We start from the raw sequence: 72,089 nt of genomic DNA, 5'->3' as shown, positions 1-72,089 counted from the left end.
AGGCTGAGGCAGGAGAATCACTTGAACCCGGGAGGTGGAGGTTGCAGTGAGCCAAGATCGCATCACTGCACTCCAGCTTAGGTGACAGGAGCGAAACTCCGTCTCAAAAAAGAACGAATTGGTTCAAAATATCAAGAGTCCCAAGCCTGAGAAACCTACTTTACCTCCTTTGTGCCAATCCATCATGCAGGTGTGACCTGGGAAATCTCTGCCTAGGTGCACGTGAAAGCGGAACACAATGCCAGCCAGTCAGCCAGTTCAAACAATAATGAGGATGATTCCACGATCCTAATACATCATAATATCACTAATAACAGCTAACATGTATTGAGTCCTGTTTACTTCCTGCCAGGCACTACTGATGCATTCCAGAGGTATTCATTCTTTTAATCCACCCCATGACTCTAGTAGGCAGGGGTGACTTTTACCTGCAATACCCCGTGTAAATAGCCATGCCGGCCACTGACTGGACAGCGTCAGCCAAGCTGTTTGTTTTCCCAGTTTGAGTGGGTACCTCAGTCAGACCCACCCAGAGGACTGTTGAAGTCACTGACCTTCCTCACCTCCGCCATTGTCCCAGCAACTGGAGAACAGAAGGCCAGCCCGGCGCTCCCAGCCCACTGTTCCACATCTTGAGATCAACCTCAATGATGTTGTCTCATCACCTCCAAAAACACATTGTTGTTTTCTGCAGGAAAAAACAACAACAACAAAAAAGCACCATCCGTAGATGAGTCAACACAGCACAAAGTCAAGTGGAAAGGGGTAGGGAGAGAAGCCAGGAACTTGAAATTTCTATTAAAATACATCGTTAAAGCCTCCAAAATCTGTTTTTGCCTCAGTTATTCAAGCAGATGCAGATTGTTTTTAAGTTACGCAGATAACTGGGGCAGGGTAGCCGTAGCCTGTTTTCGTAGGACCTTAGTAGAGAAACTTAGTCAGATAGACTAATTAGTCCTCAGCCCCTGCTTCAGGGGCTTTGGTTTCCTTCGAGGAACACCACAGACCTCCCGTTCACCTTTCGTCTCAATCAATCCGCTTGTATTTACTAAGGGCCCCAGGAGTGGGGCACGAGAGGTGTAGATCATTCAATTTGTCGCAGCACATATTTTCAATATTATGATAAGAAGACAAGGGACCCTGCATTTTGTCAACTTTCGAGTCCAAGATCGATCCGCAAATAGATGGGCCTCCCCGTATTCTGAATTACAGTGTGTGTTTGGGCGGTTTATTGACAGTTGATAACTACTGACCACTAGTCCTGATAGAGTTACAAAGGTCAGGTCAAGGGAGGTCAGAGCCACAAAGGATGCCTCCTCCTCTTGCAGCTCGCCCCCCTCCCAGAAGGGACACGCAAGTCAATAACTAAGCCACCTGTAGGGTCTGAAGGCTTTTCCACTCTTCCTCCCTCTGGCTGTGCCACGACATAACCCCAGTGCAGCCTCGTCCTCTCTGGCTTTTACTCTGGCCATTGCCCTGGGAGTCACACAGGCGGCCAGGAAGCCACGGCTCACCCAGTAGGCACCGTGCAGCCGCAGAGTGGGCTCAGCTCTGTCTCGTGCTGCAGGCTCACTCCCCAGGCCCTTCCAGAAGCATCATTGCCAGCACAGGCTGGGCGTCTGCCTCGTAACCTCAGAGAGTTAAGGACACACAGAGGCAAAGGAAGTGGCAGGCTTTATGGCTCCCCTAGGAGCGTGGTCCCCCTGTGTGTATGCAAACCGCTCTTGGCAAGCAAAAGTTTAATTAAAAGCCTCTCAGAATGCCTCTCCAGCTGGGGTGGGTCTCGGTTGCCAGGAGGGGCCTTATCAAGTGGATTTGAAAACTTATAAACGATAGTCCTTGTTCCCAGGAAATGTCATCTGGTCTGCCTCATTGGGCGCCTTGCTGAGGAGGGGGTGCTGTGCGTGTTTTTGATGCGGTATCTATTGTCTACCTGCAAGATGCAAATGATATTCAAATTTGGTTCCAGTGTACAGGCTGCGTGCATATACCCCACAGCAGCCCTCAAGCAAGTGACTAATGGGAACATGTGTTCTTTCTATTTTTATAAGTCTGGGAGAACAAGGGGGTGGAGGGCTGAGCTTGTGGGGTTTCAAGTCTCTCTTTGCGGGGGACATGCTGCTGTCTGGAGTGATAGTAATACTCAGTGGCAGTTCCATGGCAGCTTTCCCTGACCTGCCTAGATGCTCTGCTCCACGGAGGACCTTGAGCTGAATAAATGGTCCTGCCTGTCCCTTCTATCCACCCAGCCAGGAGAGAAACCCATGGACACAGCAGGGCTCTTAGGACAGTGGCCAGGCCCCAGCCTCTCCCTGCTGTGGCTTGGCTGGGTGTTAGTCTCAGCAGGACCTCACTGGGAGCTAGTAGAGTGATTATCTCAATATGATCTAGTTGGTACTGCAATGATCTGTGTTTTTAATTAGATGATTCTTAACTGTCTCTGTCAGGTCAGCTGTGGGGAGCTTGAACGTGACTTCAATAAAACCCATCTATCCAGAGCCTTGTGTAGCCTCTTGCAGCCCAAGGTAGAAAAAAAAGAAAAACACACACACACACACACACACACCGAACGATTCTAAGATGCTCTTAGGATCACAGACGGTTTCTGCTGCTCGGTCCCTGATGCTGACATTGCTGTGGGTGCAGCAGTGGGTTTTTCTGTATCTTAATGGCTTCTACTTTTACCTTGATCCAGTGAACAGGAATTACATGGCAAAGAGGCATGAGGTGACAACAGCTCTTGCATATGGGAAACATTCTCTTCATATGTGAATAACAGAATGCATGAATCTTGAAGTGCTGGGATTTGGAGGGATCAGAACAGATCAACTAGATCAGTGGATCACATAGGATTCCCAAGAGTCTTTTCAGAGGGGAAGGAAGTGTGTTGGGCTCTGGACTCTTCACCCCTTTGTCAAAGAGTCTCACTCCAATTGATCTGCTTTATATTGTTTGTTTCAATATCCAGTCTATCAAATGGAGTTATATGCTAACTCCAGCCACCTAATAGGGGCTGCCTAGATTGCTGTGTGGAAGACCCCAAGGCCAAGTCTTGGCTGTATGAGAGAGAGAGCACTGTAATCAGTAGGTACAGGATGGGAGAATAATGGCCTAGCAACCATGCATTTGCTGTCCCTAGTATCAAATTTCTTTTGAAGACAAGGCTCTGAGATTGTAAAAAGTTTGAAGACCACGAGACTCTATTTCTTGTGCTTAGACAGAAATCTTCGTCCATACCTAGGGGGAGATGCATTTTGATTTTAAAGGTGAATTTCACCTGTGCTCAGGGTAACCTCGGAACTCAACTAAGCAGTTCTGAAGAACCTCTTGGTATAAGAGAGCAACACGCTGCCTTCATAAACTCAAACCCGAATGTTCCCCTTGTCAAATGGAGGAGAATCTCAGGGATGACACTAGAGTCCCAAGGTCTAGTTGCTTCTCCAGACACAGAGACTCACCTCCAATGACACTATTGGGAGACCCCAGCTTGTCCCATGAAGGCCATCGCCTGCCTCCTTACACTTGGTTTGAGGATTCTTGGGGGCCAGGTACTTAATACATTTCCAGTATTGTAATCAAAGTACATCCCTTTGACCAAATTGCTGGGATTTTCTCTCCCAAGGAAATAAATCATGGAATTGTATATAAAAGATATTCATTACATCATTATTCTAAATAATAAAAACTGGGACTAACTGCATGTCTAACAATCAGTAATTAAATTTATAAATAATGGAACATTTATGGAATATATATGTACTTTTATAATCAGAAGACTTTTTTTTTTTTGAGACAGCGTCTCCCTCTGTCACCCAGGCTGGAATGCAGTGGTGCGATCTTGGCTCACTGCAATGTACACCTCCTGTGTTCAAGTGATTCTCCCGCCTCAGCCTACTGAGTAGCTGAGATCACAGGTGTGTGCCACCATAGCCTGGCTAATTTTTGTATTTTTAGTAGAGATGGGGTTTCACCATATTGGTCAGGCTGGTCTTGAACTCCCAACCTCAGGTGATCCGCTTGCCTCAGCCTCCCAAAGTGCTGGGATTACAGGCGTGAGCCACCGTGCCTGGCTGACATAAAAAAAAAAAAAAAAAATACAAAAAAACAGATTCCCATAAAAATTAGAGTGCTTTATTTTTAAGAGTATCCCTAGATACAGACTACCTCACCATCTATAAAGGAAAAGCAAGGTGAATTTTCTGTTAATGCCGTTTAGGGTTAATAGACAAATTGCATAATTCAGGCTAAAAAGAAATCCACTCTTTCTCTGTCATTAGATGTTTCTCCTTCTTTATCACAAAACTTGCTTCAAATTTCCATTTCTCTTTACTTCTATGGAGACAGTGAACATCCACACCTTAGATTCTAGAGCAGGCACAATTGTGACCCACTAGCTGACCCATTTTGTCCCCAGTAAGTCCCAACAATGTACTGGGCACTGGAAACACAAAGGTAATTAGTGCAACATCCCTTCTTTTGAGGGACTTTTTGGGCTAAGTGGGGCACAGAAATGGAAACAATTAAGAAATAGTGCCATGTGTCACCTCGTTCAATGCACTGGCCACTTACTTCATGCCAGACATTGTCCTAAGCGTGTATGTGTCATCTCCTCTGTTCATGACCTGCAGCAAAGGCACTGTTGCCCCATTTCAGTGATGGGGACATTAATGCCCCACAGGCTCAGCAGCACAACTGACAGACAGAAGAGCCAGGGCTCCAAACCAAAGCTTCTTGTCCTTACTCCTGTTATAACTCTTGAGCCAAAATGATGTTGGAATAGAAGAGGAAACCCTCTCTTCTGCCCGCGGAGCAGAAGCACCATGTGCAAAGGGATTTTCTTTTGATCTGTTTTGTTTCCTGCTGTATCCCCAGCACCTAGAACAGTGCCCAGAAACAATGTAAGGTGAGTGTGGTGTAGCTGAGGTAGCTTTGTCAGCTTTAGCGGAGGAAATAAAGGACACCCGTTTACATTTAAATTTTAGATAATGCATCATTTTTAGTCTAAGTATGTCTGATGCAATATTTAGGGCATACTTTAATTAAATGGATTCACTGTTAATTGAAATTCAAATGGCACTGGGCATTCTAGTGTACCTGGCAACCCCAAGCCAAGGCAGTGGATGGCAGGTTGTACTGAGTTGAGTGGAGAAGGGCCAGCAGGGTGACCCGTGCCTATAATCCCAGTACTTTGAGAGGCCAAAAAGGGAGGATCACTTGAGGCCAGGAGTTGGAGACCAGCCTGGGCAACATAGCAAGACCCTGTCTCTACAAAAAAAATTTGTTTTTTAATTAGCCAAGTGTGGTGGTGCATGTTGTATCCCAGCTACTTGGGAGGCTGAAGCAGGAGGATCGCTTGAGCCCAGCTGAAGTCAAGGCTGCAGTGAGCAGAGATTACACTACTGTGCTCCAGCCTGGGTGACAGAGCAAGGCCGTGTCTTGAACCAACGAGAAAGAGTGGAAGAGAAGGCTCTCATCAATTACACAAGTCAGGAAAGGCAGAGCCCCAAGCCAGCTGTGGGGGAGTGAGGATGGTTTTCCCAGGGAGCTCAGCTGTGAGCAGCCTGGTAGAGACAACCAGAGTAGAGAGCAGAGTTCCCACCGGGGGCCTAGGGGTCGACATGTTTTGTTCCATCTTCAAATTTTAATTAGTTCTCAACGTTTAAAATCTGGCAATTTTACATTTTTAAAAATTGGCTTAAAAAAATCTGAAGGTCTTGGCTGGGTGTGGTGGCTTATGCCTGTAATCCCAGCACTTTGGGAGGCCAGGACAGGTGAATCACTTGAGGCCAGGAGTTCGAGACCAGTCTGGCCAAAATGGTGAAACCCTGTCTTTACTAAAAATCCAAAAAGTAGCCGGGCATGGTGGTGGGCACCTGTAATCCCAGCTACTCAAGAGGATAAGTCAGGAGAATTGCCTGAACCCTGGAGGCACAGGTTGCAGTGAGTCGAGATTGCACCACTACACTCCAGCCTGGGCAACAAAGTGAGACTCCATCTCATTAAAAAAAAAAAAAATATATATATATATATATATATATCTGAAGGTCTTTATTTCCAAATGACATTTGATAGGAGGTGAATAGCAGCTGTCCCCTCAGGCATGGGGGGAGGCTGGACTCTATCGGCTTCACTCTCCTATAGCTTACTTTACCTACTTTGTTCTCTTGAACCGTAGAACTTCTGTGCTGCTATCCCCAGAGTAGGCTGATTGGGAGAGTTGCTAGACACGGCCTATAAAATTGACAAAAGATGAAAAAGAAAGGAAGGCCCTGCCCTGGGTGTAAAGAGCCTGTAAACCATGCGTAGGGTTTTCCTCTAGACATGGAGGGATCCACAGGGTGTTGTGTAAACCAGGCCAGTGGCATACCCTGATGTCCTTTAGAATATGACTCTGGTGGCCTCGTGAAGGAAGGATGGGAGCAGGCAGTGGCTGGAGTCTGTTGGAGGCCCCTGCAGTATTCACTGGATATTTAACATGGTGAGGCTGACGGGGAGAACACAATAGAGAAGACAGTTCTCATAATTACTGTCTTCAGATCCTTACAGAAGGGCCTCAGACCCTCTGCAATCCAGAGGATTGGATTCAACTCCTGAGCAGGTTGTAAATGTGTGAGTTTCAATGGAGAGCGTGGCAGGTTTAAGGGATAATGACATGTAGTGATCCATATTTATTCTATCTCTCTGTCTATTTATTTATGGTGGGGAGGGAGGAGGAAGGCAACAGATGGAGTTAGAAATGGACATGACCCTGCATTTGCTCTGCTAACTCCCCTTGGTTTAAGGAAACATGGCTATTCCTCGGCCCTGCATGCCTGGCTGACCCAGGCTGTCCTCGCTGGTGTCTGGTGGCTGGGGACAAATGCATTCGTAATGGAAGAGGTGAACTCACTGTCGGGGGTTCGAGGGAGCGCAGGGAGGTATTTTCTTCTGCGGTAATAAGATTGTCAGGGCCCCTTCCTGGCTCGTGCGTTGCAGGGACCGATGCAGGCTGCCAGAATGGGAAGCTCACTCTTCTTAATTAGTCCTAATGCAGTCGAGGCTGTTTTCTTAGCCTGACCAAAGGGAATAGTAATTAATATGGTGGGAGAGACAGACGGAGAGTTCAAGGCCGGCATGTGTGCCCCCGACCCTGGGGTCACTGGGGAAGGGGAATCTAGAAGACAATAGCCTGGCTCCTGTAGGCCTGGACAAAGGCTGGCTCTGGTTCTCAAACCTCAGCTCACTGTGGCCTTCCCATTAATGAGAAATTCTGTCCTTTCACTCCTGGCAAAGGGACCCAGCTTAATAGACCTACCAAATAATATGTGTGTGTCTACGTTTGTGCATGCATGTGTGTGTATTTTAAGGAGTAATTTGTCTCCCAGTTAAATTCACGAGGCCTGGGGCAGTACATGTTTCTTTTTTTTTTCTTTTTGAGACACAGTCTTGCTCTGTCACCCAAGCGGGAGTGTAGTGGCACAATCTTGGCTCACTGCAACCTCTGCCTCCTGGGTTCCAGCGATTCTCCTGCCTCAGCCTCCCGAGTAGTTGGCACTCCAGGCGTGCGCCACCACGCCCAGCTAATTTTTGTATTTTTTTTTTTTTTAGTAGAGACAGGGTTTCACCATATTGGCCAGGCTGGTCTTGAACTCCTGACCTCGTGATCTGCCCACCGTGGCCTCCCAAAGTGCTAGGATTACAGGCATGAGCCACTTTGCCTGGCCAAGTACCTATCTTAATGCTAGTCAGTGGCTACTGTTGCTGCTGGTAGGGCTGGATGTGTACCATCAACATGCAGGGCGCAGGACTCATTTCATCCTAGGTCTTGCACAGCATCCTGGAGCTAGGAGCTTGGAAATGAGCATGGCCTTTTGCAAGCTGGGAAGACGCTATCTGGGTGGGAGCAGGTAGCTGGTGCTCAGGTACCACTGCCATTAGCGAGCCGGGTGGTAGGCAGGCCGCCGATACACACACGGTGAGGACAAAAGCCAGAGGCAGTAACAGCTCCATCTCCCAGCAAATCCCCACAGAGAGAGGGAATGAGGGCCCCAGAATGATGGTGAATGGGATGCAAACAACTCTCACTCATTACGGATGACCTACCACTCAGGAATGACAGGTAGACACAGAGCCACAAATAAGTGACAATACATCGCATTTGCAGTGTCTTTTCCTTGTTTGGAGATGCTGATCTTTCCAGCAACAAAATTTAGTTCTTTTTCGGTTTTGCCCTCTACTTTCCTTTGGCTTGTTCTTCTTCTCCTCTTTTTTTGCTTTAATTAAATATTGCCGCCTAACTCTTTCAGGTCAGCAGCAATGTCACCAGCATCAGCCATGAATCATGGCTGAGCTGACATTTTAAAAATGGCATCGTCAGGGTAGCAAGTGCAGGCCAGACACCCAGGCACAATGACTGGACCCCGTAAATTACACTAAAAGTCTAATCAGAATAATCAACACATTGACATCTTTATGCATGTGGGCAGAACTCGGGAAAGGAAAAGGCGCTGACTTGGATTGCTCTGAGATTTTGCTTACAGCAGATTCTGGCACTTTCTGAGGATGCAAACAGAATCTTCAAGGTGTATCTTTTGAGTATGCAGTGACTGCTTTCCCCACATTTACATGTTGTGATTAAAAACAGATATAATGAGTATCTCTCAATAGCATGTTGGTTTATATGCAGCTCATGCAGCCATCATTTTTTTTTTCCTGCAAACCTCCCGCATACACAGATTTCTTCATCAGTGCACGTACGCATGAATGGCACTCTCTCACACACACACATGCACACACATACCCTATGATTATAATTTGAAGACATTCTTGGGTACTCTGGCTACAGAACTGCATTCAAACTGTGTCATTATTAGAATGGTTTTCATAATTCTGACCAGTTCTGTACTGATCCCCATTAATGTGATTTTCTGAGGCCAAACAGGATAGCCACCCTCCAGCCCAGGCCATTTATCACCTTTCTTGCTCCATTTTAGTTTTTGACCTTTACTTTTTTCTCTCTCAAACCTCCCCCTACCCCTGTCACCTCCTTTTTGTCTCTCTAGTTTGCAAACAAACAAACCAACCCTCCTAAAGCTTTGTCCTCCCTGACTCCAAGGGGGTGCTCTTGGCCATATATAATGCAGAAAGAGCACCTCCTAGTGATTAATTGGCCCCACCAGGTCACAGAGAGCCCATTTGTCACCAGTGAGCTCTGGCCATCACAACCAGGCTGTCCAGGGCTCATGGGCGGCCCAGTGCACACCAGCTGGGACTCACCAGTTAGTACCCACTGAGGTGTGGCCAGCCAGGACCCAAGGGTGAGTGCTGTGGGTTGGCTGGAAGGAAGAAGGGGGACACAAAAGGAAGAAAAAGTGAAAAAAAGAGGATCACAGTTGACAGATGAGAAGCAGAAGCATTTTTTTTAATGATAAGGAAGTAGGCTTTGTTTTTCTTTCACGGGTTTCTCATTTATTGAGCACTTACTGTGTTCCAAGAGTGAACAAGATATTGTCCCTTAATCTGGTAGCGGTTTGATAGATTTGACCCATCTGATTTTCGCAGTGATCTCAAGAGAAGGATATAGCTGATATCTGTATGCTAATTTTTCGGATGGATAAACAGTGCCAGGATCTCTGTGATTTGCCCACAGCCAGATGATTATACCTCCTCCCCTAGAGCTTCTTTTGTTCCATCACACACGAGAGGGGTCCATCAGCTTGACCCATCTGCCATACCCTTGAGTCCTCCTGCAATGCCCTGACTACAGAACAGCCATCAAACCCATTAACTCCTGGGTATAAACACCGAGACTCTGGTTTCACTTTTGGCTTTTTCTACATACCAGCCATAAGGCCTTGGACAAGTCACTTTAGCGCTTGGATCCTTAGTATTTTCATCTATAAAACAGGTTTCATGCCCTTAGAATTGTGACAATTATATGAGATTATAAAACTTGGGGTATTATGCTTGGCATAGATTAAGCAATTCATAAATTGCTAGGTGTGTAAGGTACCTATGTATGTATTTCTATAATCATTCTGTAAGGGTCAGGCTGTCTGGGCACCCGCAAGTTTCCCCAGCATCAGCACACATACCAAGGCACAAGACTGGGGAGAGAGAGAACCAAAGAGATAGATGTCTACAAAGTACTTCCCAGGAATATACTTCCCCAGCTTCTCCCTCTCCACCCTCCTGCTACAGTGGTTCCTACAGCCAAGCATTTGCTCAAGAAGTACTTGCTGATCATTCCACTGGAAAGCACTGTATTAGGTGCTATGCGCTGGTCAGGGCAGAGAGGGCAGGAGGCGGGAAAAGGGCAGTGACAGAAACACAGCAGAAGAGAGGGTGGGGATAGGTAAGACGCATTCCCGCTGGTGGTCTTTGGCCCAGTTATGAGACCCCTTCGTGGACATGTCCCGCTTTAGAAAGCTCCAGATAAGAAAGTCCAGCCCAGTGAATGATTTCAGGAAAGGGAGATTTCTGTAGAATAACAAACTCTTTTGCTTTAAACAAACACACAAACAAAAAAAGATGGTGAAAGATGGTGATTACTTTTAAGTCAGTAGTTCATACTAGTTCTTTTTTTTCTTTTCTCTTTTTTTTTTTTTTTGAGACAGGGTATCATTCTGTCTCCCAGACTCAAGTGCAGTGGCACAGTCATGGCTCACTGCAGCCTCAACCTCCTGGGCTCCAGTGCTTCTCCCATCTCAGCCTCCCAAGCAGCTGAGACTATAAGCATGCACCACCATGCCTCACCAATTTTTCATTTTTTGTAGAGACAGGGTCTTGCTACATTGCCCAGGCCAGTCTCGAACTCCTGGACTCAAGTGAACCTCCCACCTGGGCCTCCCAAAGTGCTGTGAACAAAACTATCAGTAGCCCAAATTGTTGAGCTGCTCTGCTTGTGAGTACATATGCAGGAGGTACAAGGATAGCCATGTTCAAGCTACCAGAAGCCCCGGGAAGAGCAAAAGCTAGAAATGGCCTCTGTGTATCAGACACTTTCTCCTTATGAGGCACTGAGTTGGGCACCTCGCATGACAGATTTCACTTAAGTTACACAGTGATGCCACGGAGTAAGTGTCATTACCTCTGTTTTACAAATGGGACAACTGAGTCAGGAAGCATGACTGGTGAGTGACTACTACTAGTAAGTGGTCTGAAGCATTTCTATTGGTCAGTATGCTTTTGGGGTTAAAGTAGTAAAAATCTGTTTCAAAGTGGCTTAAATAATATGAAACAGTTTTATCTCACCAAACAACAAATGTAGTGGTAGGGTGGGCTCTCAGATGGGTGGATTCAGTGGCTCATTGGTGTCATCAAGAAATTTTTCCGTTTCTTCTGGATAATTCTCTCCTTGATGCGTTAGCTGGCCCTTCCTTCAGGTCCCCTTTGAATGGTAATATTGGCACAGAAATGAACATCTCATAGAGACCCAATATTGTCCAGAGATACAAAGGAAGCATCAATGTCTAGCTCTCTCTCACTTTTTTTTTTTTTTGAGATGGAGTCTCCCTCTGTCTCCCAAGCTGGAGTGCAGTGGTGTGATCTCAGCTCACTGCAACCTCCACCTCCCAGGTTCAAGCGATTCTCCTGCCTCAGCCCCCTGAGTAGCTGCAATTACAGGTGTGCACCACCGCGCCTGGCTAATTTTTGTATTCTTAGTAGAGACAGGATTGTGCCACGTTGGCCAGGCTGGTCTCGAACTCCTGGCCTCAGGTGATCTACCTGCCTCGGCTTCCCAAAGTGCTGGGATTACAAGCATGAGCCACTGTGCCCAGCCAATTTCTAAACCTCTTAACAGCAAACTTTTCCCCAGAATCCTTCAGCAGGCTTTCCTTCCACTGGGACACATGACCAGACTGAAACACATCACTGACAAATGCATGAGATCACAGTCTGCCCAGTCTCACCAGCACCCAGCATGGTGGAATGTGGAGGATAAGACCCTAGGGCAAGTCGAAAAAGGATGAAGGGGAACTGGGAGTTGAGGCAACAGTTACCATTGTCAGCCACAGCCAAGACTCCAACACTCTCTGATAGCAAAAGAGGAAATGTTAGTCTTCTAGCTATAAAACTATGCCTATCCAATACTCAGCAAAATGGAAGGAATTCTGATTTTTTTTTTTTTCCTAACAGCTCTTGAATAGCAAAGGGTGGTGTTATGGGATGAATTTTGTTCCTCCTCAGCCCCTGCAAAAAATCACGTTGAAGTCCTAACCCTCAGTATCTCAGAAAGGGACTGGATTTGGGGATGGAGTCTTTGAAGAGGTAATTAAGTTAGAATGGTAAGCCCTGATCCAATTTGACTGGGATTCTTATAAGAAAGAAGGGGAGATTAGGACTCAGAGGGAAGACCATTTGAAGGCACAATGAGAAGACAGCCAAGGAGAGAGGCCCCAGGAAAAACCAACCCTGCCAACACCTTGATCTCAGATGTCTTCCTTCCCAGAACCTGTAGCCTTCTTTCTCACAGAGAAAATGAATTTCTGCAGCCTGAGCTACTTTGTTATGGAAGCCCAAGCAAACTAACCCAGGAGGGTTGTCTGTTTCACAGTTTCCTTCAAATCCATAGTATTTACTGGAGATTGGGAATGACAGAGATGGTAGAAGGAGTTGGGAGGAGAACTTCAATTATCAGGAGGATGGAATAGAGCAAAGAGGCAGAGGAAGGAGGGCACATGAGTATTGGAGAGGAAATGTGAATGCCTTTGGAAATTTGACCCTTTGGGCAGTAAATCTAGACGTAAGTCTGGGTGCCAGGAAGTCATGAGGCCACTGACCTCTGGGAAGTTGGAAGGGAAAGTTGCTTTGGGCAGAAAAATGACTTTGATTTGGGGAAAAGTCTCTTTATTCTTTGTCAACTGTGAAATCAATAACTTGTGCATTTTCTTTGTGCCAGTCACTGTGCTTGGGCTGTGAAATGGATAGACAGGGCGCCCCGTGACTTCAAGGAATTGGTATTTACTAAAAAAGAATAAGTTTAGCATGAGTGGTGGGAGGAAGATTAGTTTCAGACATTTTATTGCCAACCTCCAAAGCTCTGTTGTCGGGAAGTTTAGGATATGCTGGAGCCATTGATTTGTAAAGACAGATGACCCCATCCAAGGGCTGAGCAGAGGAAAGTATCTGCAGAGGTGGCCTCCCAAATAGAAAAAAAAAAATCTTCTGAAAACATCCTGTTTTATTTCCACACATTATCTTCTTGGGCTTCTCAAATGGGAGAAGAAAAGAAAAAATGCTTGGATTTAAAGTAGAAATAGGTAGAAAGCAAGAACATCCAGAAGATAAACTGTGCTGCCTGTTTGCCCCTGAAGCGTGGTAGAGGAAATGTACCTTTTGGATGAGGAAGCTCCAAGCAGGTGCCAAGTCTTATTGTATGTTGTGATTTGTCTTGGAATCTTGTAGGCCTTACCAGGAAACATCAGGAGGTTGCTCAGATGGAGGAATCTAGGTGGGTTTCATGTAAGCTTTTCTGAAGTTCTATGAAATCTAGGGCTTTATTCCCCCATTATAAGTCAAGGCAGGGCTTTGCCTCAAGTTTTGCCCTGGGCATGTGTGCTCCTGAAGATAAAACCAAATCCTGACCAACAAACCCGTACCACACCCAGACAAAAGCCCTGGAGAGATGAAACTTGGGTGGCCCCTCCATCAACAAACCTAGGTTCCGCCACAAGTGCAGATTCTGTATCAGTCAAGTGATACAGGAGGTTTATGGAGATCCACAAAGGTGACAGTTTATTTAGGTTGTCCTGCCTAGAATTTCTTGTCTTTATTTCTGTTGATTTTTACTGTCATAAAATGTTGGACATTTTGTACATTTATCACTATGGCATAGATGTTTAGATGATGACTGTAAATGAAATATGGAGGTATCCTAAAGATATTTATGTAATTTAGCAAAATTGTTTTGCAAATTCATTCAAAAGAATCTGCTCAGTTCACGTCTTGCTAGCATCACAAAACATTTCACAAATCACACCTTAAAGTGGGAACAAGTACACATTACTTAAACATACCAAATATGTGAATGTACAAACAGTGTTTAAAATATTTTGTACAATAAATTGTGATCACTCTGTTAAAATACCAATTTCTAAAGAAAATTGATTTTAGAAAAATATCTAAACACAGTACCCCGTGAAAGCCGCATTTTTTCAGTATCATTTAATTTTCAAGCCAAGAGATTTGGACGGTTGTCTCATTTTGTTTTCCTTTTATTTTTTTTTCCATTCATTTGCTGAACAATCATCTTCTGAAACATCCCACTTCTGCTGTGGTATCAACTGGCATGTTACCAAAAAGATGTAAATGATTTAATTGAATTAGTTTAATTAGGTAAATTAACAGTTAAGCATATCACACACAAGCTTGTTCTGTTTATACTACGTTATGGAGATAATTTAGTGCAGAAGGAGAATGGGCATGACCAAAATTCCAATGAAATGAGCCAGATTAGCTGGCAGAGGGGAAAAAAAATACAAAGATAACAGTTGCTGGAATTAAATCTGAGTAAATAATTCATGGGCTGGATTCATTATGTAATTGAGTCATAGACAACCAGTTGATAGTCAATGAATGTGCAAAAACATTGCTACTGAGTGGAAGCGTGAAGACAACTGAAGTGTTTCTGACCTTTCCCGAAACATATTCCCAGGAAAATTCCAGCGGTCCTTGGTAATTTAGACAAACTGAGGCAACGCCAGCCAGCTTAGTTAATCAAAAATCTGAATTAAAACAAAAAAAAAAACAAATGAACCGTAGTTTGACTGCCTTCAAGTATATGCCATGCCATTAAATCAAACAAAGCAGGGTTATTCAATCTTGGCAATATGGGCTTTGTTTGGTAGGACTGGCATTGGAGGGAGCTTCTAGGGCATTGTAGGATGCTTAGCAGCATCCCTGGCGTCTACCCGATAATGCCAGTGACACCGCCTTCCCTGCAGTGGTGATAACCCAAATGTCTCAAGACATTGCCAGATGTCCCCTGGGCGGGGGTGTCAAAATAACCCTGGCTCAGAACCACTGAAATAAAACCATTAAATACTGTCTAATATGAATCTTTAGGAATTCTGCTTTAGTAAATTATTCACAATGAGTTGTAACATTCATAGTGCTTACATAGAATCTGATATAAAATTTAAAAATATTTATTACCTCAAGTATTTGAAACATTTCCTGGCTGGGCACAGTGGCTCATGCCTGTAATGTCAGCACTTTAGGAGGTTGAGGCAGGCAGATGGCTTGAGCCCAGGAGTTTGAAACAAGCCTGGACAACATAGTGAAACCCTGTCCCTACAAAAAGTACAAAAAATTAGCCAGGAGTAGTGGTACGTGCCTTTAGTCCCAGGTACTTGGGAGACTGAGGTGGGAAGATTACTTGAGCTCAGGAGGTCGAGGCTTCAGTGATCTGTGATCATGCCTCTGGACTCCAGCCTGGGTGACAGAGCGACACCCTGTCTCCAGAAAAAAAAGAAAAAAAATATATATATATATATAAAAATATATGTCTGTTAATTCTCATTCATTCATTTGGCAAGAAGCAGGTATTAACCACTAAGCACATAGTGTCATTAGATTCAAAAAGTATCAACACCCTCATGGACAAGGAGTTCCAGGCAGACTTGTGAATGAAGAAATCACATAGCCAAAGCTGGGCAGGGAGGGGTGCACCTATGATCCCAGCTATTTGGGAGGCTGAGGCGGGTGGGAGGATGGTTTGAGCTCAGCAGTTCAAGTCCATCCTGGGCAACACAGTGAGACCCCATCTCAAAAAAGAAAAAAAATCACATGGCATATACTAAATGCTAGCAAAGGTGGGAAGACTAAGGGAACCACATTTTTAAGAGAGCCCCAGCCTTAGGTAAATATTTTCAGTTCTGTGTGGCAGCAGGGGCGACCACCAAGGCATCAAAGTCTGAGCTAAGACATTCACTGATCTAGTGGCAATGAGATAAACTGGGAGGTTTTAAGCAAAGGAATGTTGCATACAGTCAGTGTTGACTTCTGGAAACAGCAAAGGTTTTAAAGTCACACTCACATGAGTCAAATACTGATGTTGTCACTTGCCAAGTGAGGCAAATTGCATATTTCTGAGCCTCATGTCTATATCAATAAATAATAGCTACCTCATTGCAAATGGTGAGTGAGACAGTGTCTGTGGAGCACTTAGCATACTATCTGCCCCATAAAAGTCACTCAATAATTATCAGTGCTTCTTTCCTTCATTAGCCGGTCTATCCCACTCCACATCTTGCTGGTACAGAACACAGTGGAAAGCCTACATTTACAAGGTTTGCACTCCCCAACATCTGGGTTGTGTTGTCAAACGTTGCTGAAGTTGTCCAAAACGTTGCCACTGGATTTTGTTTACTCTAGAGCTGAGTGTTTAAATCCCTTAAATTGGTAACGTCAGTTTGACGTCCATGTGAATCTTCCACGAGATTTCAGGATCTGGAATCGGGAGGTGGCTTTCTCTACCACATCCCCAGGTTTGGAGCCAAATGTGGTCATTATTACCACAGAAATCAGGGAGGACGTGGAAAAGTACCCATTGGAAGAAGTGATTTTCATATATATATATATATATACACACACACAAAGGAATGTAAATGTTTTGCCAAGCAAGTTTCTGGCAACAGTGCCTCCAATGCCGGTGTTTTCATTCTGTAAGGAAACAGCGACAACCAAACAGAGGGGATGGGAGACCTGTTTTACATTTGGAAGTACCAACAAAGCCACATTCCCACCCCTTCTGCAAATGTATCACTAACGTACACAACGCTTTGTATATATAATGGAAAGCAGGGCTAAGCTGTTTTCTCTGGGATTCTGACAAGTCTCTTTCTTTTTCTCACACATATTCTGCAGTGATACATCTATAAATGAAGGGGACATTTCCAAGAACACATTTCATTGTCAGAAACATATACACACCATGTAGAACAAACACAGCCTGAACAAAGATGTCCTCTTCCCCCTACCACTCCTTCCCTGGGTACCCACTTCTCATCCTTTCCCGTGACAGTGGGACTCCCCATTCCAGGTGATCGGGCCAGGTAGCTTCTGGGAGTTGAGCCTGTAGGGTGGCTGCCCCAAAGTCACTCAACAGCAGTCCTGGCACCACCATCTACCAGCTGCAGCTGATGAGGAAATCGGACTCTTCCTTAATCCCTTCCATGCCCTGGGGCTTATTCTCACAAGTTTATCTAACTTGTGAAAGTTATGGCTATAATAATGTACAAGTTCTGATTAACCCAAAAGGGAAATGGTGAATTCCCAGTGGCCTCTGTCCATCTTTTAGGATTTAGAAGGTTCTAGAAGGAATGGTCAGCTGCTGTGCTTTATAGCTCCATCCCATGACCTACTGTCTTTCCTTGCATACCACAGCCTTTTCTTTTTCCTTTTTTTTTCCAAGATGGAGTCTTGCTCTGTTGTCCAGGCTGGAGTGCAGTGGCACAATCTCAGCTCACTGCAAGCTCCGCCTGCTGGGTTCACACCATTCTCCTGCCTCAGCCTCCCGAGGAGCTGGGACTACAGGCGCCTGCCACCATGCCTGGCTAATTTTTTTTTTATATATATTTTTTTAGAGACGGGGTTTCACCGTGTTAGCCAGGATGGTCTCGATCTCCCAACCTCGTGATCCACCTGCCTCATCCTCCCAAAGTGCTGGAATTACAGGCGTGAGCCACTGCACCTGGCCTCTTTTTCCTTTTTAAAAAATTATTTTGATATTATTTTAGACAACAAAAAATTTGCAAAAATTGTTCAGAGAGTTTCTGTGTATTCCTCACCCAACTTCCCCAATGATAACAACCCTAGATAACTGTGGTTCAGCTATCAAAATTAAGAAATCAGCTGGGCATGGTGGTGCATACATGGAATGCCAGGTACTCAGGAGGCTGAGGCAGGAGGATCACTTGAGACCAGGAGTTTGAAGACAAACTGGGCAACATAGCAAGACCCCGTCTCCAGAAAAAAATAAAGAAAAGAAAAAGAAATTGCTTTTCTTAATTAATGGGTACAATACTAATACCAAAGCACAGATTATATTTGGATTTCACCAGTGTTTTCACTCACGTCCTCTTTCTTGGATCCTATCCACAATCCTAAATGTAGAACAGCTTTTAGCTATGTTTCCTTTTTCTCCCTTAATCTATGACAGCCTCTCAGTCTTCGCTTGTTTTTCATACCTGGACACTTTTGAAAAGTATTGTTCCATGACTGGATAGAATACATCTGAAGGTTCTCATGATTTGATTGAAGACATTCGTGTGTTTTGGGCAGGAATAACAGAGGTGACATGCCCTTCTCAGGGTGTTATATGGAGGGTGCGTGAGGTCAGTGTGGCTTATAACTGATAGTGCCTTTGGTCACTTGGGTAAGGTGGTATCTGCCAGGTTTTCATGCCGTAAAGTTACTATTTTTCCCTTTGTAACTGTTAAGTATATTTTGGGAGATACGTTGAGATGATAATATCCTACTTCTCAACTTTCGTCTGCTAAATTGAGTACCCCTGGCAGCACCGGTCTTGCCTATGACATTTATGACTGTGGTATCCTCACAGGGACTTTTCCATGTTCTCCCTAAAGTTAGAAATTAATTTTCTTAATGAATGAGTCCAATACTGGTTTTTCATCCTTCCATTCCATCTACATTTATTCACCAGCACTCCCACAACCTTTGGGCTGACTGTCCACAACATTTTTATTCTCACCTTGTAGAATTTCTCCTAATCTCCCACCCTGGTCCCTATAAACGATTCTGTAAATATTTTCAGAAGTGGAAAAGAAGAGGAGAAAAAAGACAAGCAAAGGAATAAAAGTGCCTACAGTGATCCCAGTCTGTGCTCACTGTGTGACTTTGAACAAGTCACTGTCCTTTGAGCTTCTGTTTTCTCTCTCTCTCTTTTTTTTTTTTTTTTTTTTTTTGAGATGGAGTCTCGCTCTTGTTGCCCAGGCTGGAGTGCGATGGCACGATCTCTCGGCTCACCGCAACCTCCACCTCCCGGGTTCAAGCGATTCTCCTGCCTCAGCCTCCCGAGTAGCTGGGATTACAGGTGCCCATCACCTCACTCAGCTAATTTTTGTATTTTTAGTAGAGATGGGGTTTCACCATGTTGGCCAGGCTAGTCTTGAACTCCTGACCTCAAGTGATCCACCCACCTTGGCCTCCCAAAGTGCTGGGATTACAGGCATGAGCCACTGTGCCCAGCCCCATTTTCTCTTCTGAGAATGCCATCTCTAAGCCCCTTCCAGCTCTAAAATGCTGTGATCCTATGACAGGCAGCTGGGTTGTGATGGAATCTGCAACTGGCGTCACCAAACTGCCCAACAGTGAGATGAACAAACATGGGGTGGTGACAGGACAGACAGGGGAATTCAGGAAGGGGAGGAAATGGTCTATGAATCTTTTACAAGCACTAGGGATACTGACATCAATAATACTTTTCACACGGAGAAATACGTTGGAGGGAATGCTAAGGTTTGAGGAGGAAGCAGCTCCATTTGGGATGAGGTCTTTTATCTTTGCCTGGCCCTTGAAACAGATGAATCAGCCCTTTTCTCCCCAGATTGAAGAATCCATAGTGTGTGTTTCCACCATCTGTTTCATTACTTTGAATCAGGCTTAATACCCATTTAAGGCTTAATGGTTGCAGAATTATACTGGATGTAAATATAGTTTTTAACAGCATGGCTTAAAAGCTGAAGTTTCACTTTCATCCTCTATATAAAGCTCACAAAACATGCAGACCTCAAGACTAAAAATTTTCTTAATGTCTTATAAGCCAAGTCTGTTTCTTCTGGTTTGCAGCCCAGAGCCACTTTGTATTGATATTTTAAATATACAATTAGAAATTACCGATTATTTTGCCTATCTTGCTAGCTGATTTTAGAACATCGGTCATTATTTAAAAAAAATAAACTGAGAGAGAAACATTTGGAACTATAAAAGGGAAGTTTGGCTCCCAGGAGTGAACTGTGAATGCTGGATTGGGCTAGACACCCAGGAATTGATCATGGGTAGTGGTCTTTGTTAAAGAGAGAAGAATCCAGAGATGAGGAAATCAAAATTTGTCCCCAGCTGGGGTTATTTGAGCCAGTTCTTGTGAAACTCCTTTCCTAGCTAGTCTGTTCTCACATCTGCTGGCTAACAGAGGAATGTACTGGTTTGGGATCCAGCCTCTTGTTTTATTTTGTTTTGTTTTGTTTGAGACGGGCTCTCACTCTGTCACCCAGTCTAAAGTGCGGTGGCACAATCACAGCTCACTGCAGCCTCGACCTCCCAGGCTCAAGTTCTTCCCACCTCAGCCTCCCAAGCAGCTGGGACCCACAGGCACGTGCCCCCATGCCTGGTGGATTATTTTAAATTTTTGTAGAGATGGGGGTCTCCCTATGTTGCTCAGGCTGGTCTCAAACTTCTGGGCTCAAGCAATTCTCTCATCTTGGCCTCCCATTTCCCCCAGTGGGGTCCTACCTCTTAATTACCCTTTTTAAATAAAGAACTTTTGAAATATCACTGTAATAAAACTGCTTTGGTAAATATAAGTTGGAGAATCACAAGGAAAGTGAGGGTAGGAGAACGAGTGGCCAGTTTGTCACAACTTGTAGTGAAGATTCGGTGTTATTGATTAAACTGTAAGTTTAGTTCTTTACAGACAGGGATGAACATCTCTTAGTGACTGCTGTACTGTGAATTCCATACATAGTGCCTGGCACGTAGTAGGTGATCAATAATCCGTGATGCAGCAATAAATGATTAAAAGGTAGAAATTATCTCTGTGTGGATTGCACCCTGAATTATGGTCCCTTTCGTTTACCTTTCAGGTAATGGTTGGAGCTAGAGGTAACCTAAAAGGAGTAACTACACTTGAAGGTCTATGCCTTAAGTTTATATACTACTTTGTAACAATATTTTTCATAATGTGTTTCTTGGAAGGTTAGTAGATATTATTCAGTAAAAGAGTCCTGTGGTCAAAGTGTGAACTGCGAAAGGTTAAACAGTTTTTTTGTTTACTTTTGTTTTTAACTGCAGGCCTTGTCAGGGCCTTTGACCGTTTGCATGGGTGTTGGGATTTACCAAAGGAGGCATAAAAACTTTGAATATTGAATCTTCGTTTTCTTAAAGCATCCTTCATCCTAATAATCCAATGATCACAATTTGAGAAACATTGTTTATAATATGAAGAGCACTTTTACTTGAGTAAATCACCCTAGAACATTTGGTTTCTCCAGTCTTCGACCTTGAACTCATTACATACATGTAGAAAAATTTCCAAATCGAATGCATAATGTGAACAATGCCCTTAGGTACACAAATACTTGTTCAGTGCATGGATAGATGGATGGATGGTTTAGTGACTATATCAGAATAATATTGTTAGATAAATGACATTATCAGCACCAAGATCTGGGAGAGTTCTTGAGATTTCCCCAAAACCACAATGTTCTCACTTTGATTGCCTCTCTCCTCCACCCCAGCCCCCAGCATAGAGCTACTCATTGCCTTTTGCTAATTTCAGGAGCTTCTAAGTGCTGTTTCCACATCTGGTCTCACTGCCCTCCAATCTGTCCACACGCAGGCCTGCTATGTCTCGGGGTCAATTACATGGCAGTCCTTCCGCAAGGTGCCCAGAGCCCTCTCCAACACAGTCCCAACTCACTCTTCCAGCCTCATCCTCCTTCACTCCCTTATGTACAGGTCACATTTCACCCAAACCAGCCTCCCCTCTGTTTCCCAAGTTTCCTTGAACTTTCTCACTCCTGTGCTGTTCTTTGCTCTGTTTTCTGTCTGGAATGCCTCGGGAATCCCACGTCATTGATGGCAAGGGCCTCTTGAACTATTACCTATTTTTTCACTTTCATTCCAAACCATCTTCTTCCTAAGAATGTCTCTAGTCCTGCTATTTTCTGAATCTCTGTGGCCTTCTCTGATATCACTCAAAATCACCAGTAATCCATCTATTTGCCCCATTTCCACCTTCCTGCCCAACACGCACACTGTATTGTGAACTCCTGCAAGGCAGCATTCTATACTTTTTTCCCCCAGTACTTTGCACACAGTGGGCCCTCAGCTGATAGGTGGTGAGTTGAGCACTCCTGTTAAGATCCATAAATGCATCTGTATTATTGCTCTTCAATAGTGTAGCACAGAGAGACAGACATAGATCTTGCCCTAAGAAAACATGTCACAAATAAGAAAGCCCAATTATTTTCTAGAATTTGGAAGAATCAAATGTACTAATAGGCTACGATGTTGCAGAAGTTCATTTTAAGTCTGTCGTTCGGAACCTGGGTGAAATATTCCCCTAGAAACAGTATCACGCGTGGTGGTTGTATCTCCCGCCAGCCCACAAAAGCCTATTTAACTTGTAATGTGTCTAAAGTCCGATACTAATAGCAGCCCCAGGGGTTCATCGGCCTCTTCTCTCAGGCCATCGGCAGTCTTAACACTACAGACCTTGCCCTGAGGCAAAGTACGAGGCCGGGATGGAAGAGGATAAGGTGGATGATGGAGGAAAAGGAAGGGGAGGGGAGGGAGTTGTCTACTGTAAGCAAGAATGAGGTAAGCACAAAGAACATGGCCATGACAAACTGAGCAAGGGAGTCCGTCTGGTCTGCCATGGCAATTCAGGTGGAATGGCTACAGTGTGCACTAGTGCAGGGACTTCAGGGGACAAACACATTCTCTGACATTTACTTTTTTTTTTTTTTTGAAACAGTCTCTCACTCTGTTGTCCAGGGTAGAGTGCAGTGGCGTGATTATGGCTCACTGTAGCCTTGACCTCCCGGGCTCAGATGATCCTCCCTTCTCAGCCTCCTGAGGTAGCTGGGACTACAGGTGTGCACCACTATGCCCGGCTAATTTTTGCATTTTTTGTAGAGGCTGGGTTTCGTCATATTACCTAGGCTGGTCTCAAACTCCTGGGCTCAAGTGATCCACCTGCCTCCCTCTCCCATGTGCTGGGATTATAGACATAAGCCATAGATCCTGGCTGATATTTATTTTTATTGGAAAGTCTTTGGAAGACTACCTATCTGTCTTAGAGGTCTTTAATTGCTCTTCCTTAAGTTTTAGCCCCAGTAGAAACTAAATACATCAACAAAGAAACCAAGAAAGACTTATTTCAACACATGGAGGCACCTGCTATCATGTAGACTGGAGGTCACAAACTCAAATGTCTAAGAGGGCAGGCAGGCCATGGAAATTCATGAAACAGAATGGGAGTGATGATGCCGGGCATGGCAGTAACCTGCAGGGTACATGTCCCATAAAAAGGACCAGCTTGAACTAAGCTTCAGTCACATGTCCACCCAGGGTTCAAAATATTTCCTGTTTTTAAGAGAAGCCATCAATCTGAATTTTTATGTACTATCTCCTGGATTTTATATGCTGATAGTTAATTTTAAAATTTTAAAACAAGGTAAACTTATACACATACCCCAATACCCTCACAGGCATACAGATACACTTATGGGTCCTACCCATGACATCTTTGCTGTATATGGTCATATTTCACTTAATGTGATCCTGAAAAAAAATAAGTATAAATGGAATTTTTGTGGAGAGAATCATATATTCCCATTTGATGGCCATTAAAATTTCAGAAAGGTATTCCCACAGATAAAGATTTTTGTTCAAAAACACTCTTGAAAAATCATACTTCAGGGAATAGTTTATGTAAATATTTCAAAAGGCAGGTGCCAATTTCTGATGAAATTTTAACAATAATGCACCAATCTCCCATTAAATTTAATTGCTAACCTCTTTAAATCCCACTGTAGAAGAAGTCAAAAAATTGAGGACATTTTTGGCCAAGGACTGAGATTCTAAAGACGGAAATTCACATCAGCATTTCTGAAGTCAACTCTAGCTCGTGGTTATTCCCAGTCTCTTCGGATTCTCTATCACAGGGCCCTGTCTTTAAAATTCCAGCAGCATGAAAGCTGTCCAGTTGGTGGCCATCCGTGACATATTCAGAAGTGCTCAATGCCATGGGCAGCTCTAGGACAGCAACCCGTATCCATCTTCTGTATCAGAGCTCTGTGCTATGTCGGTGGGATGACAACTGGATATTTACAGCCTGGCATTTTGATTATTCGGTGGTGGGCTGTAGTTCTGGGCCTGCCACTGTGAACCTGGGAAAGTCACTTCAACTCTGTGTGCTTTAGTTTCCCATCACCCATGGGTTGTTATGGGAAGGAGAGGGAATCATGCTTGTGTGTGTAGCACACATGTTTTATACTTGGTAGATAGTAAACGCTGTGATTCTTCATTCTTAGGAATACCATTAGTATCATCAGAGGATGCAGCCTCTCTTGTTGGGTCCTTCCTCCATCTACTGGATATTATCCTTTCAGATCACACTGGTCCAAGAGCAGGAGATGGGACAACACTCATCTGGGCTGTGGCTACAGATGGAAGACTTTTTTTTTTTTTTTAATTGTGGGTACATAGTAGGTATATATATATTTTTGGGATACATAAGACACTTTTATACAGGCATACAATGCATAATAACCACATCAGGGTAAATGGGGTACACATCACCTCATGCATTTAGCCTTTCTTTGTATTACAAACAATTCAATCATACTCTTGTTGTTTTGTTTTGTTTTGAGACAGAGTCTCTCTTTGTTGCCCAGGCTGGAGTTCAATGGCACGATCTCGGCTCACTGCAGCCTCTGCCTCCCAGATTCAAGTGATTCTCCTGCCTCAGCCTCCCGAGTAGCTGGCATTACAGGCAGCTGCTACCATGCCCAGCTAATTTTTGTATTTTTAGTAGAGATGGGGTTTCACCATGTTGGTCAGACTGGTCTCAAACTCCTGACCTCAAGTGATCCACCCACCTGGGCCTCCCAAAGTGCTGAGATTACAGGTGTGAGCCACCATGCCTGGCCTCTTGCAGTTATTTTTAAGTGTACAATAAATCATTGTTGACTTTAGTCACCTTACAGTGCCGTCAAACACTAGATCTTATTTATTCTATCTAACTACATCATTTTTGTAGCCATTAACCATCCCCACTTCCCACCTGCACCCACTCCCCGGCGCCGTCCACTACCCTTCCCAGCCTCTGGTAACCATCAACCTACTCTCTTTCTCTATCTCCATGAGTTCAATTGTTGTTCCTTTTTAGCTCCCACAAGTAAGTGAGAACATGTGAAGTTTGTCTTTCCGTTCCTGGCTTATTTCACTTAATGTAATGTCTTCCAGTTCCATCTATGTTGTTGGAAATTACAGGATCTCATTCTTTTTATGGTTGAATAGTACTCCATTGTGTTATGAACCACATTTTCTTTATCCATTCATCATGGACCCTTAGGTCACTTCCAAATCTTGGCTGTTGTGCACAGTGCTGCAATAAACGTGAGAGTGCAGATATTTCTTTGATATACTGATTTCCCTTCTTTGGGGATTATACCCAGCAGTGGGATTGCTGGACCATATGGTAGCTCTATTTTTAGTGTTTTGAAGAACCTCCAAACTGTTCTCCATAGTGGTTGTACTAATTTACATTCCCACCAGTGGTATACGACATTTCCCTTTCTCCACATCCTTGCCAGCATTTGTTATTGTCTGTCTTTTGGATAAAAGCCATTATAACTGGGGCATGAAGACAGTTCTTAAAAGGAAAGGTGCAAGCATGTTCCAGGAGTCAAGATTTCTTACCATGTATCCAAGGCATGGCTGTCCCCAGACCAAACGAAACCATATTTTCTTGTCTTTGGCCATACCCAGGGTTGAGGACTCAGCCAGGATAAGTCTTCTCCTTGCTGAGATATATCACTGGGGTCTCCAGGGAACCCTAAGCTTTTAAAGGTCAGGACATGTTCTCCTGGCTTATTGCCTGCAATGCTGTATCTTGGCGCTATAAACCAAAAGGTATTAATAGTTGGTTTGGTAGCAAGTAAGCTGATCATTTGGGTGAATGCTCATGTAGCAGATAAGTTAACACTTCTACTTTACTGCGGCTGGACTTGACCAAATGAATGAATCCCTGTATTGAATGCATAGAAAGAAGTGTTTAAACTAACAGTGGGAGTCCCTTGCACAAGGCCATCCTGAAATGAATGGGGAGAGAGCCAACATTTTTTGGGGGGGATGGGATAATCTCTGGTGTTCATATCTATAAAGTTTGAGCAGGTCTGGCAGATGAGGACAACTTTGGTTGCCTCACTGGAATTTGATGCCGCTTGTGCTCTTCTCCCATGGGAGAGGACTAAACACCCGAGTCCCATGCAAAGCCATGCCTCTCTCTTCTGAGCAAGGGCTCGGACCCTGGCACACAGCAGCATCTGGCCAATGACCCAACCCTCTGGGCCACTCCCTGGAAATGTCCAGGCCACCGCTGTCCTGACTTCAAGCCTAGAGGGCGCCAAGTTCGGCTAGCTGGGAACAGATTTCCAAAGCCCCGCTCTGCTCGTGTTCCTCTCATTCCCAGAGGAGTAAGTATTCCCAGCCCAGAGGCTTCCAGACAATTGACACATATGGAACCACAGCACTTCCAGCTGTTGGGATTCCGAGTTGCCTTTATTTCTTGGCTGGACTGCACTGGGGATGAAAAAGAAGGGCAGATGTGTCAGTGAGCAACCAGTAGCAGCTGCATCTGCTGCTGGTTACAGTTACTGGCGTCCAAATCCCTTTTTGTGTCACCCCATTGGCTTGAGACCTCAAGACCTTGTCAGGGACTCCGGCTTCTCCGAGTTGATTTCTTGTGCCCAAATTCACCCTCTCTAGTCGATTCTGCTCCAAGATCATTTCATCCACACGTCTATTTTTATGGTGGACACAACAATAGACTTTTCTGTCTCCTGTGTCCACTCTGATATCATTTAATGCAGAAATGCCTATTAGGGGGTCAGAATGAACAACCATCTGTTTAGGTCCCAGGCCAAATCCCTCCACCCAAGCAAAAAAAATTGGGTTTCACAGGCATCTGCAACCAGAGCTTCTTCCCCCACCCACCCCCATCCACTCCTGCAGCCCACCCCTTTTCACTCCCATCCTTCTTGGCCTCCCCAGGGGTCCAAGTCTCCTGTTTCCATCACAAGAGAAGGTGGGTGCACTTTCCCCAACTGCTGTTTGCTTTCCCCAGCCTGTGGGAATCAGAGGTTGGGGTAGGAATTGATAAAAGCCAGCATTTTGCCATAAAAAGAATCTAAGAGGGCAGTGGAAGGCCATTCGCACGATTCCCCAGGCTGTCTGTCTTTGAAAAGGAAGATCTGGCCAAACCTACAGAACTTGCTGCCTCTGGAGTTTACTCTTTATTTCACTCTGTGCTGCACATCCTTGTGTATGAATTAAAGATTAAAGTCAACTTAACCTGCATTTTGCTATATCTCTATATGCAGGAGAAGAAGGGAGGGAGTGAGTGTGTGTGTTCAGTGTGATCTCCTGGTTCTAACACCAGACTAGGAGATGGGAGACTAAAGGTGGAAGGCTCAGTGGTCTCTTCCTGATACTGCCACTCCCTCATGCTGTGATCTCTTGCAAGTCATTGAACTCGACTGTGCCTCCATTTCTCGAACCATGGAATGAGCACAGTGACACCTTCTTGGACTACTGATGTGTCCTCTGCCAAGCTGTGTGGGTCTCAGAGCGTTGATGACATCATACCACAGGCCATGGAACAAAGGACCCAAGGGGTGAACCACCATTCAGTGGAAAACCAGCATTCGGGCCCCTGCCTCATTTTCCAATGCAATCGGTTTTGGATTGTACACAGCCGAACTGTCATTCCAGCTACTTTTAGTCACAAAGCATAGCAGCCGCATTTACAGTCCCTTAGAACGAGGCTTCTAACCTCTGCATGACTGACATTTGAGGCTGGATCATTCTCCGTGGTGGTTGGAGGTAGGGAGGTCCTGTGCATTGTAGGATGTTTAGCAGCATCCTTGGCCTCCACCCACTGAATATCTCTAGCACTCCCAAATTGTAACAACCAAAAATATATGTAAACATTGCCAAATACGCCCAGCAGGACAAAATCACCCTTTCTATTGAGAACTGCTGCTACAGAATCAGCCATCCTTGGAGGAGGGCGTCACAAAAACCCTGATTCAATTAATTGTTACTCTAAGAAACTGAAACATGAGTGCCTAGGCTAATTCGGTGCCATATTTAAAAACGGGAATGTCACCAGATAATATAAACCAGCTCCAGCCAAAGCTCAAGATGATAGGGCTGCAAAAAGGAAACACATTCCCAAGTCCTTCTTTCTGTTCTTTTGCAGACATCTTCATGCCACTAATATCCTGTTAGTGCAAATCACAGATCATTGACCTGAAATAGACCATCCTTCAGCCCTAAAATTGTAGTAACATCTTCGGAGCACTCAGAGTGTTCCAGGTACAGGCAGGATTTGGACAGGAGAGTATTTTACAGATGCATATGGGTTAGGTGTGCCCATTAGGCTCTGAATCTGTAGCTAAGTATGTAACAAATGTTAAACAGAATTTACAGCTTTCCATATGAATTGTTGAGCCTGGAGCAGCTACATGAAGCTGTCAGTATCTGCCAAAATGGCTATGTCTTTAGGATGAAACTTATTAAATATCAAATAGTAAAGAGGCAGAAGCAGGCCCTAAAGGTGGACGCTGTGATCATCTGAAATTGTCTTCAGTTTCAGAAAGGTACCCATTGGTCCTGCCTCGACTGTAACTCTGTGACAGCTCCTGGGGCTGTAGAAGCTCCAAGGAAGGGCTTTGTAGATGGATGCAGTGATGCCTCCATCATTTACAAAGGATAGGAAAACCCACATGGTCAATAAGTTCTACGTCTGCAACCAGAAATACTTTAGAACTGTGTCAGCACAGAAGGAAACAGCTCCTAGAGCCAACATGGGGGTGACTGTGAAACGGAGGAATTAGTTCGGGGCGTTCTTTGCAGCTGATGCACAGGCATCTGATGGGGCATCCTGAGGCCGGCTTCCCAGTCCAGATGTTTTGGTTCTGCTCCCTCCTCCTAGAGACGATGGAATGTGTGTTCCCTCTACCCCTCCCCTTGGCTTGTGCCCCTACGGGCATCTACGCTGATGCTGCTTGGAAACCACACATCCCTAGGAGGAATTGTTTGTGTGGCACTCTCCAACCTTCCCTGGGGCCAAGAAAAGATTTACATTTTGCTGTGGGTGTTCCACAAGTCTCAGGCATTTCCGCTCCTTTCAAGAAAATTCCAAATGAACATAAATCTTACTCCGGCTCTGACAGCCTCCAGTCATCTGTTTACCAAAATAAACTTTAAGCATACATTGAAAAATAATTCCTAGTGAAATATGCATCCCCATGGCATTCAAGCCTGGTATTTAATGTCTTTTTTATGGTTAATAATGCATCAAAAGCATCCCTAGTCTGAAGCTGTCATTACATTACATACATGATGTGCAGGGCCCCGTTGCAATGAATAAAAAACTTGGAGTTAGTTTTTATTTCTTAAAAAAAAAAAACAAACTAATGTATAAATTACAGTGGCCTGTTTCCCTCTATCTGTGTTTCTTTTTAATAAATCTGTGTCTTGATGAGATCAATCCACTGAAAATACCTGGAGATGTTCTTTGCTTTATACAGATAAAGAGACATGCTATATAAACAACTCCAAAATCCCCTCATTAGATCTGGGTTCTGTTTGGAGAGCACCCTGGCCTTCTTTTTTTATGTTATTCTATTGAAAAAGAAAAATCAGCCAGGATCGTAGAAAGCAGTACAGCTAAGCCTTAGTCCTTCTTGGTAGACGTGGAAAAAAACAGAATAATTTCCATTCTGGCCCCTAAATTTAAAAAATTCAGGAAAGCCCCATTTGCCTTTGGTTCATTGCAAAACACACATGGCTTTCAAAGTCCTTCTTTATTTCCTTTCCGGCTTTGGTCGCTGATGCTGAGAACAACATGGATGGTTGTAATGATGACGATTAAAAGTTTCCTTCCTGAGTTATCTAGAGGCTCATATCAGCCTTGAAGAGCAACAGCCCCAGGTCCCATCACAGCCATTGGTAATGACCACATTCATGCCCAGAAGTGATTTCTCTGCCACATTGGACCGTTGCAAATGGTCTAAGGATGATGTGACTCCGTGGGAACAACAAGCTCATAAGTGCTTGGAGGTTGGGCAGTCTGCTTAGCTTGATTTGTGGCTCTGAGGACCAAATGAGATAATTAGATAATGTATGTAAAGTGCTTCGAATGGGCCTTCCACCTGGGAAACACTTAGGAAATGGTAACAGGACTTGGAGGGGCAGCAAAACAAGCTGATAAGAGCGTGGCTGTGGACTCAGGTGGTCTGGGCTCACGGGGGCATCCTGAACTCAGAGACTTGGTGTCCTTATGTGTAAAATGGGGATAATAATAGTACTTGCCTTTTTCTATTGCATGCTTATAATGAAGATGAAAATGAGACATGTATAAGATGTGAAGTATCAACGGATGGCATCTATTAATAATAATGATACCAACAACAATAACGGCAATTAGCTCTGCCTATCTTCGTATATTTGCAAACCTGCAGGTGATGTGATTTAATGGTCTCTTTGGGGCTGCTTCGACTTGTAATTTCCTAATAACACTGCACGAACTTGGAGCCAAGATGCATCCTAGGAGGTCCTACGAGTTTTCCTCTGCACAGATAGAGTGCATCCCCGTTTTAGGAAGTAGAAAAAGCACTCAAAGATGGTCACTTTCATGTCTTGCAGGTTTTACATTTTGATTGTTCATTCCAGGAAACCATTACAAACCACAGAATAGAGGTTGAAGTCCAGCCCTCTTCTGTGCCTTAAGGGGGATCCTCTGTCCAGAGGCTACAGGCCAGCCTTGTCCAGGACTGAGCTAAGTGGGTTGAGGGGGTGGGAGGGGCTGGCCTCCTTTAGAAGGCATTAGCTTTCCCCTAGCCCCTGAAGCTGGATTCTTGGCTAACCCAGACAGGCAGAGCACTTAGGAGACTGAATCCTCAGAGTTCCCACTGGTGCAAAAAGCATTTTTGGTTTTTTTCTTAGTGCTTTTCTAAGATCTGAATTTATGGGGTTCCCAAAGGGACTCCTACCCTTAAAACTCCCCACAGAAGTCTTTCTTCCATTCTTAACTGGAAAAAAAAAAAATCCTAAGATCCAAAGGCAGAGCATCCGTGACTCCAAATGCCACCAGCACCCGGACATTGTGGGCAGTCTGCATGTTTGGCAAATTTGCCGATACTTCCTTCCTGGCTCTTGGCCTGAACTCCAGTTTCTGGGCCCCTGCCTCCCAGGGGCTGACAGGCCTCACAATCCAGAGACAAACACTGCTCACTGTCCCTTTCAGGGCTGACTTAAGAAGTTACCATTTGGATGTGTTCGCCACCGGCCAGCCTTTCAGTGCTCAGCTCCCTCCAGCCCGCCCAGTTCAGACCCTTTCTTAGTTTCCCTATTGTTTGACTCCACGGTACTTTTTAAGTGTCAAAGCAAATTTGTGTTTCCAGTAAGAAAGCACCTTTTGCTTTTTGCCTTTAAAAAAAAAAATTGCATGTGGCCTTCATGATTCTAATTCCCACGGAAAACTTAACTGTATCCACAAGGAAAGGTACAAACATGCACACAGACCCAGCCCGCAGATGCTCCTGCGCCTTCACACACCCTTGCAGAAGCACAATTGCATACCGCAAAGCGGGCTAATGTTGATGCATCCAGGTTGGAAATGACAGGATATGGTGGAGAGCCAGTCACTTAATGAACCCCTGCGGGACCAGTCTTGGTTACTAACAATTTCTCTCCAACTCATCAAGCAGGGGAATCGCAGCCCTCGGTGTTTCACTCCATCACGTCCCCCACTGCCCCTTCTTCCTGCTCTACACAAACAAACCAATTACTGCAACGGATATAAATTGGACCCCCTTTCTGAAAATGCTCCCTCAACCTTTTTTTCCACCCTTCCTTAGTTCCAGTCAGCCAGCCCGCCAGGTGGACCGTGCGCCCACACATGCACACATATACACATGCACACACATGCACACATATACACATGTACACACGTGTGTGTGCCTATTTACACTGTGGTGTATGTTCTCTGCTTCCAGTTCTTTAGTCTAGCCTAGTGTTAGCTCTCTCTATTACCTCTTAATCTACTGCCTTATGGAATACAGGTTAAGAATTACTTCTCTGTAATTTTTTTTTATTTTATTTTCCATATGTACAGCAGCCACCCCCAAGCCCTCCCCTCCCTCTGCCATACCTTAGGGTAACTTCCTGATTTATTCTTGGACAATGACTTGTATAACTCATATGGACATTAACAGCCCTCCCTCTCAGTTATCAATTGATTACTTAGCTTGGAGGCTTTGTATACAGACCTGTCCCTGCTTTAAAAAAGGTATTAAAACATTGGATTGACAAACTCTTACAGGTTAAGGAGTGAGCAGTTTCATAGCTGGAAAATGAGCCACCATGGGTAAGATGGCAGGACAGTTGTCTCAACCTCAGTGCTACTCAAAGCGGGTCCACAGGTCATTCCTGGTCTGTGAACCATTTGATAGGGATTCTCAACAAGTTAAGTGCAGAAACTCAGAGTAAGAATTTAAAGACTTTTATAGCCATCTGACATGACTGCAACATTCAAGTGACATTTTATTTTTCTAGTAATTCAACTTTTATGTATTTTACAAAAGTATCAGGCCACGGGGAATTGGATATTAGCAACAAAAACAACAATCAAGTTGCCCTTCATGCCAGGTTATTTGAGAAGCAAGGTTCTCCATCATCAATGAAGACGTTCAAGTTTACCCGGGGAAACAAGGGTTCCCTTTGGAAGTTAGATCATTTTGGCTCAATTCAAGCTTTGTTTACAGATCCTTAACTGAGTGGATGGTGTGATCAAGAAAAGGCACAAAAAGTTAAAACTAATATATATTTAAATAACAATCATGAAGAAACAAAGATAACCCAGTCTTGAAATGCAGATATGTGGGAAAAAATCATATTTTACAAAGATTCTCCTTTGAAATAAGTTTTGGCCAACAAATCTGTCATGTTCCTTTCCTGGCCTAGTATTTTGACCCCATTTCCATATATAGGGTGACTCTTTTAAAATGCTGGAATCAGGTGGTCCTACTAACCTGCCTATGAAAAACTGGATGCAGTTGTTTTTCGGAGGAGGTTATTGTTAGTCTTTTGGCATCTACAAATCTCTGTGGAGTCAGACCCTTGTTATAACAGGGCTCTCTATGTGTAAGCCTCCACGCACATTTCAAAGAGAGACGTTTGTTCCCTCCGGCATGAGGAACAATTACCCAATTATCTAAGCAGAATGATAGGTGTCTATGACAAATCGTAGGCTGGAGACATTTTAGAAATAATAATAACTTTGAATTCTTAGTACACTTTCCAGTTTTTATAAAGCACATGTACCTCTGTTAATTCTCAGGATGCTCAGAGCCGGCCAGCCAAGGGGACAGGGCTGGGCTTTGTGCCTCCATTTTAAGGCAGGCGTCTGTTACCTCGAACTCAGCACGTCCCCTGTCGCTGCGTGTCCGTCTAAGTGCTGCACAAGGCCCAAGGAGATTCCCAGAGAACAGAGAGAACCTCCCTTTGCAGCCATTTTTGCTCTGTGTGCCAGGAAAACCCACAAGGGGACACCGGTGGAATCTGACAGTCCTCTGGGCTTTTGAGGTGTGTGTGTGTGTGCGCGTGGTTTTTTTTTTTTTTTTTTTAAAGTACCTGTGGGTTTTATCGGCTGGATCGTGACTGGAGGCAGTGCAGGAGAAAGGGAACACCGGGCATTAAAAATGACAAAGCACTTTCATTTGTGAGGGCCATCTGAGGAAGGTGGAAATGAACATATTTTTCTGAAGGAAAAGCAATTTCACAAGCCCTGCCTGCGTACAGATGAGCAGGACCACAAACCGGCTGGAGATGGCCACCGACATTCCCAGAGAAAGACAGATGATGGATGTTTTCTCATTAGGTCGCTGGGGACGGAATTTTATGCAAAATTCAAAGAAAGAAAAAAAAAAAATCCCAGTTCCGCCCTTCTTCCTTTCATGAGGGCCTTCCTGTACCGGAGCCAGACAGACCTTGCCATGGAAGTGACCCAGAATTACTCGGAGGTGACGGGGTTGGCTTCCGGGGCAGGTAGAGAAGCCAAACACCAGCAGGCCTCGTGGCTAGGAAAGACAGTGTCCCCTCTGCGGAAGAACACAAGGTAATAAATGGCCTTTGCAGCAATTAAACACAAGAGCAAAGGTGAACCGCCAACTCCTCAGCGCTATCCCTTTTTTAAGGACAACAAAGACGACCAAGAGCCACCAACCCGGAAGAGCCTTGCCCCTAACCAGGGACACAGGCAAATGTCTGTTTGTTTGTTTTTTTTTCTATCAGTGAACTTTTCACTGCAGCTCCTTACAGGTTTCACAGATCAGATGTTTGGGAGCAGCCGGGGGAGTCCCCTTCCATCTTGCATTTGCTAAAATGCATTTGGAATCATATTATTATAGATTATGCAAGATTGGAAGACGGCAAAGATGAAAATGTAGCCTGGGATGCTTCTGAGAGAAGGAAGTCAGACTGACCCCGCGGAGACCGAGCTGTGGACTCTTTGTTTGCCACAGATCTACTTGCCTGAGGGAATGGTTCAGCTCTTCCTTCCTTTTCATTCCCATCTTGTGGGAGATGTGAAAACGTGAAACAGGGAGAGAATATCCCGGCAAACTCCCGTCACACACCAATAGCTCATGTACACACACACGTGCACAAACAAAATGGGGCCACGGTTTTAGCATTTTGCTCAGACTTGCCACCTTGTTCATGCAGAAACTTGCTTATGAGAATTGGAAGTAAGAAAGGCAGGAACTTATATCTTCTCTGGTTAGCTGTGTGGCTTCAGGGCAATCATTTAACCTCTCTGGGCCTCAGTTTCCTCATCTGAAACAACAACAACAACAAAGCTTTGGATTTGATAACCTTGGTGATTTTTTTTTTTTTTTTTACAGATTTGACATTCTCTGATTCACTAAATTCATCTCTAAAGAAAAGCCTCGCTCAGGAAAGCTCGTGGGTTTTGTACATATGCATATGAGCACCTATGTCTGTATGTCTGTTATTGTGTGTGCAGCCCCAGCTTTGCACAGGCAGTAATGCAATAACTCCATTTCATTCTTAAGCCCAGCCTCTGAGGGTGTACCTTCCGCTATCTACACACACACACACACACACACACACACGTATGCCACACACCACACACACTCTTTCCACACACTTTTGATGGTCCTGTTATATCCAGACAGCTACATCTTCTGAAAATCATAATTAGGGTGATGCTGGAATGACACATCTCTCCAGTCCCCTAGCACAGAGACAAAACAGCACTCGATTCCCGTTGGAGGCAGTGGAGGTAACCACGGCCCACTCAAGCGTGCAGGGAGATTGGCTGCATGCTCCAGTGCACCGTAGCATGTCGATACTCCTGAATAAACTAATCAACCCATTTGCACCTTTGTGAAAACACATCTTAGAGTCAATGAAATAGGTGTGGTGGAGAAAATACCAAGACTGAGTGGAGAAAAAGAAAGGATTATAAAAAACAAACTTGCTATCATGGGGTCCTATGTGTCCCCAAGGTTGGAGAGATGTCTCGAATATCCAAGAAACTGGAGTCCCCTCTGCTTTCTTTCATGGGGCAAAGTATTTACCTCAGTGTTTCCACCCATGCCTCAGAGGAAAGGAACTCCCCAAGTTTCCAGATCGTTTGTGACTATTGTTTAGTAAAGAGAATATTCTGCTTTTCTAAGAATTAATTCCACAAAAATCCAGATACTCAGGTTCCTAACCCTTCCCTTTAACATTTTTGTAGGGCTGCTTAAGATCCACTGCCGGGCACAGTGGCTCATTCCTGTAATCCTAGCACTTTGGGAGGCCAAGACGAGTGGATCACCTGAGGTCAGAAGTTTGAGACTGGCCTGGCCAACATGGCGAAACCCCGATTCTACTAAAAATACAAAAAATAAAAAATAAAAAATTAGCAGGGCATGGTGGTGCACGCCTGTAGTCTCAGCTACTTGGGAGGCTGAGGCAGGAAAATTGCTTGAACCCAGGAGGCGGAAGTTGCAGTGAGCTGAGATTGTGCCACTGTACTCCAGCCTGGGCAGCTGAGTGAGACTCCATCTCAAAAAAAAAAAAAAAAAACAAAAAACACTGCCACTTACAGTGTACTTGTGCTGGCAGGAGAGCAACACCGGATGGAGGTCACAGTGTTATAGGAGTTCCCAGCCAATGGGATCATGCCATCATGTACTACAAATGATGTGCTTATGGGTCGGCTTGTGTAAGAAATGAGTCAGATGGCATCTGGGGATCCCATGCCATTTCTCTGATAAGTCTGGACACAAAGTATGGGGGGGACCAGTGGTGTGCTTATAAATAGGCTCTCAAAAATTTTTAGAGATCCTCCTATGGATAATTTGCTGATTTCTGTGTTATAAATGCTCCATCCTGACTTCCACAATAATAGCTGTATTTAATAACTGGCTCACATGACTCCTGAAAATTTAACAAACAGCTATCATGAGCCAGTGCAGGCTGGCACCAGCACTCACAGAAAGAAATTCTCATGGTGCCAGTTGGAATTACCAACAGTGCAGATTCTTCCCCGCTTCCCTAGAAATGCTGATGTGTTGTTTATCCTTGACACTGGTGAGAAGATGCCTAAATGTGTGCTAGACACTTTTTCCCAGGTCTTCTCTTTTTCTCCCATTTCCCTTTCCCTAAGAGGACACATCTAGGTCTGTGGCTTTAAATTCTATTGATTTGCTGAAGACTCCTCAGTAATCTGTCCTGAACCCCAGACTCTCCATGTCAACCTCTAACAGGCGTCTCAAGCTTAGCACTTTTAAAACAGGCCTCTTGGCTGGGTGCAGTGGCTCACGCCTGTAATCCCAGCACTATGGGAGGCCTAGGCGGCTGGATCACCTGAGATCAGGAGTTCAAGTCAAGCCTGGCCAACATGGTGAAAACCCGTCTTTACTAAAAATATAAAAATTAGCCGGGCATGGTGGCCGACACCTGTAATCCCAGCTACTCCGGAGGCTGAGGCAGGAGGATCACTTGAACCTGGGAGGCAGAGGTTGCAGTGAGCCAAGATTGCACCATTGCACTCCAGCCTGGGTGGCAGAGGGAGACTCCGTCTCCAAAAGAAACAAAAGCAAAAACAAAACAGGCCTCTTCATGTCCCCCCATTTCCAAGACCCCCCAAAGTCTTGCCCAGCTTAATAAATACCACCACTGCCCACCTGCTCAAGATAAGAACTGTTTTTCACCCTCCACTTCCAATCTGTCAGTCAGACCCATTGACTTTCTCTCCAAACGCATCCCTGAATCCAGCCCTTTCCCACATCCCCACTACTAATAGCCTGATCCAAGCCACCATCACTGCTCACTGAACCACTGCAATTCTGTCTTCACTTTTCTCATTTCTATTCTTGATCCTTGCTGTCTGTTTTCTATGCCATCGCCAAAGGTGATCTTCAGTATGCAAATCAAATGCTATCTCTTTCCTTCTCTCCTTCTCTCTCTCTCTCCACACACACGCCTATACCCACTTTAAGACACTCTAGTGGCTTCACGTCACACTTAGAACTGCCTCCACTTACTCTTCCTCTGCCTCCTCTCAACCTCACCCAGTAATGCTCTGACCTCATCACTGCATTCCAGCCATGTCACTCTTCTATTCCTCAGACACAAGTTAATTTCTGCCTTTGCATTTGATTTTCTGTCTGCCTGAGCACCCAGATCTTTGCATGGCTGATAATCCTTACTCTTCAGGTCTCATCATAAATGTCACCTCCTCAGAGAGGCCTCCCCGATTATCTTTGGTATTTACTGTCTGTCTGGATTATGAACTCCATGAGTGCATAGACTGCTATTAGACATCCATGTAAGTAAGTACAAAGGCTATGACAAAGATGCCCCCAAATAAAGCAGCTGGATAAGCAAAGAAGTGAATGTCTTGCTCACAAGAGAGCCGCTTAGGTTCATTTCCTTATGCTGCTTCCACACTGCAGGGGCATTGCCACCACCTACAGGATCAGTGTTAAGGTCTGGGCAGAGAAGTAGCTGGCATCACTTAGGCTCATCTGTGCTAGTAAGAACTCATCCACATGGCCACACCTCACCACAAATGAGGTTAGGAAATGTAGGCCATCTGTGTACTCAGGAGGATACCCTGGTGCTTAGTGATATGGTTTGGCCCTGTGTCCCCACCCAACTCTCATCTTGAAATGTAATCCCTACATGTCGAGGGAGGGACCTGTTGGGAGGTGATTGGATCATGGCGATGGTTTCCCCCGTGCTGTTCTCGTGATAGTGAGAGAGTTCTCACAAGATCTAGTTGTTTGATAAGAGTCTGGCACACTTCCCCCTTCTCTGTCTGTCTCTGTCCTGCTGCCATGTAAGACGTACTTGCTTCCCCTTTGCCTTCTGCCATGATTGTAAGTTTCCTTTCCAGCCATGTAGAACTGTGAGTCGGTTAAATCTCTTTCCTTTATAAATTACCCAGTCTCAGGCAGTTCTTCATAACAGTGTGAAAACAGACTAACACACTTAGTATGTGTTGAATGAATGAATGGAAAAAAAAATAAATGAGTCTTCTAGTTAACAATTAAACATGTCAATTCCCCTTTGAAAACTTTCATTGAAGCTGCAAAAGGAGGTTAAAATACAGCCTTCTCCAGTTTGAGCCTACACAGTACACTTGCACCGTGCAAGACATTCATAAATAAGCCAATCTTCAGTTATCATGGTTGTGACCTAATTCTCTGTCCTCTCCTCCACATAAGCCTCTTCCCATCGTACAAACTAGAAAGGTGTGGAGAAAGATGCCCGCTGGGAGGCTAACAGGGAATATTGTGTCTTTCCATTTTCTAACTCCCCATCTTCCATTTAGGCCCTTCAGCCACTTTCCCATAACTTCAACAGAATTGCTACATTCCTCTAAGGCCCTGGCCTATTTATTCCAGGTAGGGTGATGATTATGGAATAACAAAGGGAAAAGAAAACCCAAGAAGTGTATAGTAAGCATTGTTTTCTTCTAAACCTTGTTAAAAGTATAACTCTAAGATGTACATATAAGCATACTTAACAAAGTCCTGTGGGACAACTGGTGTGTAGGGGAACAAATTGGTAGATGTCTTATATATCTGCACTTAAGGTAAGTAATTAGGGTCTATTCATGGGACTTGTATACCGTCCCTGGGGAGTTTTACATATCAGGGCCCCTGTTCCAAGCACCTGTGGTGAGGTTCAAGTCTATAGGCCTTTTTAAAGTATTAGGCACATAATCACTTATGAAAGAAAAACAATTGGTGTCTTTTTATGTAGCCATATAGGGGCTTTATTTATTTATTTCAGAAAAATAATCCATTTGCTCATAGTTAGGGGATAACAGCCTACTATGTGCCAGCTACAGCTCTAGATGCTGTGGATAGGATAATGGGCAATTAGTTCAGAATTTCTTAAAGAAAAACAAGCAGAGCACGGTGCAGGGTGACCCTCTTGGCATGGGGGCCAGATGATTGGTTTTTGGGGGGGTTTTTGGAGACGCAGCCTCACTTTGTCACTCAGGCTGGAGTGCAGTGGTGTGATCTCAGCTCACTGCAACCTCCGCCTCCCAGGTTCAAGTGATTCTCCTACCTCAGCCTCCTGAGTAGCTGGGACCACAGGCAAGCGCCTCCACACCTGGCTAATTTTTGTATTTTTAGTAGAGACAGGGTTTCTCCGTGTTGGCCAGGCTGGTCTCGAACTCCTGACAGCGGTGATCCACCTGCCTCGCCTCCCAAAGTGCTGGGATTACAGGCATGAGCCACTGTGCTCAGCACAGGTGATTCTTTTTTGTGAGGGTGCCCTGTGCATTGTAGTATGTTTGGCATTATCCCTGACATCTCCCCTCTAGATACTACCCTAGATTCCAGATGCACTCCCAGCCCCAGGCATGGCAACTGAAAATGTCTCCAGATATTGCCAAATGTCCTCCATGGGGCAAAACCACCCCTTATTGAAAACTGCTGCTCTAGTGATAAAGAGCATGGTCTTTGTGATGAGAGCTGGGTTCAAGTCCTCACTTTACTAATGTGAACTTTCAATCCCAAGGCAAATGTCTTTACCCTTCTGGGCCTTGGTTTCCTTGTCTGCCAAATGGGTTAATAAGAATGTGACATAATATGATAAATGTAAGATGCTTAGGTCAGTGTCTGGCACATAGAAGTACACTGAAAATGTTATCTAAGGGGTACAGAGTGCAATTTACTTTGGGACCATGTCAAAGCCTCGATTAATATAAAATCTAGAAAGTTATTTACCATACCAGTTTTTACAATTTCAACAGGGTTTTCTGTACCATTACAAGCGTATCTGTGTCCTTCTGTCTCTGTTCATGTAAAGTATTATTTTAAAATATTAAATAGGGCTGGGTGCAGTGGCTCACACCCGTAATCCCAGCACTTTGGGAGGCCGAGGCAGGTGGATCACTTGTGGCTTAGAGTTCAAGTACAGCCTGGCCAACATGGTGAAACCCCATCTCTACTGAAAATACAAAAAATTAGCTGGGCATGGTTGGGGAGGGGACCTGTAATCTTAGCTACTTGGGAGATTGAGGCACAAAAATCAGTTGAACCCAGGAGGTGGAGGTGGTAGTGAGCCAAGATTGCACCACTGCACTCCAGCCTGGACAACAGAGCAAGACTCTGTCTCAAAAAGAAAATTTTATATATATGTGATACATGTATATATATGATATATATTTGATATATGTATACATATCATATACACTCTATAATATACAATATATACTTTATATATATCTCATATATTCATATATATCATATATATGATATACATGAGACAGAGATATATATATAATAGGATATCTGTAGTGTTGGCATACAGGTAGAAAACCACTAAAGAATTAATGTTCTTAATTGAACAATTCAGTATTTTCTAGCATTTTTCCTTTTGAAACAGTGCTTTTACCCACTGGATACTATGGTGACTCCCTGAGAATGTGTTTTCCTGCAGGAATCGTTGTCCTCTCGTTTTGGAGATTAGGTCCCAACTTTCATAGTTTATTCAATGTGATCAGAGCCAGGAAACGGCACACAGCATCAGAAGGAAAATTCATGTGAGAAGGAATGCATACATCCAGTAGCAACTCGATTTTCTCGCCTTTAAAGTGACTTTAAAGTTGTGAACAGCACAAAACAACTTTGGTATGTGCTCATCTCTGCTTCAAATCTGAGTTCATAATTTTGATCTCAAAGGAACTAGCGTATGAACAGCTGTCTAGATTGGGAGTACTGAATGTGACGTTTATATGGAGGAAGGGGGAAGACCAGGAACTGCAGTATCAGGAATGGCAAAATACTATCAGTGATCATGGGGGACGTCATGGGCCCAATCGTCAGCCCATTGAGACTGACAAGAACGTACTGACAAGCAACGTACTGACTTGATCAAAGAAATACTCAGCTTAAATTGGAGGGAAGGGCCAAGTACAATGGCTCCCATCTGTAATCCCAACATCTGGGGAGGCTGAGATGGAAGTATTGCTTGAGCCCAGCCAGCCATGCTGAGCTGTGAGCCAATGAAACTTCTTTCTTGGCCAGGCATGGTGGCTCATACCTGTAACTCCAGCACTTTGGGAGGCCGAGGTGGGCAGATCACCTGAGGTCAGGAGTTCAAGACCAGCCTGGCCAATGTGGTGAAACCCCATCTCTACTAAAAATATAAAAATTAGCTGGGGGTTGTGGCAGGTGCCTGTAATCCCAGCTACTCAGGAGGCTGAGGCAGGAGAATCGCTTGAACCTGGGAAGTGGGGGTTGCATTGAGCCAAGATCAGGCCACTGCACTCCAGCCTGAGCAACAGAGTGAGACTGTCTCAAAAAAAAAAAAAAAAAAAGAAAAAGAAAAACCAAAGATATGCTTCTGGAAACACTCTTGACCTGCCTTATTCAACATTTCATCTGTTAGAAGGTTGAGAGAGCCAACAGAGAAACTGCTAAATCTGGTCTTAATCCTAATAAATCCAGAGGAACTCGTGGTGAAATCAATTGATGGGATCCATTTCAATAGGAATTTTATTTAGTTTTACTGTTATCAAAGTTACTTATATAGACAGTTTTCAGATTCATACAGTCCTTCCAGCTTGTTGCAAAAATATATATAATTTCTCCCCCAAAATCCCCTATCTAGCTCCTACTCCCTTATGGATAAATTCTTTTAATGCTTTAAACTGATTCCTTAGAACTTTACCTCCATATCTCTCAATGAAATACTTTTGTTCCTATTTCTTTCTTTCACTCTTTTTTTGTTGTTGTTGTTGTTGTTGGAGACAGGGTCTCATTCTGTCACCCAGGCTGGAGTACAGTGGTGTGATCTCAGCTTACTGCAGCCTCCACCTCCAGGGTTCAAGGGTCCCGTGCCTCAGTCTCCTGAGTAGCTGGGACTATAGGCACACGCCACCACACCCAGCTAATTTTTGTGTTTTTGAGTAGAGATGGGGTTTTACCATGTTGGCCAGGCTGTAATCGAACTCCTGACCTCAAGTGATCCGCCCACCTCAGCCTCCCAAAGTGCTGGGATTACAGGTGTGAGCCACTGCGCCTGGCCTTGTTGCTATTTCTTGATTTTTATTTCTAGGCATTATCTACTGACTTCCCACTGTGAAAAATGAGGGTCCAGCTCTCTTTTAAATTCCCCTTCAAAAAACCCTCATAAAATTCCCATCTTGCCAATATCATGATGTTGCCATTTTTATCAGATCGGTGTTTAGCCTAGCTGAGCCATGTAGTGTATTCTGTTTACTCTTCCTTTCCTGAATGACTCTGTTTTCAGTGGTTCTGTTTTTGCTTTTCTTAGTCTTCTGTCATTGACATATACCTGAAGTCTTCCCGGTTGTATGCGTCATCTCTCAATGTATCCAAATATATTGGGCATTCCACTAATTTCGTCTTCTTACGAAAGTTCTTCTAGAGCCTCTGATCTGCCCCCTTTGGCACTGGTTGATCTCTAAGCCTGGAGCCCAGCTGTTGCTTCCAGACGTCCCTCCCTGTCCATCATCCTGTGGATTCCTTTCTTCTCTTTGATATGTTAGAGTCTGTTTTCTGCATCCTATTTAATTTTGTCTCCACCTGGTAGTAGGTACTATTGTGGGTTCCATTTCACAGATGAGCCAAACCAAGGCATGAGGAACTTAAGTAAAATTCCCTAAAGTCATAAGGTTTTGGCACAAGCAGCACAGCTAAGCCTCAAACTTAGAATCTAACACCAAACCTAGACACTTTTTTTTTTTTTTTTTTTGAGACAGAGTTTTACTCTGTCACCCAGCCTGGAGTGCAGTGGTGTGACCTTGGCTCACTGCAACCTCTGCCTCCTGGGTTCAAGCAGTCCTCCTGCCTGAGCCTCCTGAGTAGCTGGGATTACAGGTGCCCATCACCATGGCTGGCTAATTTTTAGTAGACACAGGTTTTCACCATGTTGGCCAGGCTGGTATTGAACTCATCTGCACGCCTTGGCCTCCCAAAGTGCTGGAATTACAGGCATGAGCCAGCACATCCGGCCAAAACCTAGGCTCTTAATGACTCACTGGACAGTCACTGCACGAGCTGGGCCCCGTCCGCCCAAGGTGGCTAAGGGCCTCGTGCAGGCTGTGCCTCCCAGGCTCAGGTCAGTCTATCGCCACAGTCCTCTCCTAAAGCACTTTTACAGGCCCTGACTCACTGTCCCTCATGGCAGTTTCTTATTTCTGGGATTAGCTGGTTTAAAAAAAAAAAAAAGCTTCTGGGCACGTGACACTATTCTCGGGCCTTTAATGTCAGAAATAATGATGGCGTTAAATTGGAGCTCATTACCACAGAATTAGACCTCATTGAGCCCTCTTTTGGGGGGGTTGTTTAATGATTTTTTTTTAAACCTCCTCAGTAACTCTGACATGGTACACGGGGGAGAAGTGGGTGTTTGGAGAAGCAAATTTTTAAATAATAAGAAAGATGTCCTTTCATCGATGAAAAAAAAGGGTTCATCCTCCATTGTTCCCACCAAATGCTGGCTGTTCCTTTGTTACGGTCTCATGGAAATTTCCTGAGCCCTTTAAGCCACTAATACCAATTGTATCCCCAGCAGCAACAACACATACTTAAGGCATTATTTTCAGTGCAGCTTTTCCCATAATGAGTCTGACAATCCTGCTTTATGATTTGTTGAGTGGTTAATTCAAAATATACCATTCTCTAGATCCAGATTTCCGGTGGAATCCCCGCTAGGCCTCCAGCCACTGGTGCAAAGGCTTGGCATATCCAGCTTCAGAGGGCATCTTGGGACCCTGTTAGATGATGGGGCTACCCTGTGCCTGCTGCTCCAGAAAGAGAGCAGCAAGCCTCTGCTCCTGCCCTCCAGAAGCTTCTAACACTTCCCTGGTGAACTCTCAGCATCACGGTGACCAGGAATGAATGCTTATCTTGAGAAAGCACCTGATGTCTTCACAGTACTCACGGCTTTCTAAGTTTAAGAGGGATATTGGCCACCAAGAGACGCTACAGAGGTGGTGGGGCCTTGAGACCACACCACCCGAGGAACAGGTAGAGGGACTGGAGTTATTTTTTAACCTGGAGAACCAAAATAGAAAGGTGAGGCATGCCAGTTATCTCCAGATACTTGATGCTTTATTTTTTTATTTTTTATTTATTTATTTTTTTGAGACAGAGTCTCGCTCTGTCACCCAGGCTGGAGTGCAGTGGTGCAATCTCAGCTTACTGCAACCTCCGCCTCCCAAGTTCGAGTGATTCTCCTGCCTTAGCCTCCTGAGTAGCCGGGACTACAGGCATGCACCACCACGCCTGGCTAATTTTTGTATTTTCAGTAGAGATGAGGTTTCACCATGTTGGCCAGGCTGGTCTCGAACTCCTGACCTCCAGTGATCCACCCACCTCTGCCTTCCATAGTGTTGGGATTACAGGCACTAGCTGTCATGCCTGGCCGATTTTTCAAAGTGGATTGTCCTCCTTTTCCTGACTGGCCCCAAAGGGCAGAATGGGAACCAGTGGGTGAAAATGATAGGAAATCAGATTTTCACTGCAGATAAAAAAGAACTTTCCAATAGAGCTGTTGGGAAACATCACAGCTTCCCTGTGAGCAGCTGTGTGTTGCCTTTTACTGGAACCATCAAGAGAGATGAGACGTCCACAGGTATCCTAGAAGATAATCAGGTACTAGGCCATAAGTAGGACTAATCTTCTAAACTACACCTTCTAATTACATGGCTCCATGACTCTAAAAGGTACAGGTTTATGAATTACTTTTAAGATAAGAGAAAGACCTGTTGACAATTTTTAAGAAATAGATTTTCTAGGTATAAGATGCTGCTTTAGACTAGGGGGCAGCAAACTTTTTCTTAATGGGCCAGTGAGCAAATATTTCAGACCACATGGTCTTTTTTTGTGACTCCTCCACCCTGTTCTACTGCAAAAGCAGCCAGAAAATACACAAACGAATCAGCAGGTCTGTGTTCCAGCAAAACTTTATTTACAAAGCAGGCAGTGGCTGGATTTAGCTTATGAGCCATAGTGTGCCACTGCCTGCTTTGGAGGATGCTGGGTGCTGGGAAGCACAAGAGGGACTCGGGGGAGGTGGGGGGAAGGCTATGCTAATACCCCACATGCGTGTGAGTGTCACACTGATATACAATATACATATGTGCATCTTTGCATATGGGGACATGTATTTGTGTGAGCGTGGTTTGGAGAGTGGTGAGGAGGGAAAGAAACAGAGCACGTGGACGCCTGCAGAGAAACAAAACCTCTAAGACGCCGTGGCCATAGTCTGCGCGGGCCAGCTCTCTGTCGTCATGATGTAAAGACACCAGCCCCAGAGGTACCCCAAGGGGAGTTGTTCACAGTGTCTGAAATTCTGACTGCTTCACTCTCTTTGCTTTGGGCATCTGCCTTGGGAAGGAAAAGATCGAACTAAATGTAACCATGTCCTGAAGGAGGGAAAACACAGTTACTCAGATTGGTGCGTCGGATTGGCTGGTTGTCACAGAGGCCTTCTAATAGGGAAGTTGGGCCAGATTGGTGTCTGATGCAACCAGGAACATCGGGAAGTCTTTGCCTCTCAGGAGGAATGGAGCTAGCAGGGGGAGGTTGGGGAGGGCAGAATCTTGCCTGCCTGCCTGGCAGGTTGGCTTAGGGATAGCCCTCCATGGAGCCTCCAATCCCCTGCCAACTTACCCATGGTGGTGAGGGGGTCATTTTAAACAGGATATTTCAAAAGCAGCTAGTGCAGGGACTAGGATATTTTTGGTTACTTGAGCTGGCATGGTTATATAGTTTCAAGGTGGCTAAAATACTGTAAATTCTAAGTTTCTTGTGGTCAACGTACTTTCTTGGAGTCAACGTACTTTCTTGGAGCCTTGGGTTTTCCCAGATCATTACCCTTTGGTGCTGTCTGACCACTTTCTTTGTCAATTGTCCATTCCTTCTAAATGCCTCCCTTTTCTTCACCCTGACTTTAAAAACCTGCTACCCTAGGAATACCCCACACAGGCCTGGATACACATAGATACTTCCTCAAGCATCCGAGAAGACCCGTGGCAGCCATTTGCTGCTGCTTCCTGTTTCCATGGTGGCCATTTTGCCACATCCAAGGAGAGGGCAAGAACACCCTCCCACATTGCTTCTCAAGTGCACTGTGTGGCACTGATTTTTTCCAATCATCTCTAAATAGAGGTTTCTCTCCCCCTCTTCCCAGCTCAGCATCCGAGGGCACAATGAGCATGCCCTGCATTTGAAATCTGACATCTCCCTCTCTCACTCATTCTCTCCATCTACAGCTTGGCAGAGCATTTAAAAATTGGTATCCCTTTAACTAGGCGAGCTATTCTTCTGCTGGGAGATGACCTTTTACACAGAAGATAGGACTGTCATACATGATCTCTGACATATGGAAGTTTCCTGGGTGTTCCAACAAGGAACAGTAAGTACCACACCAAAAGCAGGGGGTGTTTCTGTGCAACTTGTGTGTAAAGATATATCATATTACTGTACATGGTTCTAAATAAATTATTACCAGTTCTTAAAGGCACTGCCAGCCCTCTTGAGGCACATCTGTTCAATTTTTTGTTTTAATTGAAAATAAGAATGTTGTCATATTTGAAGACTCTTAGGGAAAAAGATGGGGGAAAAATTATTGAAAAGAGGCAGTTTTTCCGTGGGTTTTGCAGTAATTAATTGTAGTCTCAAAGTTATGAAAATAACCTTTTTTTAAAAAAAAAAAAAAAAAAAACCCTCCCACAGACTTGGGGAGTGAACCACTGAATGGCTCTTTCTTCTCCAAGATATGTTATCCTGAAGTTTTCAACATGACCCCTTGTTTCTTCATAAGAAGCCTAATGTCTGATTTTCCCTCAAGCAGAACATTATTTGTTATTTTTTTGGCAAAATGTCAATCTATATTGTCATGAAGTTGTGGGATTCACAAAGCAGAATGAAATGTGAAATTTCCAAAATGGGAGATGAGAAGGATCTGCTCACCTGCCACAAATCCACTGGGTACTGCTCTCAGCATTTGTGAATCTTAACTTCAGAAGCTTGTCAGTTGCTCAAATAATGCAGGGACCATGGGTTTTTAGTGTACCGTGGAAGCAGGGCTCACACAGTCTCATATAATATGCTGTGAGAGCGAATGGATTGTGCCAGGGATGTACTGAGTCCTTGCAGTTCTCTCTAGTTTGTCAGTTAAGCAAGATGGCTGCTCTTGGAATGGAAGAACTACTCTCTTTGCTGTTGTTGGTCGTTTTCTCAAAACTACTGCAAAAATGGATCCTGAGAGAGTTCCTAGGTTATGCGAGGGAGATCACTAATAGATTTACTCACTGGATGATGCTACCCCTGATCAAATAGAGGGAAATCCGATGTGGCAGGAGGCATATGTAATCCCACCCTAAGCCAGTTCCAGGTAGCCCATCAGAATTCAGTGATGACAGCCTGATTGTCACTCAGCAACCCCTCCAATCTCTAGAATCTTTTTTTTTTTTTTTTTTTTTTTTTTTTTGCTTCTACATATATGGCCTGAGTTTCTGATTCTCAGGGTAATTGCCTAAGGACTGTGCAGTGCTCTTGAACACCTTCTTTAAGTAGCCACCTGTCAGATATAAACCTAGCAATAGGTCTGTCGCCGAGGCTGAAATTCTGACGTTACAGTTCCTAATGTTGGGTTAAGAAAGGAATTGCTCCCTATGAAAATGCAAACACCTCCAGGAGGCTAAAACAATATTAATGTTATGTCCGTAATATTATTTTTATGGTTTGATAATAGTTTTACACCTAACCACTATATGCCTTATCTCGTCTCCCTATGATAACTCAGCAAAGCATATATTTAAAAAAATAAGCAAACTGGGATTCAGAGCATTTAAGTTGCTTATTTATACATGCACATCTAGTAAGGGGTGAGCCTGGAATTCAAATCCAGATCTATCTGGTTAAAAAACTGGTGAACCTGACTCCTGTGGGTTGTTTAATAGGGTCATTTCCTATCTGCTTACTAGTTGAAAGTTGTTTTGGTAAGAGAGTTAAACAGAGAGAGAGAGAGAGAGATGGGGGGAGAGAAACAGAGAGAGAAAGAGAGCGAGAGCGAGCATTGGTTACTTTAGGGTCAAGAAGATGCTAAGAGAACGTGGAATGGTGCTAAAGAAAACATTACCTGGTATAGTTTCAACTGAGATGACCTACCCTTTGGTAGGTTCTTCAGTGGTTCTTTGTGTTAGATCAAACCACATCATTTTGTAACCCCTCACCCCCCCCACCATTTCACACATCTTGGTCAAGTGAAACATTCCATGGGGGTTCGGGGCATGAGACACATCCTGCCCAACCACCTGACCACAAGACACAGGAACATCCTTATCATACCCTGCTGGGAGAAAGTGCAAGGAACATCACCTTCCATGGGAACAAAGGCCAAACTGCCTCATCATGGGAATGTCTTATCAATATCATCCCGGGCAGCAAGCCATACTGCCCAGGCCCCTCCTGCCCGTACCTGTAAGTACCCCAGCCTGTAAGCAGTGGTGGGCACTGGCATTAGGCTGGTCCTCCATCTCTGGAGGTCTTATGCTGGACATAAAGCTTGCATTTGCTGTAGAGCTGCCACTTTCTGTGTGTGTCTTTCTTTAACCCTCACCTTCCCTTCAAAACCTAACACGTTGCTCAGTTGACTTGTAGCAGGATTCCTGAACCCTTTCCCAGGATCCTTTTTCTTGAAACTGAGGGACTGTTTTGGCATGAGCTGGTTGCGGTTGGAGAGATTGGAGCTGCCAAGGTCTATAAGTGATAGCAGCCTTGGTGATGGCCAAGGCAGCAAGTGCCTCAGCTCCAAGACAGGCAGCCGTTTACTCATGCTCCTCCTGCAGACGTGCCAAAATGTGTCCAAACATGCAGGAGTGTTCATGGCCCTAATTGCTCAGCCACAGCCAGATGGAAAGTTTTAGTAATTTTTCCTATCTGAATTTTTTTTTCAATTGCAAAGCACAGAAATTGCAACTCCAAATGGCAGAAGCAAAAAGGGATGTGTGGGCTCATATAACTGAAAAACCCATGGGAACATCCTGTGGCTAGCGGTAGCATTTGATTAGGAGCCTAAACAAAGTCACCAAGTTTCTTCTCCTTCGTGTTGCTTGGAACTGTCCCCTCCATGCTTGTTCTTTTCCTTCTTAGAGTCCCTTCTTAGGGTCATGAGATGCCTACAGCAGCTCAGATTCTATGTTGTCTCACTACAGATGCTCTAGGAAAGAGAGAACATTGTTTTCACGGAAGTCTCCACAAAAGTCCCATGGGAACCCACTGGGTCACATGCTCACCCCTGAACCAATCAGGGTAACTTAGGAGGGATGCAAGATGCTGATTGGGCTGAGCCTGGAGTCAGCCCTGCCCAAGGCACAGTAATGGAAATGGGAAGAGAGAAATATTTCAAAATTGCTGCCATCAGGAGGGGAATGAATGGATGCTGGAAGTCAAAAGGCAATGAATGTCCACTGAGCTGTCTGTCTAGATTTGTGGCTATTGATGAACTAAACAGGAACGTTCCAATCTCTTCCTTGGTGTATGCTGCTAGGCTCGTATCAGTAAGTGAGGCCTATGAGGTGAGAAACAGGGATATCCAAGACTTTCTTTGATTGCAGCTGACTCAAGTTATGTGATACTACAGGGCCAAGTTCATGCTGTGTACAGGATTGGTACTTAATGTTTAATGGTTCATCATACTTTTGTTTGTTTTGGAAAAAGAGAGTGCCTAAAACCTTGCTTTGCAAGGGGTGGCTCCAAGACTAACTGCATCAACTTCAAGTGAAAGCTGCTTAGAAACATGAAATCCTTGACCTCACTCAGACCTGCTAAATCCAGGAAGTTGCCTAGAGCAAGAGTCTGCAAATTTTGCTGTGAAGAGCCAAATAATAAATATTTCAGGCTTTGCAGCCCGCATGATCTCTGTTGTAACTACTCAAGCTGGCCTACTGTTAACAGCTCAAAAACAGCCCATAGACTATATGTAAACACAGGGGTGTGGCAGTGTTCCAATAAATCTTTATTTATAAAAACAGGGTGCAGGCCAGATTTGGTCCTTGGGCTGCAGTTTGCCAATTCCTGGCCAAGAGCATCTGACATCATGGCAGGAATTGAATTCACATGGTTGTTGCCTCTGTTTGGGGGTCTACATATCCAGATGGATTATTAGAACGTGATTCCAAAATAATCTGCTCATTCATTCATTTATTTCTTTGAAGTGTGTTTGTGGAGCACCCGCCATTTGGGAGGCCTTTAAAATGATTGCAGGATCCTGAATTTCCTGAGCGTCTACCACATGGCAGATACTCTTTGGAAGGCATGCATTCTTCTGGGTGTGCAGAAATGTGTGTTTGTGCAGAGCACGAGGCACTGCTGTTTTGTTAAAGACCAGCATCGTTGGCAAGCAGGGTCCATTGTGCCCATCTCCCTGGGAAACCAGACACAGGCTTGGTCATGGAGAATAGAGCATCCTCAATTTGCCTGGATGCAGCTGTGAGGGGCAGAGTTGGAGGGGAGCTAACACTGCCCACCCCCCACCCCCCCAGTTCCTTCGGATCCACTTTCTTATGCTTGCTCCACAAGGGATTTCAGGCAACAGAGAGGCCTCCACAAAGATAAGCCACAAGAGCTCTGTTGCTGGATGCAGGGTCCCTCTGCGGCAATGCTATTCTCTTCCCTTTGCAGAAAATGTCAGCTCCGCTGCCTCTCCCCAGCAGCTCTCGTCTGTGTGCGTTCTTTCATTTTTCTCCAGAGATCCCTCCTGTCCAGGATGTTTTTTATTTTACATTTGAAAAAGCGGAGGCTCTGCACGGAGCCACCGAGCCTGAGTTCCAAGCTCCAGGCCCAGTGCCGCTCTACAGCCTCGGCTTTTTGCCTCGGGCTTCCTAAACCTTGCAGAGGGAGGAAGGGACGTTTCTTTGTGCTGCCTGTCACTCCAGCTGCTGTTCCTGCTGCTGGATGGGTGGCCAGAGTTTCCAAACCCGCTTCCTAGCTGAGGAGAAGCAAGTCGTTACTTCGTTTTGACCATTTGTCACTTGAAAACTGTTGGCTTCATGTGCAGACAAATGACTTGCAGTTAAGTCATTGGGTCCCCAAGCCTTAAGAGAAGAGATTATTCAGTGCAACCCCCTCCTCCCCATGTGGGGATGTGGGGAGCGGCCAAGCATGTGCTCTGTCATCTCCTGTGTTAGTTTAGGATCCCCCGTCCTTGTTAGTTTTATCCCCTGCCTCCTGTGTACTGCCTCATTAGACTAAGCATTCACCAGTTCCTTCAGACTGCAACAGGTCTTCTTGCCTCCCCTTTCCATAATCAGAGCCAAGAGGGGCAACCGCACTGAGCTGTGGACGAGTATGGCAGGATTTCTCAGGGGTAGCCCTCATCCAAGCTCTTGGGTTTTATCAACCAGAGACACACATTTGTTTCCATTGAAAGTTGAAAAGAGTCCTACCACGTTCTGAACCTCACATACCCTCAAGGGAAGGATCAAGGAGTCAGCTCAAGGACGCTTGGCCTGGATGCCGTAGCGGGGCGTGGCACAGATGTTTTCATCAAAAATCAGCCTACATTTATTGAACATCTATTAAGCCTCCTCTTGGGGGAAGTGGGGTATTCTGCAAAAATATCCCAGCCAGCCTCCCTGGTTTCCTGATTACCTCCTGCCCCCCCGCCCCCAACAATCCATTCCCCGCACAGCAGCCTGAGTCGGCTTTTTAAAACATAAATCATATTATCCTCTTGCTGGAAACCTCCAAGGGCTCCAATCGCACTTAAACTAAAATCCATACCCTTTGTTCATTTTTCTGGTGGGTTGTTTGTCTCTTTCTTGCCAATTGGTAAGAGCCTTTTGTAGATTAGAGATAGCAGTCATCCGTACTGCAAACATTCTTCTCAAATCTGTTATCTTCAGACTTTGTGTATAACATCTTTGTCATATAAAAGTTTTACATTTTTATAAATTCAAATAGGTCCAGCTTTTCTTTTATGGCTTCTGAATTTTCTGACTTACGATGGATACCCTTTGTAATATAATCGTACCTTGTCACACCTGGATTTTTCTTCTAAGAGGTTTATATTTTACATTTAAGTCCTTGCTCCACCTGGAATTTATTTCTGTATTTGGTCAGAAATGGGGGACTACTTTATTTTCCTCTAAACCAGAGGTTGACAAACTATGGCCCACAGGCCAGCTGCCTGTGTTTGTAAATAAAGTTTTATTGAAACACAGCCATGCCCATTCATTTAGGTATTGTCTAGCTGTGCCCTCACACCATAATGGCAGAGTTGTGTACTAGCAGCAGAGACCATAATATTTTGGACCAAAGTCTCAACAAGCTTGTCCAACCCACAGTCCACGGGTTGCATGCGGCTTGGGATGGCTTTGAATGTGGCCTATCATAAATTTGTAGACTTTCTTTAAGCATTATGAGATTTATGCATGGACTTTTATTTTTTATTTAGTTACTTATCTTTAGCTCATCAGCTATTGTTATTGTTAGTGTATGTTTTGTGTGGCCCAAGACAATTCTTCTTTTTCCAGTGTGGCCCAGGGAAGCCAAAAGATTGGATACCCCTGGTCTAAAATATTTACTATCTGGCTCCTTATAGAAAAAGCTTGCCAACCTCTGCTCTAGATGACTAGCCATTTGTGCCAGCCCATTTTTTTTTAAATAAACCACTTTCTGCCCTCTGAAATGAAATTCTGTCTTTGTAATAGATGAAATTCGAATGTATCCTAAGATCTTTGCCAGGATTTTTCCATTCTTTTCCACTCATCTATTTGTCTATCTCTCTCTGCCCAAACCATTTCGATTTGATTACTGTGGATTTATATACAGCTAGTCATATCCCTCATCATAATTTTTATTTTTCATGCTTTTCATAGCTGTTCATGAAATTACCCTACCAACAGAATCTCAGATATTTTTATCCATTTCCAAAAATAATGAAAATCTTACTGGAATTCTAATTAGAATATCATTAAATTTATATATGTTTTCTGGGAATAAAAGATATTTTATAGCATTAAGTCTATCTGAGAAAATACCTATTTAGTTCTTGTTTGGGGGTCTTTCAATAAGATTTGATAGTTTATTCATATAGGTCTGCATCAGTCAGGGTCTGGAGAGAGAAACCACACCACTAATTTAAACAGGGAAAATTTATGTAAGATTTTTATCTAGTAAAATAGTGGTTAACTACTAAAAGAGTTAAAAGAAGACTCTAAGGAAGATAGGAATAGTAAATGCAAGAAGCAGCTACTATATCTAGGACTGAAAGAGAGCAAGCAAAGATAGAACAGAGAACCCAGGGCTGAAATTCAGACCTCACTGGTGAGGATATAGTGACCCCAGGAATATATAACTCTGGGTCCAAGTTCCTCTTGTAGAGATGGGGTCTCACTGTGTTTCCCAGGCTGGTCTCGAACTCCTGGGCTCAAATCATCCTCCCACCTCGGCATCCCAAACAGTTGGGGGTTACAGGTGTGAGACCCTGCACCTGGCCACTCAAGTTCCTCTTACGTTAAATTTCTCTCTAAGTATTTTTAAAGTTTTTTAAACCTCTTAATCTCTTGTCATTTTTTCCCATTCTCATTTCTGGGTGTTTAATGCTAGTAGAGAGTGGAGCAATTGATTTTTGTGTATTTATCTTTACTGTCTTTACTAAGTTGTCTAATTTATTTGACTAGTGTTTCATTAGAGTCTCTTGGGCTTTCTAGGTATTAAGATATATCAATACAAAAGTGAGAATTTTATCTACTTTTCTCAATATTGATGCCAGTGATTTTATTTTCTTGTGTCAGTGCATTTCACTAGTTCTGCAGATAACATAACTTTAGCAAGTTATCTATTCTACTGAGTTCTTCTACTGAGTTCTTTTAAAAATGTTGAATTCCCTCTGGTCTTATTTTTTGTCTTGTAAATATGTCTAATTCTGAGAGATGTGTATGGATACCTCCAACTCTTATTTTCATTAAAATCTTGTATTTTAAGTTCTTTTTTCCCTTATATACTTAACTGTTGTGTTGTATGGTGCATAGAGGTTTATGGATATTATATCTCCTTTTTCAGCTGTGCTTTTTAACATTGTATAATGTCATTCTCCATTCTGTTTTATACCTTCAACCTTAAATTTCATTCTTTCTGATGTCCACATTGCTACTTTTGCTCTCTCTGTTGCTTGGTTATGCTTCATCTATACTTTCTGTTTTCACCCTCGTTTGCCAGTTTTCATTGTAGAATCAATTAATGTTCACAGTTACTGTGTTTTTAGTCTCCAAAAGTTCTGGTTGTTGTTTCCAGTGACTCTAAGTAGCCCTGGATGCTACCTTCGGTCAGAAGTAAGCATGCACATACACTCTGCAATTTCCATTCTAATTTACCCCTGAATTGGCACAGGAATCAGTGCCCTACAGAGTAGGATAACCGCTTTAGCAGTGGACCCCAAATAAGACTCCATCCTTTGTCCCTTATTACCTTGGACGTGCCTGATTTTATTTTTGCTCATGTTGACCCAACCTCTTGCTTCATGCCAAGACAGAAATGACCAGTAGGGTCCTCTTCCTTTCTGCTTACATTAATACCTCCCATGCATTGAGTTCTGGCTCTGTGGAGATAACTTTCATACTCTATACACATTGTCTTACTTCATTCTCACAAGAATCCTGGGGAATATATTACTGTCTCTGGTATGTGGGCGAAGAGAGTTAGGTAGCCTGCCTATGGAGACACAGCCTGTAAGTAGCAGAGGTGGAACTTGGCTTTTATTCCATCGTACCTTGTATGCTGCTTTTCCCTTGTCCAGAGTCTGCCAGCCCACAATACAGAACTGAGATTGGGGTTTGTGGGGTGATAGATTGGGGCCTGTGCTGAGACTGGGGCTTGGGGGTCAATAGAAGCAGAAAGCCAAAGCATTCCAGAATGACCCAATAATGGCTACTTACCAACTTCAGCAGACTTCACTATAACCTCTACTTGCCCTTAACACCTTTACTCCGCCATGACCAAGAAATCAGGTATTATCATTAAACATCTGAAAATTCAGTGAAAACATCCTAAAAAATATTTGGGATTATGCAGATATAAGGGTATAGAAATCTCATCTCCCCCTCCCCAACATGCCATTGACAGATCCTCCTTCATGGGATCATCAGAATCATCCACACACTGAGTTCTTGGGACTGTACGAAACACTAGCATAAAAGAGCCTCAAGGTGTACTGTCTTCTTCCTTGAGAGTTTTACACTTCAGTTAGAACATGTGCCCCCAAAAGGATAATCTTAAAAAGGTAGATGGCATGAAGCATGGGAAGGTACTACAGTAAGTATCTCGGAAGGTCAGAGGTGATATTCTCCCAGGGAAAGATTTAAGGGGATAATGCACTTGAGCTTGGCATAAAGGGAGATAAGAAACTGAGCAAGTGAAAAGAAAATTCTGAGATGAGAGCAATGAGAGCCAAAGCATGGGGGGAGGAATATGTCACATGGAGAAGGAACAGAGAGCAGACCAAGTTGGTCAAGGACGAGGGTTATGGTGGAAGAGAATACTGAGGTTAGTTTGGTGCAGATCAACCTCTGGTTAAAGACTTTGGCCCTTATCTTGCGGGAAGCAAGAAGCATGTCTTTTATCTTAAATTTATCTGTATGTGTTTTTATAGTTTTTTTAACCTTTAGCATTTAACCTTTAGAATTTCTTAGAACAGCGAAACCTGGTACACAAGAGTTGCTTAGAGATAGTAATTTCACAGTGGCATACCTGGTGGATTGGAGTGGTGTGAGAAAAAGCAGTTTAGTAACCATATAAGAACAAAAACAAATATTTTACAAAAGAAAAACCTTAAAGGGCCAATCATTTGGTGGGGATGAATGATTAGCTTTATGTGTTATCAAGTAAATGCAAATTAAAACAACTATGTTACCCTTCCTTACTCCTGAAATGCAAAAAGATTTTAAAGTAATGATATTCCATGTTGTCAGAGGAAGCACGTTGACTCTTTCATAGGCTGTTAGTGGGAGTAGCAGCCTTTCAGGAGACAAAGGTGGACCATGCTTTCCCAAAATATCTGAGCCCTTTGACCTATTAGCTCCAACTGATGAATTAATCCTAACTAACGACATAAGAATGTGTATAAGATTTTTTTTTTTTTTTTTGAGACAGAGTCTCGCTTGTTGCCCAGGCTGGAGTGCAGTGGTGCAATCTTTGCTCACTGCAAGCTCCGCCCCCCCCGGGTTCATGCCATTCTGCCTCAGCCTCCCGAGTAGCTGGGACCACAGGCGCCCGCCACCACGCCCAGCTCATTTTTTGTATTTTTAGTAGAGACGGAGTTTCACCGTGTTGGCCAGGATGGTCTCAATCTCCTGACCTCGTGATCTGCCCGCCTCAGCCTCCCAAAGTGCTGGGATTACAGGCGTGAGCCACCACACCTGGCCTGTAGAAGATATTTAAATACAAAAATCTCCATTGCAGCATTGTTTATAATAGGAAAAAAAAAAAACAGGAGTCACTTAAATGTTAAGGGATGGGGATTGGTTGAATAAATGGTGGTACCATGATGGTATGTTCATACGGCTGAGTACCATGTAGCTATTAAAAGTGATGTCTGTGAATGGCAGCTGAGATGGAAAGATGTGCAGAGAGAGTGTGCTCGTCTTTATGCATTGATTTCCAATACCACCTCTATCATGCAGCAAGCATCTAAATGTCCAAGGGTCTGTTTCTGTGCTCTCAGTTCTGTTCCATTGATCTAGTTGTCCATTTCTGTGCTGATACTGTCGTAATCACTATGGCTTTATGGTAAGTCTTAATACCTGGTAGGTCTAAGTCCTCCTCGATGGTCACTATGTGCAGGACAGATTTGGGTGAGGGGGACAGAGTGAAAGCAGGGAGACCACTGGGGACACTGTTGCAGCAATCAAAAGTAGCCATGGGCCGGGCATGGTGGCTCATGCCTGTAATCCCAGCACTTTGGGAGGCCAAGGTGGGTGGATCACTTGAGGTCAGGAGTTCGACACCAACCTGGCCAATATGGTGAAACCCCATCTCTACTAAAAATACAAGAATTAGCCAGGTGTGGTGGCACGCACCTGTAATCCCAGCTACTGGGGAGGCTGAGGCAGGAGAACCACTTGAAGATGAGGGGTGGAGGTTCCAGTGAGCCAAGATGGTGCCATTGCAGTCCAGACTGGGCAACAGAGTGACTCTCTTTCAAAAAAAAAAAAAAAAAAAAAAAAAAAGCAATCATGGTAGTATGGTAGTGGAAATATTTCTGAAAAAATTGGAGTTACTATTTTGCAAAGCCCAGGATATTAAAGGGCAAAAATTAGAAGGTCTTATCCCAATATATTGGCAGCTTAGTAAAATGTTTTAGATCATGGAGCAACTCTCTGACCAGTTTTATAATTACCAAGACAGAGAAATCAGTTGCTCAGCAGGACATTGAATGTAAGGTGGGTCATCTACTATGTTGTCCATTGACACAGAGGATGCACATCCTCCTCCTCACGACTGCCACATTCCATCTGCCTCTCAACCACGCCTCCTGGAAAGCATAAATCTTCTCATACAGTTGTTGCCATTATAAACACCATGAATTAAGATTTCAACATTGACTCCAGCCAATGATGCAAAAAGCACGACACGGCTGCTCACACAACAAACATGAAAAAGTCCCAGATGGCTGTGCCTTTTTAGAAGAACTAATAAATGATTTCAAGGGATTTCCTTCCTTTCATGAAAATGAAATGAATTAAAGTTCAGCAAGTAGGTGGTAGAAGCCTTGCTGACATGGCTGAAAAATTCTATGGTTGAGCTGAGTAAAGGTCAGAGACAGAAAATGGTCCAGAACCTAAAAGAATTTTTCAAGCATTTTCTACGATGTTAAAGAATTGTAACAAGTCAGTAATGACCTTCTTAAATTTGAACTGTTCTAGGATTTAAAACTGTACTGGCAATTATGATCCAGCAACAGTTTAGATAACTTGATTGTATAATATAAAAAACTGTTGATTCTATAACAAAAAAATTATATAAAGTCTAACATAAGGCAGCTGTCTATATTGTTAAAAAGAAACCAAATGAAGAATAAGCTATAACTTATCTTAAAGTTACCTGTAGTGGAAAGGAGGAGGAATAGGATAGCCATGATGGCAAGGAGATAGACTTCTCTGAATATACCTTGTTTTGTACATCTGACTTCGGACACGTGTAAATATTTACAGAGGTATAAACTGAAAGTAAAATTTAGAAAGCCATCCTTCAAATCAAAATCAACATGAAATAAATGAACCCAACGGTGTATCCAATGGATGGCATGATCACAGAGATCATGCCATGGTTATTCTGAGCAGCCAGAGAAAATCATCTCTGAAATTTACATTTCCCTTTCCTTTTACCTAGAGGAGCAAGTTGTCATTCTAATTAAACAACAACTTCATTACAGGATGCAAGGAATAAAACCTTTGAATTAACTTTGACTAAATTCTAGTTTAAATAAAGTCTTGCAAATAAAATAGTAAAATTTACTATTTTAAAGCATAGTAATTTGATGTACATCCTTGAGGACAAAAAGACCTCTAAAAAATAGTAAGCTGTTTTCAGTAATGATATCGCTGATAGTTGGATTTCTGTTTTTCTGGGACTATTGGGTGTCTAGGGTGGGATAAAGCAAATAAGTATTTGGATTATTGCCATGGATAATTGAGATTTTTTAGCATGAAGAAAAGGAGATACAGCTGAAGGATCAATAAAATTAAGTAAAAACTTGTAACTCTGAATTTGAATGGGAAGTATCAGTATAAACTTATAATGTATTTTATCTTAAATATCTCTAAATTCCTATACAGTTATATAATTTTATATATTATATGGAGTGTGTGTGTGTCTACAATTTTTGCTGTGTTCACTGAAAAGGCTTGGAAAGAGTGACTAACCCATTAGCAGTGACCAACCCTAACATCCAAATTATGGCTTCTAAATACTACTTCTCACCAAAAGGACCCAGGGCTTTTTGGAGAAATGGCTAGTTTCAAATCTCGGGAAGGAAATACACAAGATGAGGCCAGAACATTTTGTCACATCAAAAAGCAAGGATGCATGAGTCAACTTGAATTGCCATTAGCCAAAGACAACACAAAATGATTATCAAAAATAATAGCTACCATGAATTTCAATTGATTGAAATGCACAGATCAAATATGTTTAAATCCAGGAGTTTATAATGATTCAAAATGAATAAAGGAAAACCAAAGCCTCAAGGTAACCAAATGGGGGGAAATTTCTCTTTACAGAAGTATTCCAGCTTTATTAAAAAGGAGGAAGAAGAGAAGGAGAAAGAGGAAGAAGAGAAAGAATGTTAGAATTAAGATGCCCATTTTGTGAACCTTAAAGAATTAATGGGTGTAAGCAATGATTATAAATAACTATTCACATCAAGAAAAGAGATCCAAGCAGGCAATGAAACCCCCGATAGAGATCCATACCACCACCTATGACACAGTCTTGCCAAAGAAGTTAACCTGGTCAAGCCATTGGATCTAACCACCAATTTACCAGAGAGAAAGGAGACAGCAGAACATGTAAACGCCACCATAAGAATGCAATCTGCAAAATCAGACTGTGTGAAACTCTATAGCATTCATGACCCAATTTCAACAACAACAATTTTTTTAAAAATCCAGGACAAAAAGAGATTGAAAGTTTACCACGTTAATTAAAGAGACTTAAAAAGACCTATCAGCCATTGCAATGTAAGGGCCTTATTAGATCCTAATTCAGGCTTCAAAAGTAAAATGTATAGGACAATCAGAGAAATTTGAATATTGCCTGGATGTTTGATGACATTAAGGAAATCTTTTTAGGTGTGATCATGGTATGATGGTTATGTTTTTAAACTGTATCATTGTTTTAGAGATACATGCTGAAATCGTTACAGATGAAATGGTAAGTCTGAGATTTGTTTCAAAATAATAAAGTGAAGGGGAGTGGGAAGAATAGATGAACCAGGACTGGCCTTGAATGGCCGATGACGAGACTGGCCTTGATCATTGTTGAAGCTAAGCAATGAATACATGGAGGTTTGTTATTTTCTATAACAAAAAAATCTAAGTCATAATTTATATAATTTCATATACTATACAATTATATATGTCTGTATATATGTTTAAAAATTCCAAACATGTCATTCTTTAAGAAATAACCCACCTGCTCTCTTTTGCTTCATATTTTTCCCGTCGCCGGCGCCCTCATTTTCTCCGCTAACTGCTTTTCTTGCCTCTGCATGGATAGGTGATTCTGATGGACCCGCAGAAGGGCTGGAGGAGCTGGCAAATCTTTCGCATCCCAATTTACCCCGTGCATGCTGCATTCCATCCCCGTCCTCATCCCAAGAGTGCACGTACTATGTAGCTTTGATTTTTGCAGATCCTGTCAATCTCGTGTGCAGTAACATAGCGTTTATTTTAGCAGCATAACTTTCTTCAATAGCTTTGTAAGTCATTTGAGTCCAAAGTTTGCACAATCATTAATAGTCTGAAGGGTTAACTCAAAATTTCCAGCTACACTTTCTTGTATTGTGTAGGGAAATCGAACATCACAGTAATGTCAGAGATGGGAGTTTGTGAAGCCCTCTTTGTAAATTTCTGAACCAAAGACGTATTCAGAGGCATGGCCTGAGGCACAGAAGGATAATTTTATCATGTACCACCTCATTTTATTCTTTGAACGCAGATAATCTCGTGCACCTGTCCTTAGCAGAACCTATACTTTCTGCTTTCATTATCCTTCAGCAATCCAGTTCATTTGGTGGTAGCTTGGTTTTCTGGCTAGCAGGAGTTGAACTGGAAGGGGACAGGATCCCCGTGGAGTTTCCACATCTTGATCTGCTAAGACTCTTGGGGGTCACCCCTGAAGGCATCTGTCGTGGACAGGACAGTATTAAGAGACTCTTCCATATTGCCCACAAAGGTCCATCTCCTGAGGGCCATTTGCCACTGCATGCTCATGGCTCCTAGGTCAATGGGGGTAGAATGCAGTTGGTCTCTTCCTATCTGATCCGTCTCACCCAAAATTCCTGACCTAAGAGCGATGCTTCATAAAACACAGCACGATTCGGCCAAAGGGCTAGGAAATGAATAGCCACCCAATTGCTGAGAAGTAGAAGGTGAAAAGCAGTCGACAATTTCTCTCTCTTAAAGAAAATGGATCTGGAGAATTTGGAACCACCACCCCCAACCCCCGCCCCACAAGCGCCCCACAAATTTAAGTCCCCAGGCCCAGGTGTCTCTAATTCTTCACACTGGAAAAGTTAGAAGCCTCAGGACCAGTGGAAACTACAGGTGTGTCTCTGGATGTTCAACTCATTAAACTCTGTGAAAGCAATTTGACAGCATCTGGGATGTGTTTTGTCGTTAGGAGTGGGAATGGGACTGTTATTTATTTTAGCCAGGAAGAGGTGTGTGTGAAGGTGTCTGCATGCGAGGGTGTATGTTTCAGATGTGGGTGTCACTGAGTTTGTGTTAATGGATGGGTGCGAGCTTTTTGAGGGTTTCATTACTATTTTTGTTTTGTGTCGGTCCTACTGAAGAAATGCCCCTAAGCCCCAAGACTTTGATTCATCTGGGAATTCTGTGCTTCTCTCCAGTGTCAAATCATCCAAGGTCCTGTCCTTCCTCAAAATCATGGGCCATTTTGGCCATGGTTATTCTGAGCAGCCAGAGAAAATCATCTCTGAAATTTACATTTCCCTTTCCTTTTACCTAGAGGAGCAAGTTGTCATTCTAATTAAACAACAACTTCATTACAGGATGCAAGGAATAAAACCTTTGAATTAACTTTGACTAAATTCTAGTTTAAATAAAGTCTTGCAAATAATTACTTGAGTATAAATTATTTACCCATTAATTCTTTATTTGAATTTGGGGGAATTCAAATACGTTTTCTGGCAAGAGCTTCGTGATAAATGACTTGTGTAATTAGTAGTAAACGTGTTATTCTTATAATTTCTAATGTATAATAAGCAGAGCGCAGATATTTCTGTCTCACATGTTCCTTTTAAACCCTTTATCGCCCTTAAAAAAAAAAAACCCTTGTTTAATAGATCACAGACATGATCTTTTAAACTGTTTTCAGTAGTTATGCAAAATCTTCACAAAAGTACTGGTAGGCGGACTACAGGGACTTCTGGACTTTAATCAGCCATGAGAGTAGACAGGATTTAGAAGTCATTTCTCAACTCGGGATCACCTGCAGAAAATGAAAAAGTCCTAGGGAAGACTGCTGAGTATAAAATGCCATTGTGTACACAGACTTTTATGGACTCTGAAAAGCCCTTTGACTCCTTGGAAATAGAAGCTATGTTGGAAGTGGAAAGAGTAGAAAAATTCGCGTGACATGTGCATGTGAACGCAGCACTGATGTTTAGGCTTGAAAAAGAGTGAAGAGGTCCAGGAAGGGGGCTCATAGCCACTGAAAATCTTAACTGCTCGCCCAGAGGGGCTGGGCCGAGACCTTGAATGGGAGGGAAAGGGCATCGCGATCAGCGAGAGAGACTTTGAACTATTTACCAGCGACATTGACTTCAGGGCCCCAAACCAGGCAGCAATAAACCAGGAAGTGGAGCCAGGTATGGAAAATGGGCTTAGCGTGAGGATGAAGAAACCATATTTAAAGGAAGCATGATAAAGGAAAGCTCCTGTTCCATAGAAGCTGCCTCTGTAAGCCTCACTAGTGCTTGCTACAGCAAACCAAGATGGGCTGAGGGGTACACCAGGTGCACCAGTTCCTGTTGGTGGATGGAGCTTCCTGCCCTGCCTGTGCCACTTCTTATCATTTAACACTGGGAAACTCACTTAACTTACCTGGGACTCAGTTTGTTTACCTATAAAATTGGAGGTTGGCAGGAAGCGGAGGTTGCAGTGAGCCGAGTTGGCGCCACTGCACTCCAGCCTGGGCAATAGGGCGAGATTCTGTCTCAAAAAATAAAATAAAAAATTGGGGGTTGGAATGACTGACCTTAAGAACCTTTGCGTATGCAACATTCTACAATTCAATGATGAGGTCTTTTGTTTTGAGATGGAGTCTCGCTCTGTCGCCCAGGCTGGAGTGCAGTGGCGCCAACTCGGCTCGCTGCAACCTCCGCCTCCTGCATTCAAGTGATTCTCCTGCCTCAGCCTCTCGAGCAGCTAGGACTACAGGCACGCACCACTACGTATTTATAGTAGAGACAGGTTTTTGCCATGTCGGCCAGGCTGGGCTTGAACTCCTGACCTCAGGTGATCCACCCATCTTGGCCTCCCAAAGTGCTGGGATTACAGCCATGAGCCACCACACCTGGCCAATGATGAGGTCTTAAGAGAGAAAAACTTGGCTTCCCAAAAGGATTCCAATCAGGAGAGCATTATCTCAAAGAGCTTCTTTGCTCCCTTCGTTCCCAAGCATCTTCACCTCTGGGTTGTCAGCCACCCACACATCCATCACAGATTGTCCAGAAAACAGGGAAGAACCCATTACATCCGAGATGACTGGAAAAAGAGAAAGTGAAGGACAGACCTGTGGCCAGTGAGGCATATATTGGTTGAGTTTTTAAGCATTCAAGTGCCAAAAGAAAGGAGCCAGCAGTCTCCATGACAGTCCAAGATGGCCCTTTGATTGAATCAGGATGGTGAGCTGTGCATGGCACCATGAGGACAGAAGCCTCCTGCACTTGACCATCATAACCTGGTAATCACACTGACGGCCCCAGTATATATAGTAGGGGAAAAATTACAGCCTGGAAATTTGAGTTGAGCTTGCATCATATTATGGGGTTAGCACATGGGCTTTACTGGCCCTTAGCTAGCCACTCCAGGGAGCTCTGAGCTTCCTATTCATATTTATGTGCCACCCAAATGACACCCCATTAATGGCACATGCATGTGCCAGGTTCGCCTTGTCCCCACTGCCTTGAAGCTCTCACATGTCTTAAACCTGCCTCCCATATTCTCGAACCTTCATTAATACTTTTGTTCAGGGAGAACGCAGTCTGCTAAAAAATAAAAATAAAGAAATCAAATGGCTTTGATGAGAGGATGCATGTGACTTGTCAGATGTGGCCATTCTGACTCCCGAAGCTGACACCCAGGTGAAAATGCAGCTGAGTTACAGCAGCATGTGCCAGGTGGCATGAAAGCCATCACCATATGATCAGTTTTCTCCCTTGACTGAAGTGTTTCCAGCGAAAGGCTGCTGTGGTGTATCCATTCTCACTGGCACTGGTCTGTTCTGGTTATTTGGCAGCAAGAAGCCGGAAGACTGGGGGTGGGAGGCGCTGACCTCAGTGTGAAAACTTTGGCTTCGACGTGATAGTTGCAAGTGAGGAATCATCCAAGTCTGGTGGTATAAAAGGGATCTTCTGTGTGTCCTGGAGGCATATCACAAACAGTCTGACCAAGTGATATATTGAAACAGTTTCATAGGGTGAGTTTCAAAAGATTGGCTCTTCAAATATGCCTTGACTGTAATCTTGAGAGACAGAGACAGAGAGAGAGAAAGGACCATCCTAATTCTAAGTAATTAAGCTTAGTGTTCTTATACTCAGGAATATCTTTGTCTTGTTAGCACAATCAGAATCACCTTGAACTTTTTAATAACACAGAAGCACAGCCCTGCTCTCCTGATCCAAATCTTCAGGAGCAAAAGCCACCAGCATCTACATTTTTAGCAGGCTCACAGGTGGTCCTGGTGCATGGTTAGGATTGAGAACCACTGGCATGCTGTTTTGTGGTGGAGCCAGACTTTTTCATCCAACAGCTTGTTTGGTTCTTCCTATAACCTGTGAGGCAGGAATGGTCTCCATTTTACTGATGAGCAATCAGAGAGACTCAAAAAGTTCCACTGCATTCCCCAAGACCACAGACTGTAGCTAAGGCAGCCTTGATTCCCACCATGGGTGCTGGCTTCACGGGCATTTGATTTGTGCATTTGCAAAGATTCTGATGGTTAGAAGCCCAGTGCTCGGTTCAATGCTCTGCCATCACCATCTTGAAGTCCTTAATGTTTTTTGACAAGGACACCACATTTTACTTTGCAATGGACCATGGAAATTATGTAGCCAGTTCTGCTGCCTAGACCTGTGCACTGTATTGTTTCAACCCTACTAAATCCATGCTGGTGAATAGAAAGTATTTCTCTCCAAAGCAAACCCCAGCCCTGGAGTTGTTAGCTTAAGTGTGCTAGAATGGCATTTTAGGAGACAATAATGATAACAGAGAATAATGCTTTCATTTACTGAGTACTGTGTTCTGAGCTTTTCTCACTCATCTCAATCCTCACAAAAACCTAGTATAATTACTGTCACCATATTATAGGTGAGGACACTAAGGCAGAGAAGTCACAGAGGTCACATTGTATCTGTCTGTGACAGTGGATTCTGGAGATGGCTTTCCCAGATTCCAATCTCAGCTCTGCCATTTATCAGCTGTGTGACCTTAGGCAAGTTACTTGACGTCTCTGAATTTCAATTTCCTTACCAGTAAAATGGGGCTGGTAATAATTGCCTCCATGAGTTAATTGTTTCGAGAATTAAATGAATTAATGTGGACAAAGTGCCTAGCACATAATAGATACTCAATGAATATTGGGTCCTTTAACAACCTTTGCACTCAAGAATATTACCCATTACATACCGAAATAGGTATTTAAATGGTACCTTACTTAAGGATCTGAAGTGTTTTCACAGCACTGGATAATATAGTCAAGGTGCAATTAGCCATACATTATAATATTTTTAAGTGATTCAAGTGACACTTCTTATGTCTAAGTGTAATCTTTCCCACTTTAGCATTTATCATAGTTTAATAACTACTGAATGCTGTTGAATTAAAATACGATTCTGTCTGGGGATATGTTGACCCTTAGCATGGTAAAGCTCATCCAAGCCTCAGCTAGAGCCTAGAAAAAAAGCTCACCACAGCAACTGAATTCACACTCTTTGGAAGCACAAGAAAAGACCATAAGTAAAACGGGGAGCCTGTGACCTTTGGAAAACGAGGCAGCTTCACACCTACACAAGCTAGGAGCATACTCATGTCATGATATTTCTGTAACATTTTACAGAGGCTTTTTGTTTTGTTTTGCAGCTCTTGCATACTTCATTAATTCATTTAATCTGCCCAACAGCCTGGGTGATAAAAGGGGATGTAGTGTTAAGACCTTCTTTGCAGCTGGGTGCAGTGGTTGATGCCTGTAATCCCAGCACTTTGGGAGGCCAAGGCCGGTGGATCACCTAAGGTCAGGAGTTCGAGACCAGCCTGGCCAACGTGGTGAAACCCTGACTCTACTGAAAATAAACCAATTAGCCAGGTGTGGTGGCACATGCCTGTAATCCCAGCTACTCAAGAGGCTGAGGCACAAGAATTGCTTGAAAACCCAGGAGGTGGAGGTTGCAGTGAGCTGAGACCATGCCACTGCACTCCAGCCTGAGAAACAGAGTGAGACTCTATCTCAAAAAAAAAAGACCTTCCTTAATTATTACCTCTATGTATACGCCAAAGTAGACCCACTACGTGCTTGTATCTTGTGTTTGGTGCCATACACACATTCACTCACGGAGTTCTCATATGACTTGCATGATAAGTAATGCCACCCATTTTATAGATGAGAGGAATGAGGCTCAGAGGATACCGTTGATTTGCCTGGTGGCAGAGGTATTCAAGCCCAAGGTGGGCTGGACAGCATCTGTAATCCTTAAGTCTCTTTCATTCTTTCCACACCCACAGCCACACGATTTCCTTGTTCTTTGATGGAAAGGGAGAAATGAAGCATGTGGGAGGTGGCCAGTAAACATTTGGTGACTGAAGGACTATAAGCTGGATCAGAACAGCACCAGAATGTTTTCATGTCTCTGTGGGCCAGCTTGAACACATGACCCAGTCAAATGTACCATTATTTTTAATTATTCAAAAGCCGTGAAATGTTTGTTTTTCTAAGTGGTTATTTTTCTTTTCTTTATTGCACATTGTTCTTCCTGCTCCACGCTGTGAAGTGTGCCACCTTGATATAAGGGCCTGTGGTCTTCTGGGTGGTGAGTCATCTTGGTTCAATAGCCTCATGAGATCTCTTTCTGCCTTGAGTACCTCAGATTGGTTCCAAAGCCATGGAGCTCGATTTTCCCATGACCATGCATTGGGCAGGGATTTAATGTTTTGTAAAGCCCTATGAGGTCCCTGAAATGATTTTACGTAAGAGATTCCCTCATTCCTCAGAAGAGTTCCCTAGTGAGGGAGAACCAAGAAGAACTGGGAGACCAGATGAAAATCACTCACAGTGCGAGAGAAAGTGTGTGTGTGTCTGTGTGTGAGTGCGTATGAGTGTATCAGCGTTGAATCCAGCAGAGGGAAAGCCTGGGCCCGCACACAAATCATTTGTAATGTGGGTCCTCAGAATGTTGGGAGTTAGATGTTAGGCAAAAATACTTTTCAGCTATTTCAAGGAACTTTAGAATCCCAACCAAAAATGAACATTCTCTGTGGTACAATGATTCGAGCTTTCCTCTGCAGTCTTGATGTGATCATAGACCCATTTGGGAAGTAAGGAAATCTTGGAGCTCTCACCTTATCTCAGGAAAAATTTACCCATGCAGTGCGCGTGCGCACACACATGCACACACAAACACATACACATGCATGCATGTGCACACACACGCCTTTGCCGACAATATCACATAATAAATGGGACTTGTGGGCTACTCTAGAACCATTGCTCCATGGACTTGCTTATCTGTCTCTCTCCCTTATTTTTTATTTTTTTTGGTTTTGGTTTTGTATTTTTGTAGAGACAGGGTCTCAGTACATTGCCAAGGCTGGTCTCAAACTCCTGGGCTCAAGCAATCCTCCTGCCTTGGCCTCCCAAAGTACTGGGACTATCAGTGTGAACCACCATGCCCAGCCCATGCCTTTCTCTTTTCATCTATTTATTTTTTTCCACTTAGGAATCAAAATAGAGCAGAATTTTATTTTCTATAGTTTTCCCCCACTGTATGACATCATGAGCCTTTTAAAAATGGTGCTACAAAATCTTCATAATGATCTCTATTAATAGCTACATAGTATCCCATCCAGTATCCTTCTCAGAATTTTCCTAAGTACTCCCCTATTGTTGGACACTGAGGTCATTCCACTTTTTTGCTATTTTAAATAACATTTCAGCAAATGATTTGCCAACATCATTCCCATTCCCCACTCAAGCTGCCAAATCTTTTCTATTCTTTTAAAGTATCCTGGTGATCATCACTTGCCTTTATTTAATTTGAATGTTCTTGCATCTAACCTTCCTGCATGCGCAGAAAACATCTTTATCACTTCAGCTGGATGTTTGGTTTGATCCCATCTTGCCACCATCAATTATTCCTTTTTGTTTTCTCCTGTACCTTTGATCTTTCCCTTTCCTGGACTCTTCCCTTTTCACCAAGCAGACCCAGGTCCCCTCTTGTAGATACATCTCTGTTGTTGTTCCTGTGAATTTGTATGTGCTGGTTCCCTTGCCTGGAACATTCTTTCCTCTTGCCTGCACCTGGGAATCTCTATCAAGCCTGAGCCTAAGAAAGATGTTTTTTAAGAAGGTGGCTCCAGGATCAGGAGGGGAAGAATGTGACTTTCTACAGGCTGTGTTTATTTTGGTGAGCTGGGGGCCAGAGGGCTGATACAGATCTGTGCCCACGTTTAGGGATCTCAGCTTCTGTAGAGATGGAGATCTTGGGCATCTTTGTAAGTTCCTGAAGCAGAACTAGAAAGATCGCAGTGTTTAGAATTGGGCTGACATCAAACCAAGTCTCAGCTGCACCATTTACTAACTCTGTGCCCCTCTGTATGTCACTGAACAGCAGTTTCTTCATCTGTAAAGGGATTAATGAGATATTATTTGGCTTGGTGCTGAGCCCCATAGCTAGCAAGTCATAAACAATTTCTCTCCTCTATTATAAGCTTTCATGCCCCAGCAATGTCTAGACTCATGTAAGGGCTCATAGTAGACACTCAATAAATATTTGTTGAACGAATAAACACGGCCTGATAGCTCAGAGGTGTGGGCACCAGCTCTCGTCTGCATCCCCTCCTGTTGCCTGCTGCAGCCCCAGGCAATCTGTATGTGAAGCAGAAAAGTCTGTGATTGCAAGTGCACGGGCGGCCAGGCAGCAGCTGTCTCCAGATAAGGGGGTGGCACCGTGCCAAGTACCGGAGGTCTCTCCACAGAGGCTCAGTAATCATCACAATCCCTCATGGAATTCCTCTGGAGAATGCCTCTCTTCTCGAAACGTGTGGCACTTCACAAACATCGTCTCAGTGATCTTCACCACATGCCTGGGAGGGGGGCGAGGCGCCACAGGGCACCCCAGATGCCCCAAGGGCACATGGCAAAGGAGGGCTGATAATGAAAAAGAAGGGGGTGGGGTGGAGGCGACACATGTCCTCATTCTACAGGTGGACCATGGCAGAGAGAGGTTTCAGTGGCTCACCCGCGGGAAATGGGGCACAGGAAGCAAATCCATGATCTCCTGTCCCAATATCTAGACTTTAGCTATAGCACTCCCATGAATGGAAAAATGCCCACAAATGGCAACTGTGAGTTGGGAGACAAAGGGAGACGGAACCACACGGTCCCAGGGTGCTTACAAGCTAACAGTTCAAGTCCATGGACTCCATAAAACTCAGTCCCAAGGCCTCAAAACCTTATATAACAAGAATGTCCTAAAACTCACCAGCTAGAGTCGTGATGACATCATACCAAGCCACTTGCTGTGCCTGAGATCCCCGGTCAGACTGGGCCATGCTACCCTGTGATCATACTGTGGGACTCTCCTTTGTGGCACTTGGCTAACTTGTAATTATTTGCTTAGTAGAGTGATTATACATATAATCTCCGTCTCCCTGACCAGACCGAAAGAACTATGAGGTCAGGAAATACTTTTGTTCAATTCCTCTTACATATACCTACTACTATATCTGTTATATACTATTATTACTATTATTGTAATATTACTATTACTATGTTATAGTAATATTACTATTATTATTGAATTTATTATAAAATGTAAATAAATAGGAAAAAGATACACCAGTCAGAAATCAAATCACAGGCAAGAAAATACCTGTACCAGGATGAGACGGCATTTGTTATGGTTATATGTACCCATGACCTTACTTGTTCCTACTTAAAGTTCTTTTTTTTTTTTTGAAACAGGGTCTCACTCACTCATCACCCAGGCTAGTGTGCAGTGGCACCATTTCGGCTCACTGCAACCTCCACCTCCTGGGTTCAAGCAATTTTTGTGTGTCAGCCTCCCGAGTAGCTGGGATGACAGGCATGCATCACCATGCCCAGCTAATTTTTGTATTTATTTATTTTTTTTTTTTTTTGAGATGGAGTCTTGCTCTGTCGCCCAGGCTGGAGTGCAGTGGCGCAGTCTCGGCTCACTGCAAGCTCCGCCTCCCGGGTTCACGCCATTCTCCTGCCTCAGCCTCTCCGAGTAGCTGGGACTACAGGCGCCCGCCACCACGCCCGGCTAATTTTTTTTTAGTAGAGACGGGGTTTCACCGTGGTCTCGATCTCCTGACCTCGTGATCCGCCCACCTCGGCCTCCCAAAGTGCTGGGATTACAAGCGTGAGCCACCGCGCGTAGAGACAGGGTTTCACCATATTGGCTAGGCTGGTCTCAAACTCCTGATCTCAAGTGATCCACCCTCCTTGGCCTCCCAAAGTGTGGGGATTACAGGCATGAGCTACCGTGCCCAGAACTGTAGCTACCTACAGTTCTAACATGAAATTAATTCTGTGTTAGGCAGAATTAATGGTGTACATTTCTACAGCTCCATGAGGCCAGGGATACTATCAGTCTTGCTTATCTGTTATATCCTGGGGGTGAGCATAGTGCGAAATACAAATTATGTACTAAATAAATATTTGTTGAAGGATGGATAGAAGGAGCTCACAGATGCTTTAAAATTCATCAATCCGTGCCCCATTAATTAAGAATATTGCATAATTAAGACATAGTCTAATTATGTTTTTCCTTTCTATTTTATTTATTTATCTTGTATTTATCATTATTCCCTGCCTCATTTGGGAAAAAAAAATTAAAGTGTCAGCAAGAGAAGTCTATTTCCCACTATTCTTTTACTCAACAAGTCTTCATTGAGTGCATATTCAGGGACATGCACAGGGTGAGGAGATGGAGATAAAATGGGAGAAAAACAATGCCGAGTGTCCTTCTTCATAGATCACAGTATTGAAATGATGTCAGCTAAACAAGTCAACAGAATTTGGAATCGTTTTTAGAATGCGTAACAGTTAGCTTTCACTGCATAACAAACCACCCCAAAACTCTCTATTTTGAAACAACAATCATTTATTTAATTTGTGATTCTGTGGGTCAGCAATTTGATCCGGGTCCTCTGAGTTGTTCTGCTGCTGCCCTGAGCCAGGCTCAGTCAATCACGGCTGGGCTCATTTGTGAACTGGTAGGTTGGCTGGGGACTGGCTGACCATCAGCTTGGTGCCTCAATTCTATTCCATGTGGCCTGGCCACCAGGACTCACA

The 72,089-nt window shown here is 43.8% G+C and overlaps 1 long non-coding RNA gene across 1 annotated transcript; it reads right to left on the bottom strand.

The window, feature by feature from the left end:
• Positions 1-13,966: 13,966 nt before the first annotated feature.
• LOC129457728 (uncharacterized) lies at positions 13,967-47,951 on the bottom strand. Its single transcript, XR_008649359.1, has 3 exons — positions 47,502-47,951; positions 15,136-15,273; positions 13,967-14,705 (listed from the first exon to the last, which is right to left on the bottom strand). It is a non-coding gene; the product is annotated as an uncharacterized lncRNA (long non-coding RNA).
• Between the last annotated feature and the right edge of the window lie 24,138 nt (positions 47,952-72,089).

This window comes from Symphalangus syndactylus, chromosome 11 (assembly GCF_028878055.3).
Source record: "Symphalangus syndactylus isolate Jambi chromosome 11, NHGRI_mSymSyn1-v2.1_pri, whole genome shotgun sequence".
NCBI lineage: Eukaryota > Metazoa > Chordata > Mammalia > Primates > Hylobatidae > Symphalangus > Symphalangus syndactylus.
This window is presented reverse-complemented; position numbering and strand designations above follow the sequence as displayed.